The 72,089-nt window shown below is 33.5% G+C and overlaps 1 protein-coding gene across 1 annotated transcript; it reads right to left on the reverse strand.

The window, feature by feature from the left end:
* Nucleotides 1–1,193: 1,193 nt before the first annotated feature.
* On the reverse strand, nucleotides 1,194–44,744 carry LOC149413610 (uncharacterized). The gene is made up of 2 exons (XM_089644536.1): nucleotides 43,850–44,744; nucleotides 1,194–3,240 (listed from the first exon to the last, which is right to left on the reverse strand). The coding sequence occupies exons 1-2, from the start codon at nucleotides 44,334–44,336 to the stop codon at nucleotides 3,182–3,184; spliced, it is 546 nt and encodes a 181-aa protein (XP_089500662.1). The 5' UTR covers nucleotides 44,337–44,744; the 3' UTR covers nucleotides 1,194–3,181.
* Between the last annotated feature and the right edge of the window lie 27,345 nt (nucleotides 44,745–72,089).

Genomic DNA, 72,089 nt, shown 5'->3' on the forward strand with positions numbered 1-72,089 from the left:
AAACTTATTTCTACCATCATATTGGGCCGTGCATCATCCTAAAAAAACCCGAATAATTAGAGACTATTTGAATTTGTTTCAATTCAACTTTCATTTTTTTTTAATGTGATAATTTTTCAGATCACGATAGTCTGTCGCCGCAAGTTGCTTTGAAGTTGGTTGTTGATAAAAATACGGATTGAAAAAACAGTTCGTTTGTTAGTTCATCTTTTGGCCAACTGCAACCTGTAAAGTTATGAACTCTATTTCGCATATGAACTGCTGTAATGTTATACAATTTCATAGAAATACTTATATGTCCGCGTGTGTGTGTGTGTTATAGCGATCATGCGTTGAGAGTACATAATCATTGACAGCAAGTCTATATCTAAGAAACCCCGAAACTTTCCATATTCCTTTCCAAAGAACCAATTTACCTTTCTCCCAACTTCTTGTGTGAATTTGTCGACTAAATTTATAACTTCCACTGTAGTGGCAAATTTCCGGACACGTTAGCGATAACCACCAGACCTTTACAAAAATTCTCGAAATCTCTTTTTTTTTTACTTTTGACCAAACTATCGATGGCCTGGCGCACATTTAAGTAAAATCAATTACGTGTTTTGTATAGCATTTATCAAGATGAATTTCTTCGTTTAGATGTTTTGGGGGAAAATTACGTGACTTATTTCACATAGAATGGATAAAAAGCGAATTGTTACATTGATTTACATCTTATAACTAACCTGGAGTATCCTTTTTTTTAATTGTTTTTTTTTCTAAAGAAAGACAAACATTCACGGGTTACGAATAACCTGACAACATTTGAAAATCTCCTACTACCACCACAGTAACCGGAAAATATTGTTTGTGTTATGATGGAGGACTTAGCCAGCCGAGGAATTACTATATAACACACTACGCCTGGCCGAGACCCAAGCGCGATGTCAACTCAGCCACCAACCGGTCAAATTATAAAAATAATGAAATTGCACTCAACACGTGTGTGCGCTAGGCCGTAGAATTGTCTCTTATTTTTGTTGTTTTACTCACCATTATTTTATTCTTACATATTGGATATTGGACGGTTGGTATTAATTTATTATTTGTTTTTTTTTTTTGTTTTTTTTTTTATGTTAACACTCTGTTGTTCACATTATAAATAAAATGAAAATTTTGATATTTTATATATAGACTAGAATTTATTAACCAAGTATAATATATTTTCTTTGTGTTACAATAATATTATCTCATTTCTAATCATACTTAAGTCCTAATGCACAGTCTTTCACAATACAAAATCAAGAAATATGCAAAATAATAGTGCGGGTAGGTAGGTGACAATATCTGCAAATAATTAGGGCCGGTTTCACCAACTCGGATTTCTCTTACCCTAGCTTCGTGAGACCGGATCTAACGAAATAGAAATTGTTTACAATATCATATTTTCAAAGCCAGTCTATCTTGAATCGTATTTCATTGAATGACGGTTTAAGGTTTAAGGTAAAGTAGTATTAAGTGGGTAGGAACTACGATAATAATTTGAGACGTATAGAAACAAACGCAAAACTGTTAAACATATTAGTAGCTATTCTCGTTCAAATGTAATAAATGTGCATGAATTTTTTTATGTATGTTTATTTTGGAACTTATAAAAATGAAATTTAAACGTAGCCGCCATCTTGAAGAAAGAGATTTCGCGCGTTTTGGTTGGTCCATAAAAATGTTGCCAGATTATAATATTAATCGACTTTATTCGAATCTTCAACTTCCATATTTTGTTTTAACAGTGTCGTTTGATTCTTAATACTCTTTAGGCCTACCGCTGATAGATCAGTTGTAAACATTTCCCAATTTTTGATAAACGAAGCGGGTATCAGAAAGATAGGTTACAACGGAGCTCTCAGCAGCAGGACTATGTAATTATTTGTTTCAAACAAAAATTTTGCAAAGTTTTCTTTTCACATTGGTTAAAAAACTTCTGACTGCCAATAATTTCACACCTATAATATTAAATTCATAATATCGAATAATTAGGATTGATTTATAATTTACCAATTACCCCATTTTTAAATACAAATTTATTTAAATACAGTAAACCAATCTTTGGAAATACATGGTTTCTGATAGATTTTAAAATAAATAATTTCCCTTACCATGGACAAGCGTTTTGTTATTTTTAATTTAGCTACCACCTTAACTCTAATAAAAAACATTTATTAACCTAAAAAATATCGTGTTTTGGTTTCAAATATAAAACATTTTGGATACTTCTGTTAAACAGACACAAAATAAAACCAAAAATAAAATTTTCAACAAGAATCGTAAAAACTTCCTAATTTATTTTCGATTTTATTTTGCGTCCGTTTATCCAAGTTTGAAAACTAATATCAAACAGTTGTTATCAAGGGCCGTCGTCTTCACAAACTTTTCTTATTTGTTTTTTACATTTACAAGTTTGTGAAAATGACTAAAATAAAATGAAATAAGTCTAAGCGTTTTGCTGCAACACAATAACAATACAAATATAAAAAAAATAATGATTTAAAAAATCAATACATTGATCATTACAATCACACCATTGCACATTCAACCTTTCACTTTTTCACTTAACTTCAGACGTCAATTATCTTGAGAAATCGGTCTGCATCCCTTACAATGGATCGATAATGCATTCTCTACCCTCTGAGCGAGACTATCTTCTCTTCATTATCGCGCAGTGGTTGCATGGATTTTTATGGTTGAGTGCGACCCTTATCAGTGTCCCCTCCACGGTGATGGTTCGTTTCGCATCTGTAACACGGAACAAATACCAACACGAGGCGGAGTGCCGACGCGACCCCATTCGGGTAGATCAGGCATTACGAAAAAAATAAACAAAAATCTGACATTTACTCAGAGCGGAATGCCTCAAACACCTTCTTTGAAACCTCTCCTATTTTTGAGAGATTACAACGGAGCTATTAGCGGTAGGACCATAACTGAGAAATAATAATAATAATAAACCCTTCGTCCTGCTCGAGCCTGATTAAATAATAAACTCCAATCATACTTGTGGATAAAACAACCAAAGAAATTAAACAATAAATTATTATTATAGTATCTACGGTGAGTGAAGGGCACTACAAGACACTCGCTGAGAAGTTGAGATATAATTGGATAATGTTAAGGAACTCCGGGCCAGGCCTTGCTGACGATTTCTTCAGTTCTCCTTGTCGCTGCAGGATGACGACTCTGAGAATTTTCGGGACCTCCAGTAATCTGAAATTAAAAGAAAAATATTGGTTAAATTACAAACTAAATTCAAGTCTGGACCGAAGGATATTTTATTCTGCTTGATCCGATCAGTGTTAAAAAGCGACCAGTGTCTTTTTATAGCCAATGAAACTCTAAAATAAACTTTATTGTCGCAATGAAAATCATGGTTGTCTATGAAAGACGATGGAAGCTTTATCACCTAATTATATAGGAGTTCAAAAGCTCCCGGCGTCTTTTTCTTGCCAATGGAAGCCTGAAAAGTATCTATAATAGACATAATTGATGCTATGGAAGTTGTCATTAGCTAGAAAAGGGCTCAGATTTTATATAAGAGCTTAACATCTTCCTACGTAGTTTTCTAGAGAGTTCAATTTATTTTTGCTTGGGATATGTTTTCAATTTGGATGGGTATTTCAGGCGAATAATTAATCATTGCCTATAATAATTAATTAGTATTTATCAGGTAAACATATACATAATACTCGCTACGACAATATTATTATGGTAGGAACTAAGATCGATCTGACAAAACATAATACTATGAACCAATTCTCACATGAAAAAAATCATTTAAAATAGTAATTATTTCGATATCACACGATGTAATTACAATATAGGAGGCAGGTTCGGGTACTGCCGACCAGGGGAACTATTTATTGGATAACGAACACCTCTGCCATAGGTCACGTCAGTGAGTGGTTCGCTAAGTTTGGTGATTTAGCAAGGATGCCCGGGTTCATCGGGTGAAGCGTGTTCATGATGTGCCTGCCCACCAACTGCGTGGCGTGCCAGATCGGGAGAGGCTGGTTTGGGGAGACACTATGACCTCTCCAACTGCTCTATCCTGGGAGGGATTCCTACCCAACCCTAATTTTTTTTACCTTCCCAGAACTTACTTTCATTAAAAAAGACTTTCCACACAGAATCCCAAAAGATGATATAGGCCCTGTAGAAAATAATTTGTCTAAGGGCCTCCTGTGTGCGGTCAATATTTAAAAAAATTAAGGCGATGGAAAATGTCGTGTACTGTTGTGTAGTGTTGAAATCCGACCGCTAACAATAACACTCCTTGTGCAGATGGCGGTGAGGTTTAAATTTCCGCTTAACATCCTATTTCGATTTTTTGCAAAAAAAAAACTGTTTTATTTTATTTTACGAACGTTTAAATTCTTGCTTAAGTTCGGGTACAAATATATTTTGGATGTTTTACGATAATTTTCTAAATAACTCACTGCCACTTAATACAATAAAACCATAACCGAAAATGGGTTCGTGAGTAAGAGATTTTTGACTTTTAATTCAGGCTTTTATAAGCCTGATCCTTTATTTTTTCTGGGTTTGTCTAAATTTATCAAAAACTTATCAAAAAAATTGCTCGATTATTTCAAAAGCGAAGGTGAGTTCTACTCGTAGTATTTAATTAAAGCATCTTAAATATATCTAAGCGATACAAAATTCAAACTCACAGCACATGATTTAGCATTACTTCGTAGTGCTTCGCCTTAATGACAAATCATACCACGAAGAGAATAGAAGAGAAGTCTGGAAATGTATCTAAATGTCGTTAGGATGGTTCTTAATACTGTACCTATACTTAGTTGTAAATGGTAGATACAAAACAAAAATATTATTTGCATTTATTTTTATGAATAATAAATAAAATCAACCACCACAACACGGGCCTGTGCCTAGCTTGGTGGTCTTAACATACACAATAATTGTAATAGCAAAAATAACACAAAATAAAGAAAAAATTAAAAATAAAGCAAGCGCGACATGGTTTAGCTCCAATAAGTATTTAAACACAAGATGTCACCACCAACACAAACCATAAACCGCTAGTCGCTGTACACCAATATGCAAATGACTACACACTGTCGATACGACACTCCACTATGACTATGTCATGAATAATTAATGTCTTTGTTTACATAATGTTTAGTTACAGCTATCTCTTATTGGTGTTTTCACCAGGTGGGGGAATTCTGTGTGCATCTGCCTAAAGGTGTTGATAATTGTATGCAATCGATTTAATAAGAAGTGGAATTATGGGGCTTTAATTTAATAGACCCTTGTAAGCGCAAGTCCGAAATTACAGTAATCGGGGGGCTAGTACCTAGTAGACAGGGTTCCATGATAAATCAACACATCGACAATTCAACACACCTTTAAAAAGTGATATAAAGTCATTAAAAAACGATGAAAAAAAATTAAACCTAACCTAACCTACTTAACCCGGTTAATAAAGTTTTTGTTTCATCACTTTCCATGACTATATAACTTTTAAAGATGTGATGAATTATCATTTTGATAATTTATGCGGTCACCAGTAGACAGGTAGGTACCTACTCAGTATGGCCCTGATGAAAGACCACCATTCACAAGCGCTTGAAATGGCTTTAACCGTGTTTGGTGACCAGATGTGAATGGCTAGTTACTTCCCATCACATTTCACTGCCCCACTTCCTACAGCCTCACAACATACCACAGTTGAGGAAGGCATAGTCGGGCGGTTGGGTCTCTTGTGCAGTATTCACATTAATATTAAAAAAATCTTCGGCAGGCGACGAAAAATGAAAAATATAAGAATATTTATGATTTTACAAGATGCCGCAAAAAAATCTATAGATCTATATAATGGAGAAGATAGGTATGCTTCGCTCAGTCCGAGGGCAACTTTTTATCAACTTAGCGTTCGCTCAGTTTTAATTGGCGATCGTGGATGTCCTGCAGAGGAAATAGTCCTCTCTGCATTCCCCTGTAGACAGTAGTCACAAGGCATAACCCCTGATCGCAATTAGATAGTGGAACAAAGCCGGAAATGCCTCAAATTGCTGCATATAAATTATATTAGATGAGTAATGCTCGATGTATGGGGTGAATCCCTTACCCAAAAGGTTTTATTAACATTTATTGTACATTACCGGTGGTTTGCTAATAAGCCGGACAGATGGCGTATCAAAAGAGGAGTTTAAATAACTTATCATGCAATATATGCATATTATCCCCTCTATCCCTAATTTAGTCAATGCCTCTATCACTATTCCTTGGTTCGTATAGAAATGCACGGAGGAAAAAGGAGTATCGCTAATTTATTAAGAATCTCTTCTTATATCTAAAACGAGATTGAAGGTTGATAAACTTTTAACATATCGGAACACGTGTTCATGCACATTAATTTGCCTTGATAATATATAATGACGAAATACGAAAATATTAGGTATTTTATGAACACGTGTTCCGACATCGTGATAATACAAAGTGGGGCAAAAGTAATGTTGTAATGTGAATACGTCATAAGTTTTGAAAATGGCGTCAAATGTCATTGTGCTTTGACAATTTATGTTGTAGACGGGTTCAGAATTAACAACAAGCAATGGAGCGGTACGCACATGAAGAACGCGGAATTATTGTTACTGCTTATTTGACCAATTTCTGTTCTGTTTATTTATAATTTTTAATTATTTTAGTAAGGATTCTATATTTGAAATATGTATTTCTTTTGGCAGATCTAAATCTGTCAAAAATCGACAGATCTAAATCTGATAACAGTGTTCATTCGAAAGATAATTCTGGTCGTCATTCCAATTATTATTTGAATTATATGTAGCAGTATCAAGAAAATTGACAATATTAAGTATTTGATTTGCAATAATATCATGAGGGAATTATTTTATAAATACTTTCAGCTTAACAAATCCTATAATCTATAATTATAGTGTCCCGTGATTTTTCAAGGGAGTGGGTAAGTTATTTAATAGTGAAAATTGACAACTTAGTTTTGTCAGAAATCAAATAAATATCCTAATTACTTATACGAAACAATTTATTGGTGATATTAAATAAATATTACCTACATGTAGGTAGAATTACAATTACTACTCGTATTCGCAGTCGTTTTCCAGTTCTTGAAATTCCGTAACAACTCGAATTATCTCTTACGATTCTAAATAATCACCCGAAAGGAGGATATTTATACTGTCCATAAGTTCATATTTCTGCGGGTATAATTGTATGGGTAATGAAATGACTGATGATTCAACAATTTTTTTTTAAATGAAAAAAGTCATTAAAAGCGACGAAAAAATAACTTGTAAACCTAACCTATTTAACCTAGTTTTTGTTTCGTCACTTTTTAAAGGTATGTTGAATTGTCATTCTGTTGAGTTATCCGGTTACCAATAGTTTGAGCTATAAAATAAATCTGCAATCTGCTGGGGCACATAAAAGTTGCTATACTGACAGACGTAAAAGAGCTTTCTAAGGGTGCGTATAAATAAACAGGACAAAATTTGCGCGAACCGAACCACGAATTACGGTTGTTTAGCGGCGTTTCGCGTCATTTGCGGTTGCTTCATTCCTTTCCATAATTCGTGGTTAGACTCGCACAAATTTTGTTCCATTTATACGTGGGACTGATGACTGAATGTTATTACTTATTACCTACAATTTTAACTGGACATCGCCCATCGTCTTCCAGCAGACAATCATTTATTAATGACCAATAACTTGTTGATGATCGCATCGGTAACAAAATAAATAAAAAAAAAAAAATTTAAATTTTTTTTTTTTAAAAAGAAAGACAAACATTCCCAGGTTACGAATAACCCAACAATGTTTGAAAATCTCCTACTACCACCACAGAAAGCCGAAAATGTTGCTTGTGTTGTGATGGAGGACTTAGCCAGCCGAGGAATCGAACACGCGAAATGTATCTTTTATATTTCTGACAAATTTACGAAAGCACTTTGGTATAAAGGGTACTTTAAATGTACTTTACATTTTTTAACCAGTGATGACATGAGTTAAGTAAGTCAAATACGTAACGTTTCAAAAAATCGATAAGGTAGTTATTGGAATAATCGACGCTTATTTGTTATCTATGTATTACGAACCAACAAGAACAAATCAATAAAATCAAACTTTTTTTCAAAAAAAACTTATATTAAAAAAATATATGGATATATTATATTTATATTTTACACATAACATTGAATCACTGAAGTAAGAATCGTGGCTCCCTTATCAGGCACAAGAGCTACTCTTTTCTGATAAGGTATACATGACCAATTATGTACCTAAATATTATATTTGCAAAAAAATGTATGTATTAATGTAACTATGATCTATATTAAAATAATAAAAAAAAAAAAAATATCTATAACCTTCATTTTGACAGTGAAAATCAAGATAGCGACAATCTTTTGCAATGTGGTAAAACCAACAAATAAAACAAGATTCATTTTGATATTTTTAAATCCTAAAAATAGTATTCTACACTCACTAACCATTCGGATGCATGATATGGGTAACAAATTTGGGGGTACTATTGATATACCTATGTATTGACTCCATTTATATTATCTACGAGTATACCAGCACTTTGTTGAATCCTACAAATTAGAGTAGCGTTGGTAATGTAGTTTTAGTGATTTGTCTTATATGTAGTATTGTTCTAGTTTCTATATTATTTTATGTTACTGTTACATGTTTTACTAATATTGTTTTATTTGCAGATTATTCATGTATTAATTTTTTTGTATGATTTTTGATATCTCACTAGATTTTTTAACCAAAATAAGAGCCCGGCTGAGCGTAAAACCAAATAAAATAAAATAAAATTCTATAAATGAAGATGGAACTAAAAAAAGTAAGAAAACGTTACACTATGGGGCAATTTGGGTTAGACCATTATTGTGTTAGTGGTTTAATAATTTATATGGTTTCAAAATACAGTACTAATCAGTACTAATTTGAATTTCAAAATAATGATGAAATTTTCATTTTTCTTTTGAATATTGCTAAATTTTAAGCACTGTGTAAGTTGGTATATCTTTATTTCTATGATCATAATATGTAATAACTATCTACATAAACGTCTTACGTCTTAAAAATAATCCGAAATAAGAAGTAAAAGCAATGCAAAAACGCGGGAATCTCGCGTTCAGTCCTTATAGAGCGCGAAGCGGAGAAAATCAAAACTAAAATAATAGCGATAGCCGCTCTACGCAAAAATCGGGTAAAATTATGGACACTCCAATATATATGTATCTTTACTAAATCTATACATTTAGGTATACCGCTGATCTTATATTTCTCATAAACCATGCATATTAAAGAAATAAATACGGAGCTCTCGATGACAGAACTCTAAAATAAACCCTTCAAAAGTTGCATAATTTTACATAGGTGATACCAAAATTTTGGAGGAAGATTGAAATAGTTGCCAAGCAGAAAGGCGGGAATTTGTATAATGTGACATGTGGGGCGAGACACCAGCACTATGCGGAGAAAATGCGAACTAGAAGTGAAATAATAATGGCGTCCGATCAGAAAAGAGCGGGAGAATTCTCTATTTTTCTAGCAACATGTGGGAGTTGAATAGATTCTAATACTTTTTATATACTAGTTGAACTAAATATCGAAACCGAATCTATTTTATAAGATTTTTATATAAAACTCGCATTATTTTAAAAATAATAATGGTTGTCAAGCAAAAACGCGGGAAGTTGAGATGCCACGTGAAAAAAACACAACCAGCGCCATGCGGGGAAATTACGAATTAGAACTGAAAGAACTGCGCATGCGTCAGACAAAAATAATAATAATAATGACGTCTGATCAGAAAATGGGAGGGAAAACTCTCAATTTTTTCAGCGTCATCTGGAGTTGAATGGATTCAAGTTATTCATCACGTCAATGTATACACAATTTGAATCTCTCCCAGTTTATGGCTTGGCATGGTGCCATAGGTAATTTTATTACTTGTGAGTGTAGCTAAACCACAAAACATTCTACGGCTGTTGGGTTGTGTTCAGTTCAGTTGGGGTTCTAAGCCAATCCATTAAACCTAAAATCTGTCAGTAACTGAAAAATGCTAAGTCGAAATCTATATATATATATATATATAATATATTATTATTATTACTTATCTTATGACATAATAAAAAAGACAATTTAAGAAAGGAGAGATCGGAAAAATTACACCAATTGAAACTCGGACGAATCGTACTAGGAACTAGTGATCTATAACTTCAAAAAAGGTACCTAAATAAATTATATAATTTTGTGTGAGAACTTGATATTGGTCCAATGAATTCCATCTTCATCAGGGCGTTGACCTTCAACCTCAGTTAAACCTTCTTGATATTACTGCTTACTAAGTAGCTAATCTCAATAAGAACAACCCGCGCGGCCAACAATCTGTTTACATCTCGAGTCTTGGGCGATTTTATTGGCCGTTTGCCAGAATATAATGGCGGGAACTAGAGTTTATTCTAAATTTAAAATTTCTAATTCTTTTCGAATGGGAATATTAAACGACTGCGGTAAGCGGAATTTCATAAATGGAGCATTTATTTTCAAATTACAGAAGAAGGATTGGTGAATAAAGCATAGAAACAATCACAGTTAATTATTAGATTATTACGTGCCAGTTCAGCGTTGGTAGAGTTAAGCCTGTCTTAAGCCCAGCTTAAGGCCGTCTTAACCATACCTACCCCGTGGTACATGTCAAGTTTTTCATAATTCCGACAGTAGGCGCCGCGTAATTTTTCGAGCATGAAAGGCGGTCAGTATTTTCAAGTACATTTCTTTTTGGTTTATTGGTTTAATAGGTACAGTTATAATGTATACATATTACAAAGTTGTTTTTTTTTTTAAATATCAGAAAGAGTAAAGTAACACACCTTTTCTTTGAGCAAACGCTCGTGTTAAAAAGGTGGGGAAACGTAATTAATTTTTATTTTAACATATTTTAAACAAAGAAAAATAAAATACAGTTTACAGACATCTAATTTGAATTTTGATTTTGTTTTCTTGGAAATGGAATCTTGGAATTGGAAACAAACCCACTTCCCAATATCCGATTGAGCTGACACTTGGAAGATATACTAGTTGTCGATGACAATGCATTATAACCAAAACTAAAAACTTACCTTTTTAAGCTGTCGTACCCTTAAATTAAATATACCAATTCTAAGAGAAAGTCCAGTTATATTCAATTTTTCAATTAAGTCCTAAATCCTGTATCTAAATTTCGCCAATAAACAATTAGATAATGTTAATTAAGTGTTAATCTCAAGTGACCTACCAGGTAAGTATTGTACTGTATATTTTCTCCATAAATAGATAAGTAATAACACTGTAGAAATGTATTATAAGTTTGTACAGCGCCCTTGAGGTGTTTTTGCACAAAAACGGCGCTATAAAAGTCATCCAGGTATTATTATTATTATTAGGTGACACTCGTGTACTCACACGCGCGCACATACACAATATTCTGAAATTGAATGACATTATATTATACCTATTAAAAATTACAGCAGTTAATATACGAAATAAATATCGCTACTTTACAATTAAGATCTGGCATAGGAGTTAAATACGATGACCGGATAAATCATCACAATGATAATTCATCACATCTTTAAAAAGTTATATAAAGTCATGAAAGTGATGAAACAAAAACTTTATTAACTGGGTTAAGTAGGTTAGGTTAGGTTATGTTTAAAAAAAAATATTCATCGTTTCTAATGACTTTATATCACTTTTAAAAAGTGTCTTGAATTATCACCGTGTTGAGTTATCATGGAACCGTTAAATACAGAGGATGGTTAAATCGTCAGTCAAATCTTTGAAATTGGCCACTAACCGGCCCAAGAGATGGCGCAATTGGTCGAAAATTTAATGAAATGGTAGATACTCTCAGTATCGCTCTGGTAAAAGACCATTATTCAAAAAGAGGATACCAAAATTCTACATGCTCCAGGTATAAGATGTCAAAACAAGGTGCATGTTGCATGAAAATGATTATTTATACGCTTCGCAATATTATTATTTGAACGCATTTTCGCAACCTTCAGCTACCCCTTCTTCACATTCACATCACTCCTTCAGTCTCACAACATACCCAAATTAAGGATGACACAGACCCACCGACTCCTGGCAATTAAAAAAAAGGTTGCAGCCATAGACTAATGTATAATACATCAATTGTTGCAGCTTATTTATTTCGTCAGGCTAGGTTAGGAAAGTTAGCATCAGCTTAAAAATTTATCAACCTACTTACAGGCGTTTTTTTTATGTGAATATCGCACAAGAGTCCCAACTACCCGGAGAGTTATGTGAATTTTATGTTTGCAGAGGATTCAACGAACCCGACGCATAAGAGCACTCGGCTACAAATCAATTAGATAAAAAATGTAATGTTTATTATATGAAAAACAATCACGGCTTCAAAGCACGAAACCAACTTACAAATAAAACATTTAAATTTTTCCTTTAAATATTATTTTAATGGAGTCGGCCCGCTTTGCGTAACTCCGGTAGCACATCATACGATCGTTGGGAAACCGCACCCCGTAGAGTCGAGAGCGGCATTCGGGCTCTGGGATTGGTCGATTGTTTTTAACAGCCGATATTATCAAATGTCATTGCTATTATCATTACCATTATTATCATATCATTTCCACATGGATATTGAACTAATCCTATATCTTGATTTAGGGAGGGTAAAAAGTGAAGATATGTTGATCAATAGATAATCTCATTATAAAAAATTATAAAAAATATATAATATGTACATTATTGTCAAAACACTGATACATATTTTTTTTAAGTCCATACAATACAAAAACACATATTTATCACCTCTGAACACAATTGTCAATTCTGTATTAATCTGTACTTTATTTATCAATGCTATCGATTATTTTCTAATCATTCAACTATATTATAAACTTATAAACTACCCTTCCCATTTTTTCTACCTTACAACTCCTCTGGTGATCTGTCTTTTTATTACTACTATCTGGCTGTTATTTACTTTACCGGTTTTGTATAATATTAAGTGCTAAATTATAATATGAACTAAACTTGTCAATTTGACTGGCCCAAAACAGGATCCATTCCTAGTTGGCTAGTCAAAGTTTCCGCATGTTTTATTGTATGATTTTTATGTGAAATAAATTTATTATTATTATTATTATCTATGTTGAAATGGTTATTGAATTAGTTATCAACGTTATTCGCTATGATTCAGATATTCGTTAAAATTCTCAATTCCCAGTTGAGAGCGTTACCTTTTTATTTTCTGTGTCTTGTTCCGGTTCATGTCTCGTTTAGATTTATCAGTATTATCTATTGGGTATAAGTTGTTCCAAATTATAAGTTATAATCTTACTAGGGTACCCCGTTCTAAAGCCACGTTGTACATGCTGTTGTTATAAAGTCAACATCAATTTCCATAGTATGTAGGTAAAAATATCAACTGTGAAGTAAGAAAATACAAAAATGATTGAAAATAACATCAATATATTAAAGATCATAAAAGGTATGGTAGATTTTTAGCCGTAAGGAAGTTAATACATTAATCTCTGTATGGTTTTAGTATGGCTTCAATTTTAGGTCTTCTTGCGTCAATAATCCATATTTTCTTTATTTATCATTTTGACTGAGCGTAGCTTTTAACTCGACCATTTTGGATTTGCATTTCGTTTATCTATCAATTTGTTTGAAGTTCCATTGCGTTTCAAGATGGTGGCCGTTTTAATGGTTCATCAAATATTCATTTTTCAAAAGTAAAATCGTCGCGTTTATTTAGACTTATTTGTATTTTTAATATTATAGTACTTACCTGCATGAAGAAACGTAAAAATGTCATTGCGACAGTGAAGTTTCTTTGGACAAAGTGTATAATTCTGTATTTGATATATTTTTACATAAAATACAAGGTTTATAATTAAGTAGACAAGTATTAAAGTACCTTCTCATAAAAAAGGAAAATTTTAAGATTTGGGAGAAAATTAAATTTATATTAGAAACACGTTTTATGGACGCGAGGTCTACTATTCACAGAACTACTTGTTTAAAATCCGCTAAATTGGATGGATCCACTTATTTAATTTTCAACACAAGTTCTGTGCAGTGAAGTAGTCTGTCGTTCAAATATTAACCTTTTTTTATTTTTCAAGCATGTTGAGTGTGGTTTAGCCAGGATCAAGGTAGCGACCGCAATGCAATTATTACTTCAGGGCTGTCGATATTTTTTAAATCGTTGAGTACCTGCCGAGAAGTTCTCTCTTTGACGCCTCAGAAATTAAGCATAAATCTTATTTTTTATGTGAATAACGCACAAGAGTCCCGAATTCCCAGTAATAGCTATACAATGGCCATCCCAATTATTAGGGGTATGTTATGAGAGCGAAGGAAGTGAGGAGGGGGTGGCATTGTAAAGTTTTATCGATAATGTTGGTTATTTACTCGATAAAAGTTTTATCGACAAAGTCGGTTATTTAATTGACAAAAAAATTATCGATAATGTCAGTTATTCAATAGATAAAATTTCTATTGATTTGTTTGTGCTAATGATATTTCAAGCGAGGTTTCGATTCTGAGTGGCGGTCTTTTACCAGGGCAATACTGAGAGTATATATTATTAAGAGATTGATGTGCTCTTAAGCTGATCTGAAATGAAAGGTAAAACCGAATAATTCGTGAACAATTATTTTTAAACGTATGATAGGTTTGTGAGAGTGCCTTTGGCAATAACGGAGTTAAAGCAAATTTGCTTTTCAAGATCATTATATTCATATTCACGATTGCGTACATATGTTTGTACGATAGATAATTCATCCAATTACAGTAAAATCTTCTCATTCTGACACTCTTCATATCTGAGAAAATAATTATTCAAAGAAGTCTCAAGGCTATTTAAAAAGAAATTAAATACATCCAAGGTTTCAGAAATTTCATTCAACATCGCCATTCCTCGTGTTTGTGCTAGAACATCTGTTCTGACGTGTGGTATCTTGAGTCGTGACGACGACTACGGCTGAAGTTTTTGGGCATTTGCCAGAAATATCTTTTATGAACCTTGTTGTATTTTTTATGACCTTGTTATTAATTTTCTCTTATTTAGTAAATTATAAACTCCCTCCGGAAATAAGATAGATAACAAGTCCAACAGAATTCAGGTCTTAACTAAAAACTTACCTTTTTAAACTGTCATACCTTTAAATTTCGATAATAAACGATTAGTTAATGTGAATTAAGTGTTAATCTCAAGAGACCTACCAGATAAGTATTGTACTGTATATTCTCTCCATATATAGTTAGTAATAACATAGATCATTGTAGAAATGTATTATATTGAGGTGATATATCACAAAAGCGGCGCTATAAAAATTGTCCAATATTATTATTATTATTATATATTTGTACAGCGCACTTGAGGTGATTTTGCACAAAACAAATCATCCAAATATTTTTATTATTATTAATATTATAGGACTAATATTTGGCTACCTGCACAGAGCAATAGGGTGAACGCTCCTATAGTCAGCCTGTGCCTATTGTCAGCCTCTTTCATAATTTCGTGAAATAATAAGAAAAATGTGCACTCTATCACCATCTATGAGAATGTTCACGCACTAGTAACTAATGAACCAAACATGGTTTCAAAATGGCGGCTCTAACTTATTTTCTGTCCCTATATTCGACCGTTGCTTTCAAACAAGTGAAGACCTGTCAGACATTCTCCCGCGCGCCATAATAAATTTGCAGTTGACCACGGTTTCAAAGTAAGAAAAAAAACCCTGAATTTTACTAATATTGTTGAGTTAAGTGTTATTTTATGTTTCTGTGATTATTTTGCCTTGTTTTCAAGCATTCAAATTATGTTTATGATGTTTGATTTTTGCAATGTTGTGGTGGTTGACTTTAGGAACAAATTTTGTTAGAGCATCCTAAAGTCAGCCGGGGGGGCTGTCCTTAGGCCATGTGTAGGTTATTTCAAATATGGAATCTAAGTGTGCAGTAGTGTTCTCTATCTTTACAATGTGATCTTACATACACAAATAAATGCATTAAAATAAAAACACCAAAGGTCAGCCGCCTCATTTTGTTTTGGGGTAGACGTGGCTGACTTTAGGAACTTAATGATCCAAATGTCAGCCATCAACGTGCTAATACACTTTATGGCATGGTGAATGATTTAATGTTGTATTTGAATTCTAGGTAGGTATTCATAAAAACGAAATTCAACATGCCGAAAGAGAAGATCGTCAAACCAAAGGGATATAAAAAACCCCTTCTACAATACGACCGAAGCAAAATTGAAGATGCTCTCCGAGCAATAAGGGGAGATCAAATTAGCATCAGAGAAGCCAGCAGAAAATATGGAGTTCCCAGGGGAACTCTACAAGATCGTCTCCACGGCAGAGTTCCTGATAAAACAAATATGGGTAGAGATACCACATTAACTAAAGAGGAAGAAGAGTCTTTGGTGCAATGGTTATCCGAATTGGCCAAATGTGGATTTTCAAGAAAGAAGGATGATCTTTTAAACACAGTTCAAAAAATTATGAAGGATGACAAACGCCCAAACCCCTTCACAAATGATAGACCGGGAAGAAAATGGTACGACCTATTTATTAAGAGACATCCAATCTTGAATGAGCGTGTCCCGGAAGGTATAAGTAAGGGTAGATCGGTTGTTACTGAAGAGTACATACGCAAATGGTTTAATGATCTCAAAAAGTATTTAAGTGACATCAATGCTATAGATCTTTTGGAAGACCCGAGAAGAATACTTAATGGCGATGAAACCAGTTTTAGTGTTTGCCCTAAAACTGGAAAAGTTATCGCACCAAAAGGCTGGAAAAATGTATACGAAATTCAAGCCGGGAATGAAAAAGAAACTATAACGGTATTGTTAGTTTTCACAGCTGCAGGTGACACCTTACAACCGATGGTCGTCTTTCCATATGTTCGACCACCGCGAGATGTAATACAAAGTATGCCCGATGAGTGGTTTCTTGGTCGTTCGGAGACTGGTTGGATGAGGAGTGAAATATTCTTTGAATACGTAGCCAATGCAGTGAATTCTTGGTTGGAGAAAAACTCTGTTCCAAAACCAGTACTCTTGTTAGTAGATGGGCATAAATCCCACCTTACTCTTGAGCTGAGCAAATTCTGCAATGATAATCAAATAATTCTCTATTCATTACCCCCAAACACGACTCACTTGATGCAACCAGCTGACGTCAGCGTTTTCCGGCCTCTTAAAGTCGAATGGCGAAAAACTATTAGAGAATGGCAAGGGAATTCGGAAAATTATAATTCAGTCTTGTCTAAGAGCACCTTTTGTCCATTACTGAACAAAGTGCTACAAAAAGATATGACAGATATTATTAAGAATGGGTTTAGAAAATGTGGGCTGTTCCCTTTTAACCCGGATGCCGTTGACTACACTAAGTGTATTCAAAATACATTAGAGCGTGCAGAAAATACCAACAGAATTGAACAATTAACCACTCCAAAAGATGCGGTTACTTTTAACAGACAAGAAATAATAACAGCACAAAACGTCATCAAACGCATAAAAAAACAATTAGAGGATGAGAACATAGATACACTCCGTGTTATCGAAATTATCGAAGCTTCTTTTATTGAAGCAGACAATCGTGTTGTCACTATTGGAAACTACGTTTTAAATTCCAAATGTGTTCTGGAACCAGATGCTGACCCTCAACCCTCAACTTCAGGCTATGAAGCAAATGAATTACAAATTAGTGATTGCATAGTAAATTGCGACCAAGAAGATGCTCAAAATAATTTATTTTTGTCTATTCCTGATGATGATTTTGAATCACTGGACATGACAAATCATTCCAATTTCTCTCTCCACTCAAGCCCTACCTCAATTATTACTAAGTCTGTAAATACACCACCGCCGGTGCCTGCAACAACACCTTTGTCGTGCGTAACCAACAAAATTAAAAGCGGAATATCTCCCTCCTTCAGCAATCACTTGTTCACTCCAAAATGTTTGCAATTTGGAAAAAGAAAATTGAAACCAGGAGAACCGATGCCGATGGCAATTTCGTCTGATGCTTGGAAGAATTACATGGCCAAAAAAGAAGATATAAAACAGGCACTAGTAAAAAAGAGGATTGAAAGGCAAGAAGCAATAAAAAAAAGAAAAGAAGAACAGGCTACAAAAATAGAAGAACGAACGAAAAGAAGGGAAGAACAAATGAAACGAAAAGCAAACACTGACAAATACAAGAACCTAGGACGAAAGACTGGAGAAACCAATAAGAAATTAAATGTAACATCTACTCAATCTAAAATTTCAAGCACTGGATGTGAAGAAGAATTACACAGTGATGTAGTAGATGATGATCTGAAAAAATCTAAAATTTCATGCACTGGATGTGAAGAAGAATTAATCAGTGATGTAGAAGACGATGATCTGAAAAATGTTGGTTGTGACATCTGTCCAAGATGGTATCACCTCAAGTGTACCCAAAAACGGGGTATACCTTATGCGGAAGTTGCTTCTAAAGAATTTACTTGCCATATTTGTCTGCTTACTATGTAGATATAAATAAAATTGCTACTATTGAATACCTATTTTTTTTTTAATTTCACGTCTTATGTAATAATTTAAAACCCTCAGCCGTCGACTAGGCTGACTTTAGGAACTCGAAAGGCTGGAGATAGGCACATGGTGGCTGACTTTGGGTGATTTTGGCATTTAATTTTTGAAAGGCCTTTAAATCATTTTCATTGAAACAAATACATTTCCAATAATGATAAGTGAATAGTCTGTTCTTTGAACTATAATAAGGTGTAATTGTTAGAAACTTAAACGCTATTTACAACTTTTTAAACTGTAATAAATCAAGTAAAAATCTTAAGAGGCTGACCTTTGGGACATTCACCCTATATAGCAGTACAGTACAGTATGGCGCGGTACAAAGCAGAAGTATATCAATCTGCACATTGATTTGAATTATCAATACACCATTGGAACCCTCCCCCACCGGCAGACTGACGAGGGATGGAGAGGAAAGGGGGTGGGGCTGGTATAGTGGTACAGCGGCAAGGTGAAGAAATGCGCCTTTATAGATTTGGCCGTTGGAACATGTGTTTCATTGGGTCGGTCCAGGTAAACAAGTATCAGCTGTGCGCACGACCCAGTGGACTCATACCTGTTGCGAAAACATATCGAGTTAGGGTAGCCTTACGCACATTAGACAATTAATATTTTGAATTACTGACAGACAGAACTGAAACCAACAATTTATCGAAAAATTCACCACATGTACGTATATCCATCTATTCCATATATGTTTATCTATGTAGATACATACTATGTACCTACTACAGCAGGTGGCGTAGATTTGATTTTTATACTAATCTACAGTTTTATTCAGAGATTGACTAAATTTTGCAACTTGACCTTCAAAACAAGAGGAAAGTCAGTGTCACTGTCTATATCTGATTTCGAAAAACTTCAGTTAGTAATATAAGAGAAGAGTGTCTGTAGGTCGGTTTTTTTAATATTAATATGGTTTTATTTCATGATTATGAAATTTTGCACTCTTGACCTTCAAAGCAAGAGAAGGGTCATTGTTTACATTAACTTTAAAAAAACCATCCCAATCGCCTTTTCTCGCCATTTAAAGCAGAATAAATAGCATGCTGGATAGTTAGAATAAAAGCAGATCTGTTTATCTGAAGCCACAAAAACAATCGCATTTAAATTTGCATAGAGGTTTCCGTCTGGGGTTTCTAGGTCAACACAATACTTCTCAGCTCGCTTGCTTTTCAGCGCGTTCAATTCTTACGTTTCAGAATCTATGGGGAGTAGGTATAGAAGCTATAAATTTAATTAGCAAAAATAAGAAAACATTGTATAGTTGGCGTTTGAGCTGAATTCAAGAAAATGTTAAAATTTAATTGGTATTAACTATTTGACATTTTTGGTTCGTTACAAAATTTGTAAATTTTTGTACATCAAATAATTAAGTTGCATAAGTGCACTATCTAGTTAAAATACTGCAGGCTGCAGTGCATTCTTCCTCCTTCTGTGACAGTAGAGCACACTCACACCAACTGACAGGTGGTGTCTGCAAGATGTTGCAAGGGTCTACCTCCATCCCGGCCCTAATTAACTACACGCAGGCACTCTGGGCAGAACCTAGGTCCCAGGGAACCAAAGCAATGGCGGGAAAATTTAATTAAGCCATTTTGATTTTTTAGGTATTTGATTGACTCTTATTGCAAGTGCAGGTTGTTAGAATAGAATGAGAATTTTGTCTGATTATGACGACAAGTAAAATGATGATCTAGTATCCTACAACGATCTCATCTCATTGCATGTATAATCCGGTTGCAATTATAGGTAATAAAAAAACGAAAAGAAGAACGTGAATACGGTTAAAAGGTTTCTCTTAACGGAAGCTAACTTCCTTCACATTTTAAGGAAGATGTCGATTCAAACGGTCGCTGACTGTTTGGTGTCTTCCTTACAATGGTGGCGTCCCACAAGGATCGACTTTGGGTCCAACATTGTTTTATTGCACATTAATAATTTTAATTGTTAATTAATTAATAGTTTTTTAATCACTGTTAATTTTAAACAGGGCTTTACGCGAATGACAGCGTTTGGTTCGATAAGCGTTCAATTTACAAGCAAAACTAATTTCAATACATAAAAAACCCACTCAATGAACACCAAACGAGAGGAAATTTATAATTATCTTTTACGTGCTGTAGACCCTGAATTAAAACACAAAAAATAAATGTACTCACACCAAAATATTTCAAATTAAAACTTGAGTATGTTATAGTCAAGTTCTTTTCAACCCCATGTTCTTTTTTATACGACAGTAAAGGTCAACCACCAACCATTCTGCAACTACCTATTCGATTTCAGTTATAATTACACGTTATTTATGACTCTATCATGACCAATATACATGTTCCGGATACCTTCTACAAAGTCTATTAACCTCCCAGCGATGGGCATTGGCATTCAGCGGGCACCCGCGGAGAGATGAGAGGTTCTCCTGCCCCTACTTCGTCACGCATCTTGATGAGGTTTGAAGAAAGCAGCATTCAGTCCACCTAACTCCCGCAGAGAGATGAAGTCAAATTCGTCCCCGGCGAACGGAAACACGAAGACGTGCCGTTTCCCATGTCCGAAACGCCGAACCTAAATGAATTATTTTATTGCGGACGTGTGGGGAATCTATGAAAGGTTGAAAAATACGATAGAAAGCTATTTATATCACTTGGATGTACGTTTATTGAACGTTTTAGAAGAAATGACCAAGAGCATTACTGTAATTGTGACCTAAGAAACAAATTTAAAAATCGGAGAAATTTGTAGTTCTTTCTATACGTCGGTATGGAAATGGAATACCTACCCGCACGGAGAAAACTTAATGGTATATATTGTCAATTTATTCGTTAAAATTATTCGTTTTTCTGTTAAAAATGGGACTGGAGGCCTATAGCAAAAGATACGACAAATTTCATAATAAACAGGAAATCATCAGGAAAGCACGAATATTTTAAGAAGAAATCGGAACAAGTGTTCTTCAAAATAATAATAGTTTAGCATCTGATATTTTGTGTTAAGATATTTTCTGAATGACTAATATTTTATTGGGAAATGATCATGCAGTCACATTTTTAAAAGTATATTGATACTAAAAGCCGTACTCGTTTTTTCGCCATGCTGATACTACCGGGATATCAAGCAATAACACGGAAGGTCCAAGCATTTGAATTGCGGATATGATTATATAGGAGCATCATAAAAATACCTTGGATATTTTTGGATAACTAATCAATTTTGGGTACCTAATCATTATATAATATATCACAAGAAAACTCCAACATTTTGGACAAATCATGACGAGCGACGATACAAGATGACCTAATTGATAATCCAGGTGTAATGAAATACGTCCGTGTACACGGAGAAAACTTACTGATATGAAATACTGTTAAATTATTAAAAATGTCGTCAAATTATTATTTGTTTTACAATTAAAACCGGGACTGCAGGCCTTCAACGAATGAATTGATAAGAGTTCGTAACAAAGTATCAGTCAAAAGCGAATATTGATTTTGAAATACTGATATTGTCGCATTCCGGCATGACATTTTTTTAAGAAAAGAACACGGGTTTTCGATATTTTCTGAATGAATAATATTTTACTAGCAAAGTATCATGCTATCACTTTTTTAACATGATCATTTCACCGTGTAGCGCCCATGGAATTAAGAAACTTTTTACTTCAATGGTAGCGCCTCTAAGACTAAACCATGCTATTTCACGGGTCTGAGCTAGTTATTATAATAAATACTCTAAATTTAAATAACCGACAGTTCAATTCAAGCAGCTGATGCTGTCATTTCGCACATCTGTCGATCGGTTTCCAAATCAAGAGAAGTTTTACGAAGCACCGTCCTATTATGTGTGTCACATATTTTTCTCCCTTTATAGTAATGCTCCATGGTTAGCGCAAGGTGTCACATGTAAACAAATATATCTTCACAATAAACACGACTGTCCTTGATACGTTTACCCTTTCATAGGGCACGTACCCTAAATATAACTATAGGGTGTTTAGAGTAAAATTATAATTTCACTACGTAATTTTATTACTCGGTTTCACAAAACCAATTTATTATAGTTTTTAAAACAGTTTACCGAAATATTAACAATATGTGTACCAACTAACAAACAAAATGAGTTATTGTTTGGCAAATTAATAAACATTTCAGGGCGATGGAAATTACGCCATTAGCTGATGCTAGACCTCACTGTTTGGTGCTTCTGTAGGTCCATACAAACCAAAAAAACGGTGACCGGATGAAAATTGAAAATGACAATTCAACACACCTTAAAAAAGTCATGAAAAGTGATGAAACAATAACTAGGTTAAATAGGTTACGTAGGTTAGGTTTATATGTTAGTTTTTTCATCGCTTTTAATGAATTTTCCATACTTTTCCGTATGGAGGTCTCTTAACAGGGCGATACTGATAGTATTTTCAACTCCTGCTTTAAAATATATTATTATTTATGGGTTACAAAGTAGCTCCAAATGGCCATGAGTGCCAGGAATTGCATACCTACATCTAAGAACTAGGTTGTTCGCAACAACAAAAACCCCCAAACACCTGCCCAGAATGAAATGGACCCCACTTATTATTATTTGCGAGAAATTGAGGCGTCATAATGTTAAACGGCTTAATTTTATTTGAATTTATTGCGTTGTGACAACGTTTTGAGATCTCTTCACTATTTAATTTGAATTTATTGCGTTGTGACAACGTTTTGAGATCTCTTCACTATTTTATTTGAATTTATTGCGTTGTGACAACGTTTTGAGATCTCTTCACTATTTTATTTGAATTTATTGCGTTGTGACAACGTTTTGAGATCTCTTCACTATTTTATTTGAATTTATTGCGTTGTGACAACGTTTTGAGATCTCTTCACTATTTTATTTGAATTTATTGCGTTGTGACAACGTTTTGAGATCTCTTCACTATTTTATTTGAATTTATTGCGTTGTGACAACGTTTTGAGATCTCTCCACTATTTTATTTGAATTTATTGCGTTGTGACAACGTTTTGAGATCTCTTCACTATTTTATTTGAATTTATTGCGTTGTGACAACGTTTTGAGATCTCTCCACTATTTTATTTGAATTTATTGCGTTGTGACAACGTTTTGAGATCTCTTCACTATTTTATTTGAATTTATTGCGTTGTGACAACGTTTTGAGATCTCATCACTATTTTGACGACGAACGATTATTTATACAAGATCTGACCACCTAGAGATCATTTTGTTAATTTAAATAAATTTATTTGTGAAATAAATGTATTTAAATGTATAAAATCTTATTCCACTTATAAATAAAGTAAAAAGGGTATTATTTAATTTGAGATTTTCACTGCAAAAAGTGTTTTAGTTATTTATTTTTGTGTTATTATGCCATGTGGCGCTACCTCCTTCACGTGTTCCAACATATCAGGAAACGGCCTACAATCCCGCTTTTAACCGGATTACCCATAATTTAAAGAGATTTTTTAATAAATTTGCAATATTCATTTTGCATCTGCTGACAAGCCATATGTTTGGCACCGGACCTTAGGTATTGAGTATCTGTGTAAAATTAGATTTTTTTTAGTAAACCTCCCAAGCTTCACAAAATACCCCGAATTGGGAATGTCATAGTCCCGATGGTTGCGGGCAGTCGGGAATATTGTGCTTTAATCCCACAAACCAAATTAAGATTATATGTATTTTACGTATCTATCTGATGCTAGAATTGCTGGATTTATAATACATGAAGGTTTTATGAGAGCACTTCGTATAATATTGCACATTTTGCTGATATTCATTTGCAGTGTACAGTGTAACGGTCGCGGTCGTTGGCTTTACAAATCAAAGATAAGAATCAGCAATATTATCGATCCATTCTTCGTGGCTAGTGCAGCGTTGAGGCACCCACAATATTCCAGAATGTTGTTGCAAAATGCAGCAGGCTCCAGGTGGATGGGTAGGGTGCGGGGTGTAGGAGGTAAAAAGGGGAAGCACCCGAACAAAGGGATGGATCAACCCTTTGGTATCGATATCGTAGACCTGGCAACCTTTGAATACGTACAACAATATTATTATTATTCAAGACTTTTCAAAATGCAAGCGAGTTGCACATTGCGATTTTTTTTAATTTTTGCATTACATTACAAACAAAATCAAAACGTGTCGTCGTGTCATTACTTATACCTAATGCCAAAGATATTAAATATTCAAACAGAAACATGAAATGTTATGATATTATTCAAAATAATTACTAACATACCTAGTCTTCTGCTGTACAGACAGAAACTGAATAAAATTTTACGACGGACATAACTCTAAATAATGAGTACATAACCTGAAATTATCGCATTCACGATAACGCGACATTATATATTATATAATCGAAAAAGAATAATTATTCTCGATTTTCTAAAAAAAACTAACTAACTAATTTTCTGTGACGTACTAGATATACGCCAATTATACGTTAAACACTACTAAACTAAATTTTTGACAAAAAAATTTTCAACATACACAAAATAACACTAACAGACCAGTTAGACAAGCGTATAAAGAAAACATAAAAACTCCAACAGTAAATTCAAGTTTTGGACAAAGACACTACCAATACCATGCTATAATAGCTTTCAACAGTGTAAAACTTGAAATTAAAATTGAGGAAAATAAAAATAAATTCACACACAAAATTACAAAATGGATTAAAGACAATATTACCAAAATGTCATAGCATAAAATAAAACCTACACGTAACACACAAAACCAATGTAAACACACATCACTCACAAACACACAAGATTATATTTTAAATGTATTATTTTCTCTTTAAATGTATTATGTAGATTATATTCTCATATTATAAAATGAAGGCCTCAGCATGGGCAAGCCACCCAGTGAGGCCAACATTACTGGAAAACTTTGAAATGTAAAAAATATTGTGCCAATAAAAAAAAATATATAAAAAAAACATATCCCCAAAGGTTGAAATTCCGAACTTCTCCATCTTGATATACTTTCCTTCATTTCTGTTATATATCGATTCTTGATATGACCTAGCACAAGTTTGATTCGTTTTATGTCTTCGTCGGGCTTTCATATCGTGTCTGTAACTACCTACCTACGATTTAGTGTCTAATTTCACAAGTATACAAACAGAAAAACTGCCAAACTTAAAATTGGAACCAAGCCCAAAATCACATTGCGGAATTCAAAGGAGGAAAAATGTCCAACTCATCAACTTCCCGCTAAAAATCGTGGCATGACCCTGCTGTTGAGAGTTCCATTCTAACCTCTCTTTCTGTTACATGCGTCGTTTATGAGAAAGAGGGATGGTGTGCAATGGCGCGATAAGCGGCACGCCTTTAAAATCCCGCCAAAACGTCTCGGTAAGAACTAAAAGATGGCTGAGAAAGCGCGGGAAGCGGCCAGCTGATCGGCCCAGCGACGTCACAGGTGGACACAGTAACAGTAGCACAGGTGTTGCTTTCAAGTAGAACACAACATGTATACTTATTATTATTATCTTATTAATTATGCATGGATTAATACATTACTGGTAACATTTTGTTGAAATTCAATAAATTCATGATATACCGGCTTTTTCATACTACAGGGCGTTTTTATCTTATTGAAAAATGTACAAGAAACAATATGGCGTCCCACCGCTTCTTAGCTTATTCGTGGAAATGATCGAGCTCTCGGCAAGAAAAGGAGTGCTAATTTCATGTCACCAGAGCACTATGATATTAATACTTCAAATTATACTATGATTAGCTGAAAAGCATAACAACATTGAAAAATAATTACAATTTGATCAAAAGCTGAAAAGGTTCGACAAACGTCGAAACCATCCAATGATCAAAAATTCAAAATGTCGCCGACATTAGTCAATTAAATGTGACGAAGGTTTGATACGACCCAACCTTGCAGATTCAAAATCAGAAAAAAATAGTATTTTTAAAAATGTAAGTTGCAAAGAATGATTGCTTCTCGCGTATTTGACAAATTTCATCCGCGTATTTTACGAGCCCTTCGGCATCATACCGACTCCTTTCACAGCTCAGCGTGTAACCTATCTCCCGCCAGCCCCCGGGTAGCAGAAACGAAAAAAAGGTGCGTTTTTTTGTACCCAACACCTGTGATTCACTGCGCGGGAATCTTCCGCATTATTCTTTTGTGCCCATCGGAGAATGATGGTGACGCGGGAGAAATGGAACGCTCTGAGTCACGTAGCACGGTGACTGGTGATGTCACGTGGTATCATCATTTGCGCGGGAGTTTCATTAAATTCTATGTAATACAATCAATTAAAAAAATCATGTTTTTATGTGATTGCTTTCTGCCAGAGTCCCAAGTGCCCGAAGTTACTATTAAAGTTCTATTTTATTTTAGTTTACTTGTATTTACTAGTATTTACTAGTAAAATAACTATTACTAGTAAAACACTATTTTACCTGTATTTACTAGTAAAATAACTCAAATGAAGTGATTGTCGCGAGAATAATATATTATTATAAGGTGGAAGGAAGAAGTCGGTTAAGGCCTTAGGTTGAATTCAATGGACGACCACGTGAAAAATAATTGAGGTTTAATTAAGAAAATCAGTGATGAATGTAGATAAAGCCAGGAGTGTCAGGTAAGTTAAGTTTACCAGTGACGGAAAATGACAAGCAGCCGCGTAGATTTTTGATTTTATTTTAAACTAGTGGATCCCGCAATGCTTCGCTATTTCGGGCGTCTCTGACTTTTTCCACCATTTACTACCGAACACCACAATGTTAGTGTTAGGGGCATTGATTTAAAAATATATATATATATCTAGGGTTTTCCAATAAGAGGTGTTATTTTGAATAACCCGCTGTTTCGGTAAATGTTACTTTTGAAGCTGTCCGTTTTTGACATTTGACAAGTAGAAACTACGCCATTAATAAAAATGGAACGATACACGCTTCGACAATACATTGAAATTATTAAAATTCACTTGAGTGAATCAAATTCAAATCATCTTGAGTGATGAGGCCTGGAGTGATCTGGGGCTCGGAAAACCCAAGAGTTATTGTTGAAAAGCCTCCTTATCCTCAACGTGTGACTGTTTGGTGCGGTTTATGGTCTGGCGGAGTCATTGGACCTTACTTTTTCGAAAATGAGGCTGGAGCAACAGTTACGGTGAATGGATTTCGCTATCGAGAGATGATTAATAATTTTTATCGTTATAATTTATTTTTATATTAACCGGAATCGGATGGTATTGATCTGGACAACGTTTACTTTCAACAAGACGGTGCTACGTGCCACAAAAGCAACGAAACCATTGATCTTTTACGATTGAATATCAAAATAACGCCTCTTATTGGAAAACCCTGTATTAGTTGACGTGTACCTGGCATTGTTTGATTTTTCGCTACTTTCTACAAATATAATATGCTTGTATTATATATGGATAAATAAATCTCCCAGAAGCTATTCTCTAAATGAAAAAGGAAACCATATCAAAATCCGTTGCGTAGTTTAGGAGAACTAAGCGCACAAACAGACAGATGCGAAGAGTGACATTGTTTTATACACAGATGAAAAAAATTAATTGCGCACGACGGGATTTGAACCCGGGACCTGCGGATTCGTAGTCGAGGGCCTTATGCTTGTCACAGACTATGATGAGGCCTTCATTTACAGATGACCCTGAAATACACTGTGCGTACAAGCGAAATTCTGACTACCTACCTAATAAGACTGGAGATAAGATGCATTAAAAATATTTGAACGATACTCAATAAATACAAAAGTCAATAATACATTATAAGCTAGTACTTAATAAAGTTCCCACGTTTTGAAGAAAATATGATATTAGGTACTTCTAGGTAGGTATCTAATAAGGTGTGTTATTCTTTACTTACAAATCATAAATAATGATAAAATGTCCGTATTGCGGTTTGATATTAGGCTTTTAAGGCAATGCAAATATTTTCAATGGAGCCGCTATCAATAACAACCCTTACGTAGATGGCGATAAGGTTTAAATTCCCGCTTAACACCATCCGTCTGTTTTGATTTATGCAAGAAAAAAACATGGCCAAAAAGTGCCTTTTATTTTATTTTGTGGATGTTCAGGCATAAATATTTAATTTTTTTCAGATCATTTTATAAATAACTTAATTTGCCACATTATACAATAAAATCATAACCGAAAATGGGTTCGTAAGTAGGATCTTTTGAACTTTAAAGCAGTTTTCATGGGCCTATACATTATTTTTTTCTGGACTTATAAAAAGACTTATATAAAAAATACTCGATTATTTTAAAGGTCAAGATGTATTCTACTCGCAGTATTTAATTAAAGCATCTGAAACATTTGTAGGCGACCAAATTTTCAAACCAAAAACACATGATTTTGCATCACTACGTATGGCATCGCCTTAAGACGAGATGTAAGAGAAGCAACAGAGCATGGAGTATTGGACAGACCTGCGGTTGAATTTTCCCTATGAAATCTCTAAAATAAATTGGAAATCTTAACGACACAAGTGATGTAGTCAAGAAAAACAATATTCGGCGCTCGGCCTGGCGTAGTGGACGGACCTACGGTTGACTTTGCCTGAGCAGATCTAGAAAATCTATCTTTCCGTGGGGTTTATTTTAAATTATCAACTAAAATCTCAAATATTTCTAGATAGATCCCTCGGGAAGTTACTAATTCATAGTCTGGTGCTTACCGATAATTTTATAGTTCAAAAACGTTTTATAATAGTACGGTCCTTTTTTATTAATCTTAAATATAAATAACTTACATCCGCATGGATCCCTCTAGAAAAATTTGAGATTTTAGTAATACGTTCACCCGAAATAATTAAAATTTGAGCCCCTTTTAATAGGATTATAAATACATATTTGAATTTCGTTTTTGTTTTCGTGACTGAATGTATGCAAATCATCAAAGTGGAAATTAACCCACTTCCCGACATCCGATCGAGATGAAACTCGGCAGATACACTCGGTGTCGATGAAAATTCATTATTTCAACTTTCGATTGTATACTCATTTCTCTGTAATTGGACGGCATGACCGAAATAAATGTCGGTCTCAGCCAAGTGGGATTTGGCTAAGTAATTAGCGCGGTTGACTCCAGTCCCTGGGGAGGAAGGCTTAATCCTCAGTCAACCAAAAAAAGAGAAAAGGTTTTAAATTAAAAAAATATATATATTGCCATATGATAAATATGACTTTCATTGTACATTTACAAATTTTACAAAATATTATTAGGTCATTTATTGGTACCTAATTGTATACCTTATCAGAAAATAGTAACTCTTGCCTGATAAGGGACACATATTAATAGATGTATTGGAGTAAAAAAATGTTTTCACAGGTTGATTATTGAATTGATCTTTTATCATTTATATATTTTTTCAATTATCGAATGAAAGCTTTTGGAAAATAATTTCCAGGCTTGAAATCGTAAAACTACCAGAACGTTGGGAGTCAGTCGTAAACAATGTTTTATTGAAGAAGTTAACATTTATTAAATTAATTTTGAGGTGTGCATCACCCCTATATTATTACCTGCATACCGTGCGATGCCCCATTTTATTTATAAAAAAAATTATCTTGTCTTCATCAGAGGTCAAAAGAACGAGTCGTGTTCCAATTTGTTTGTTTAATTTAATAAAACATAATCTACTCTGTGATCTGTGTTGCTGATTGCCATGGCAACGCGAAACGGATGCTATTATCTCAAACAGAAATAAATAATCTAAATTCAATTGTAACTCTCCGATTCACTTTGTAAGACAAGTGTCCATAAAGATCTACCGCTGATAGATCAACTGCAGCCTTTTCCTCGCCCTTATATGTGGGTATAATAGTGTATGGGTGGTGCAAATTACCTATAGAAGACCAACACACATTTAGGATTGGTGCGTAAAATGTATTTAGGCTTTCGACGTGATGCCACTGTGAAACGTCACTGAGAAAAAGCATTTTGTCTTGCTTACGTCTACTTATCGTTTTTAGCAAAAAGGGATAGTAAGTACACTTATGCAATATACATTGTTGTAAGGTGAATATAAAAAAAATATCTACAGTGTTATTTTTGTTATATATTTAATACAAGCGCGTAGACTAGTGAAATATAACGAATAGTTCTAATTCTCTACAAATCAGTACACTTTTGAAAAAAACAACAAAAAAAACAATTAAAATAATTTCTGTTAAAAGTATTATATCATAGGAAGGTAGGTACTTTAGCGCCTGCCTGAATCTTCAAATTTTGAAAATGATACTTAAATTCAAAGCAAAAGATCTAGAATTCATTGAACCGGATTACAGACAGACGGAGTAACAATCGAAATTAGTATTTTTGATTAAAAACTATTTTTTTTACTTGAATTTTCTTTTCATCGAACAACAAGTCGGAAACATGTTGTATACAAGCAATGCATCTATGTGAAGCCTAAATAGAGGTTACAATCGAGCTCTTAGTGAGAGGACCATATTATCGTAGCTAAAAGGTTTTCTGATTTGACGAGATAGAAACACAAAATTAATGCATCTAAGATAATATTATTATTTTAACGATCTGAACCTCTTTCGGCATAACAAGATTTAGGAAAGATAAAAGACAATACAGATATGGGTAGTCTACTCTCTACTCGGGTAGGAATGGTTGCAATATAAAGAAGGATGCAGCAAAAAATTTATCGCCTTATTTATTATTCTGGGCCGACGTTTCGGATATTGGGACGGGGCACGTCTCCGCGTTTCCGCTAGCGATTATTATTAACAGTTTTAATTTAGTCAGTAAGTAAAAGCTTTAGGTTTGAAGAGCTTTTTGTAAAGGTTTGTGTTTTTAAACGAGCACCGAAATAAATACAGTGGTCAAATATTTCAATTTTTAAAACCATCATCATGACATGCCAATGAGAGCTCCGTTGTAACCTCTCTATCTATTGATGTATTATACTTTAATCAATGTATCTATCTAATGAATGCACCGTTTACGAAAAAAGGAGCAGGAATTTATCAGCATTATTAGGTTTCTTACCTCTGCCTTTAGCGCAATGTTCGTTAATATTGGCTTTTGTTACTTTTTCCTCATTATTCCGATTGACATCATATTCCTATTAGCGTCGTCACGAAGTCGAGCATTACAGCGTGTGATGTCACTGTCACTACCTATCTATACCATAGTACCACCTTACCACCATATACCTACTGTCGGTAATCGGATAACACAGAACAGTGACAAAACAGAATATGAGGTTAGTTTAGTTTAAGTTAGTTTAGGTTAGGTGAGGTAGGGTTAGGTTAGATGAGATAATACCCTAAAATAACTTTGAAAGCTTAACGAAGTAAGTGAAGGAGAAATACACACAAATATGCGACGCTCGGCCCTGTATATTATACAGATCTACGGTTGAATTTGCTCTTGCACATTTCTAAAGTGGTAATCTTAACGATATAAGTGATGAAGTCGTGTAAAACAATATTCGGCGCGCGGGCCGGCGTAATGGACGGACCTATGGGCGAATTTGCGTTAGCAGGCCTAGATAATTGATCTTTCCGTGGGATTTAATTTAAATTTTTTCTGATGAACGTATTTCATCGTCTAGACAATAAAATCTGGTATTTACCGCTAATATTATAGTTGTAATACATTTTTAAAATTTTCAAATCGTTTTACATAAAATATTGTAATGGTAACGTACAGTTTAAATTAATCTTAAATATAAGTAACTTTCATCCATGTGGATCGCTCTAAAAATATACATATATTTTCCTTACGAATTTGTCGTAATTAATTAAAATGTGAGCCTTATTTATTTATTTATATTGGGTTTTTACAGACGATCTCACTTACGTGAGAAAAATCCAGTTATAAAAACTCAGTTAACATACAAAGACACATTAATTTTCACATACCTAAATAAAGATTAAAATATAAAAAAAATAAAAATTCAAAATAAAAAATATATATGAAATACAAATATTACAGAAAAGTAAGAGACGCAAGTAATACATAATATTATTATATCAGGACCGGTCAGTGGTTGAGTGGGCATAGCGCTTGGGTCTCACCCGAGCGTCGCGTGTTCGATTCCTCGGATGGCTAAGTCCTCCATCACAACACAAGCAACATTTTCGGCTTTCTGTGGTGGTAGAGATTTTCAAACATTGTTGGGTTATTCGTAACCTGGGAATGTTTGTCTTTCTTTAAAAAAAAAAAAAAAATTAGAATCTTATTAGAGTCTTGTGTCGCATGTTCTTTGTTTCTTATTTTATCACTGTTCTGTCTTATGGAAACTCTACTACCTACTGCTTCTTGACTATCGTGAGAACTGAAAACGTCACGTCAGGCCAAGACACGGGAACGTTGAGCGCTCACACGGCTATGCGAGACAGAAGGCAGTTCCCACCTGTTCGTTCTGTTCACCTGATACTATTTCACTGCAAACAGCTGACTCGGCGAGACTTACACACACACAAATAAGTAGTACGTGTATCTACCGATGTCGCCAGACATTCGTTGCGAAACTTTGAAATATGCATCTACGAACTACTACGACATAATATTTTCTTACATATTTTTTTAATGATAATACCGCACAGGTATCCCAACTGTTACTAAGCTGATGCAAAGAGGAAAGTTGGGAAGCACCTGCATATATAGATCTGGTCAACAAACATGACTAAAGTCATTTTAAGCGATGCTTCAATTCGAAATAAAATTCTTGAACGTGTGATTACTATCACAGGAGTTGAACTTTGTTACGTAAATCACTTTCCTTTCAAATCTTTATATAATCACACTTCGTAGAGTTGGGAATCAATTACGCGAACGCGAGACCTCAACACATGAATATTAGGAGTAAAATGCCAATCTCGCGTCATACGGCTGACACTATTTTCGTAATAACTTATTATTAATATTTATTTATAAAATACATGGTTTTTATTTGACATTTACATTGCATCACCATATTAGGCAAATGCTTGTTTCATGGTGACCGATTTATTATAGTTATTTTGAACAATATAAAATAAGTTTTTGATAACTGATAACGTGATAACCAAACCTTAATGTAGATAAAATGGTAGTTTCTATTGTAAAAATAAAAACATTGGGAATAGATGTCGTTTTGAATTAACGTTGTAATTTCTTCATAAAAACGTCTTTGTCCAAAATTAAAGGAGTTCAATATTATCTACTAAATAAAGAAATAAAAAATTATGTGTTACCTTTTTTGGATTACAATGCTCAAAAAATGATTAGCATTTATAAAGAGAATAGATGAACGTTATAATTTTATAAGTATTAATGCTGGAAAGAGATTAATGAAATAATATGTTAAAATAAAACTAACAAATAAAAAAATGTAAGTTTCCTATAAATAAATTAATAACTTTTGAATATCGGAATTATGGCATTGAACATGAATTTTGCGACGCGCTCTTTCAGAGATAAAATAAACAAATTTGCAAGTGACGAAACGACAAGCTAGAATAATACTACGATACATTATTTCCCTGCCAAGCGAATTAAGAATTATTTGTATGTTAGGAGCATTTTTTAAGGTTCAATACACCATTACATCGAGGCAAGCGCGATGAGCTACTAACAAATCCACTGTGGATTTCGTAGCACACTACGGGTTAATGCACAATTTTCATAGACTTGAACTAGAAAAAAATCTTTACATAGGTTCCTAAGACGCTTTTTTTTCAATTTCAATGGAGCCTGAGAATCTTGGCCCAAAAGCTCAGTGCTTTTGTGTGATAAATAAAGTAAAATTGTTCCCATAAATGACAATGGGAACGTGTGACATTATTTGAGTTACGTAGATATTTTTTACGCTCAACAATAGCATTATATATATATATGCCTAATATTGAGCAAGATCTTACTACAGATATAATTTGTCAGAAACCAAGGATTGAAAATGGTGGATACGCTGACATAGTTACACTATTGTAGTAGGCAATTAGAGCTATTCGAGTGGTACACGATTCAGATCATAATAGGGTTCACCAACCTATGGACTGGTGGAAGTTATCAGGGCCGCATTTACCACAGCGTCAAAAGGGCTACAGCACAGCGTCGAAAAAACAGCTAGAAAGTCATTACTAAACACACTTTTTCATCGGTAAATTGTTACTGTAAAAAACAGAAGTCAAAAATTGTGAATGCAATTTCTGTTTTTAACAACCGGTTTAGCCACAACTGTGTCTTCATCGGGACCTATATAATATAATATTTCCATTATCTTTAATCATGTCAGCATTTAGGTAGGTACTTAGCAGACTGTAAGTATAGATTTTGCGAACACAAAAAAGTTCGCTTGTTCATTCCTCATTTAACCGCCTACAAAGATAAGTGTGTCAAGCTGAATCTTTGGTTTATGTGATACTAAAAGATTGATGTGGATTTAACTGCTGTTTTTATTTCTAATCTTTTGTTGAGTTGATTTTTTTTCTATAAAAGTGTAATTTCATTGTGTATATTTTAATTGACAGCGTAGCGAAGTCTCGTTTTAACTTGACCATTTGGCATTTCATCAGTCTGTAAATTTATTTTATTGTCTGTAATTTTAGAAGGTGATCTTGCTGGATACTACATTTTAAGCTTTGACGGCCGGCGTGGTCTAGTGGTATACGCTTTTGACTACAGATCCGAAGGTCGCGGGTTCGAACCCGGCGTGCGCAAATAAATTTTATTTGATTAATTTGTGTTATTTCACAATTAATTAATTTAAAATAATATATAGTATATTTGCGGCACGTTCCAGAGTGGAAGATACTCTCAGTATCGCCCTGGTGTAAGACCACCATTCAGAATTGAAACGTTGCTTGAAATGGCTTTAGCCGTGTTTGGTGACCAGATCTGAATAGCCAGGTACTTCCCCACCTTCCTCTTCCCCATCTCCCTCCCCTCCCCAATACCCTCAGCCTCACAACATACCCCAATTGGGGATGCCATAGTCTCACTGGCTCCAGACGGGAGCAGTTGGGACTCTTGTGCGGTATTACTGTAAAAAAAAAAAAAAAAAATATCAAATGAGATATCGAGATGTCAAATCGGAATAATCAATAATATATACCTGAAGAAAGTTTGATAAAATAATTGTCTTTTAGAAAGTTACATTTCTTTTGAAATTTAAAAAAAATGTTAAGCAAAATATGAATGATTTATAATGAAGTAGGAAGGTATTTAAGTACCTACTTACAAAACTTATAATTTCATAGGAAATTTTGATTTTGAACTTTTTTTTAATGTGAAACAGCTAAACAGACCCAACTGCTCCCAACCATCTGAAGCCAGACTATGAGACTATGGCATCCCCAATTGGGGTATATTGTGAGGCTGAAGGTAATGGGTTCGGAAGGAGATGAGGGAGAGGAAGGTGGGGAATTACCTGGCCACCAAACACGGCCAAATCCATTTCAAGCAACGTTTCAATACTGAATGGTGGTCTTACACCAGGGCGATACTGAGAGTATCTTCCACTCTGAATAAATATATAATTTACAAAATAAGAGAAAATTAGGAACAACATCGTCTAATGTTGATAAAAAATACTAGTATCATATTATAGTGCATTTTATTTTTGACAAAATATTATTTAATGGCTATTGAATTAAAGACGTATTGAGCATATTTTTTGTTGAGTTCAAACTTGTAACAGAAATCGATTATATTGGTGTGGAACATGCCGATGTGCACCCAATATGGGCCTATTTTACGGTACATTCGGCCCTGTAGCAATTTAGTACTCGGCACGAAGCCCGAGTCATATGCACCCTCGCTTCTCCCTTCTACAGCAGGAATATCTAGGCGGGTGCATTATGTTACCAAGCGGAACTAATTACAGCAAACACCGAGACTCTACTGTCTGCTGTAAGGTCTGCTGTTGTGACTTGCTCATAATGTTCACATTGTGGTCTGTGTTGGCTTGATCAATCCCACGCCTGCATTCTCCCCCCTTCGCGTCTTCCTACGCTGTTTCAGAAGACAAATTCAAGCCTTAGTCCCGGCCTTATATGGGAGCTGGTCCTAGCCATGGGCCCAAACAAAATACTTAGTTTGTTTGGATTTTGCGTGAATTCGCTGCTAAATCCTAACCTCGCAGAGTCAAGGATCTCTGTAAATGACATTCGAGCAAGAATGAGACGTGTATGAAGGTGGGTCAAGCCAGACACATTTGAGTATCAGGCCCCGAGACGAGAATAAACTCCCACGTGAAGTAAGACGGATTAAAAACTTAACAGAATTCAAGGATAAACTCAAAAATCATCTCTTGTGTTGTATATTTGAAAAAATGTGGTAAAATGAGCTCTAGCATCATTAAACTGGCAGAGCAATTTCGAGATCAACGTAACTTCATTCAAGTCGCAACAGCATTTCACGATACGAACCATCAACAAAATAACACGGTGTTGAAACTTGGCTAAGTGACTAATGCCTCAGCATAGAATAAAGAATACAATTAGAAGTGCCTTTAATACAAATTTGAACGGAAAAAATGTGCCACTGACTTAGCACCTTTTGGAACTAGACCATTTAGCACGCGGTCTGTCTCTCTTAAGCTTGCCTGAAATTGTATATCGCCATCCCATTTGAATTTCGTAAGCACGATGAAACACAGTTTCTTATGGAAAAAAGAGGCCCAAATTAGACTTATATGTATTTATATCACGAAACACGTCCACAAGGCACTTCTTGTGTTATTCAATATTATATGAGTCTCATTTAAAAATAATAATTTAAACTAAATAAGTAGGTAACTCATTATTTAAATGGTCATTTTCTGTTCGGTTGAGTGCAAGCTTGCTCACCTGTGCATTTAAGATACGTAATTACACGACTGCGTGTTTTTCTTAGGGTAATACGATCGGTATGTTGAAACAATGTCCCCCTTTCTCCGTGGGAACCTTCTTGCGTAAAAAGTGAATAGAATTATAGCAATGTGCCCAGGAAGTCGCTTGCTTGAAACTTTATCCCACCACTCAGCTGATAGATATTTCAGAGAACCTATTATATATTCTGTTTGTACTTTGTTATTTTTTTATTCTTAATCTAATTATTGGAATGATAATTTCTTATAAAACTTTTGTTAAGATACAATATATTCTTAGGTTCATAATCTTTACAATAGTCGCTAGTAATTAGTGGACAAAATAATCGAGACTAGCCATCCATAGTGGAGTGCTGACATCAAAGCTGATGTTCGGCAGTGAAGCATAGAACTGGCAGATGAAGTATTCAATTAGATTGAATGCTCTATAAATGAGATCCTCGAGGCCTACGTGTGATGCAATCATGTATGACTGCATTACACATGTGGAGGTTTCTTTCAAATCTCCTCACTAGTAATATAAACATGTGCTTCGTTTTGACACACACATGCCTAAGAGATCTCATTTCTAATACGTTCTTTCTACTTTCATCGTACCTCAGCTTAGAATAAATATGAAAACTAGAAGTTCCTTCCATACGAATTTGAACGGAAACAAATGTGCCACTGACTTATTACCTTTTGGTTCTAGACAATTAACACGCGGTCTGTCTGTCTTACACTTGCCTGAAATTGTATATCACCATCCCATTTGAATTTCGTAATCACAGTTTTATGTGGAAATATAGGCCCGAATCGGGCTTATATTTGGAAAACAAAACACGCCCACAAATCACTTCTTGTGCCTTTCGCACATTTACGTAAATAGTTCAAAATTCTGAAGTCTTGGGTTATAAGACAAGAATTAAAACAACATTCTGAAGTCTTGTGTTATAAGACAACATTCTGAAGTTTTGGTTATAAGACAAGAATTGAAACAACATTCTGAATTCTGGGGTACAAGACAAGAATTAAAACAACATTTCTCATCAAAAGAAAATTTTGAAACTTTCAATTTTCCGGGCTAATAAAATTGTAAAATAATAGCTTTTACAGATTTTTTTGATCTGGTTTTTTTTCGATTTTTTAAATTTTTCGTCCCATTCACTCATCAAATACTTGAATTTTTATACTTGTATATTATCTAGATACAAACATTGTAAATATGCTAAACTTAAACCTATAACCACAGATACAGTTGGTAAACTCAATACCATCGTAAGATGATTATATTATGTACATTGTACCTGTAAATAAAATCGATAAACACACTACAAAAAAGGTAAAATGGTGCGAATCGAAATTAAAATGCATGCTGGTAATTCCCGCGATGCAAATTAAAAGTATCCACAACGAAGTTTGCATAAAGGATCGTAATAATAATTAAAGGAAATTCGAATCTGGGAATATGATTGGAAGCAAAACCTCATCAAGTCTCGCTTCGTCATGGTACGCAAACATGCCGATCAAAAGCCACGCGGGAAAACAACCCTTACACACAAGGAGCAAAAGCTCAAAATTGTGAATTATTAATGCTCGGCTTCACGATTCGCTCCGATGGATTTGTATGAAGATAGTTCAAAGAGATAAGGGTCGAATTACAAGGAGATACTTCCCCCTAAACTTGGAAGACACCCGAGTGATCTCTACGCACAAGCCTGTTCCGGAAAGAATCACAGCGAATGTTGATCCGACTTTTTCAAATTCCAGTGCAAATGAAAAAAGTTTATTTACAATAAAAAATTAACCTATTTTTTTTACTATAATACATCTATTTAAGTCTTAACTTATTGTTTATGTTTGGCTGCCGACCGTATAGAACCGAGATTTATTTAAAAAAATAATTGCTGTAATATTGTTCGATTTCAGAGAAATGCGAATATGTCGGTGTATGTGTACGTGATACACAAAGTTGTAAGAATGCATTGTAATCAACAAGGAGCCTGTCTGCAGAGTTTCAGCTCCATCGGACGTCGGGACGTGGGTTAATTTCCGCTTCCAAGAATTGTATTAATTCATTATCGAAAACAAAAGTGAAATTCAAAAAGAGAATAACACAAAAATAAAATATTATCGTAGAAAGCAATCACTTTGTGGTTTGACATATGTATTTAATAAAATACTTTTTATTTTAAAACCACGAGTTTTTAATAATTTTTAGAACCGACCGGTTTCGCTTTACTCAAGCATCTTCAGGGTACAAATTATTACTGTAATAATATAAGTATTACTTAATAATATTAAGTAATAATTTGTACCCTGAAGATGCTTGAGTAAAGCGAAACCGGTCGGTTCTAAAAATTATTAAAAACTCGTGGTTTTAAAACAAAAAGTATTTTATTTTATTTTATACAAAAATAAAACTTTTCGAATTTAAAATACGATCGACTTATTCGCTTGCTGTGCCCTTTTCGCTAAAAAACGTTATTTAGTAGGCGTAACCAAGATAAAATACTGTTTCTCAGTGACTTTTCTCAAGGATGTCGCTGTCGGAAAACTCCAGCTACTTCCAAACCTTCCCTACTCTACATATTTTCGTTACAAGCTTTTTTTTCATTAACTCGACAACAATACTTTACAGAATACTTTGAGGAAAATAGTATTCAAAAGTGTTTCATGATTTCAAGTTGAAGAACCACTTCTTGGTTTTTAAGATCAGGACTTTCAAGAGGCATTGTGGTAGCTTATGTAGTTCCGGTATGCGCCACTGTGCAGCCGAGCATGACTACTGACTGGCCAGTACCTAGTAGCTAGCCAGGTTGCCCGGTTGGTCGGGACGTGTACGGGCCGACTCCAGGAAAAACCTAAGCACGAGAGATGAAACGCATTCGAAACGCTTTTTATCCACACTGCAAACATGTCATTAAATATTCACTGAAAGCGAGCATTATAAATAATAAAAAATATGAATAATTGAATTATGCGGTAACTCCATTATTTGCGAGAATCGTTATTAGTTATTATTCGCGGTCCACTCATATGAAAACGTAAAGACTAGATTACACAAAAAAAAAATTATATGCAATTTATGGAGGTACTTTATAATATTATTAAATCCCGAAAAAAGTGTGTTTATTGTTTTCTCGAGAGAATATATGAGACGTAAGTTTTAATGGAAGAATGTTTCAGTAAGGCATATTTATTAAATTAACTTAATGCCTAACACTGACCAGGTTCACTTCGATTATTAAAAAAAAATAATAATAACCTTTCAACCGTTTCATTTAGTCTTCCCCGAAATGTAATTATTTTATAAATCACATTAATTACGTGACACAAATTTATTATTATTTTTTTAAAGAAGAAAGACAAATATTCCCGGGTTACGAATAACCTGACAATATTTGAAAATCTCCTACTACCACCACAGTATGCTGAAAATGTTGCTTGTGTTGTGATGGAGGACTCAGCCAGCCGAGCAATTGAACACACTACGCCTGGGTGGGACCCAAACGCGATGTCAACTCGGCCACCGACCGGTCAAAATAAAATAATATAATAACCTAAGTTAACGGCATAATAAACATTTTAAACTCAAAACTTATCTCTTCAGAAAATTAAAACGACAAATTAACTGATAAACTTGTTAGTAAGTCTTCAGAACCAAAATTCGTTTTCATCACAGACATAGGAATTAATAGACGAGAAGATAATGGTGAGGGATAAAATCAACTGTTGAAGAACGAAGGGCGTAAGGCTGACTGTGATTCGTCAATAAATCAATCTGACAGTTAATAGGCATCTCGCATTATAATATCACCATTTACTTCTTAAAAGTAAAATCTGCTTTTGAATGAATAGACATTTTTACATGGGAGCGCAAATTACTCGCCACGTTATGAACAAATTTGCGAAGTCCAAATTCGGCAAAAAAATTCGGTTCTATTTTCAGAGTCGAATATTTCGTTTAAGTATTTAGTTAAGACACTTTTATAAATGTTCATAATTTACTTCCCAGCAACCAACCAGCTTTGTGTTTCGCATCCAGACGTTTCTCGATGTGATAGTATATGTTTCTAAAACTGATCTATATTATACGATGTGAATATGCTTAAAATAAAGTAAAATAATGCTTATATATGGAATGTAATACGACAATTGGGTTTATTCTCTTTTTCACATCTATTTTTACAAGTTTTCATAGTACAAGTCAACATTTTGCCGTGTTATTTCGTAAAATGAACCGATGATGCCTCGACCATAGTTCGCACAAGAATGATGACGTCACGTTTTCAAATTTCACTTGAGGCCATACGCGAGCACAGCCGGCTCCAATGGAACCGGTATGGGGAGTGGGGATAATACGCTTTTAATCACTTAGGGCAGGTCTACTAATATTCATATGTCTATGGTTTTCATAAAAAACGGGGTTAGAACGGAGCTCTCAGCGGTAGAACCATAACAGCTCTTATTCTTCATGTACGTGTGCACCGTGCAGTCGCGTATCTATCAAATATTTTAAAGGTAATATAAATAGGCTACTGAAAATAATTTTCTAAAAATTCACATCGACCCTAGCTGTCCAATACCTTTTTCAAAAAAACATAAAAATGTCACCGGATTCCAAAATATCATTTACTTTTTTTACTCCAAATAATGTCAGGAGTAAGGTAAGTACGTCCGTTAACACCCGTATATCATAACCAACAGGTAATAATATTTAAAACAAATTACTCGCCTGAAATATAAATACAAATTAAAAGTATCTCCCGAGTAAAAATAAATGCTGCCGACGGAAATTTTTACTCGGGAGATATTATTATAATTTGTATGGATATTTCAAGCGAGTAATTAATGCTTATAATAATAATTTGTTGTGCATAAAAACCTTGTCTTATAAACATTAGTTGATCATTAAAAAATAATAATATTATTTATGAAACGGAAGTTAGCAACGAATAGTTTCTGTTGCGGTCATTTCTACATTTTGTTTTTTATCTCAAATGAAGGAAGCCGTTGAGGGTATACATAGTCCTGTCATAAAAACGTACAAAAGACAGACAAGACAATGGCCATTGATTCACTATTTATACCCTTGTACCTTATTTATACCCCCTCCTGTACCTTTGTTTTGTATTATGTCCACTATGATTATTGATTATATTGCATATTGTAAAACGAGTGTTTATTTTTATTTGCTTTTATTTTATAAATAAATCTTAAATATAAAGCAGAACACCTGTGTGTTTGGTTCACGGAAAATTCGCGACAGGTGAGCTTTGGCGTCATTAAAGTTGTAGGTAAATTCAAGGTTAGCTCCTTTATTTTCAGCTTGCAACTTAATTTAAATCAAGAGCTATGGAAGCTTTGAAATAGCCAACAAGCTATTAAAAAAATAGAGACACCATTTTGTTTTTTTCGAAATATGTTATATGAATTTCAATTATTAAATGGGCGAAGTCGGGTAGTCAGTATGTAGGTACTTAATACTATCTTCCTGAAGAAAAACAAAGACGCAGAGAAATCTCGTGAAACGATGAGTTTGTCAGTATGAAGAATTGTCAGTTTTTTATCTTCAGCAAGCATAAAAATTGTCCTGAGACATGCATTCAAATTTTAATTCAAATGTCGATGTCGGGAGTTTCCGGTAACTAAAATCAATGAACTATAATGGAGTCGAAAGTACAGTAACAGTGTGTTAGCGCTGGTATTTGGTATCGGTGTTTATTTGTGTTGGTGACATGTGATAGAATTCGGACAATTGCCCGACATTTGACCCGCCTTATAAAATCAAGCCCACACCTAGAGAATACAGAACACCATTCTAGATGCCATGCCGCTTCAAATTCAATGTTCTATTTATAAATAACACAAAGCACTCTTTTTAGGGTGAATTGCCTAATACAAAATATTTATATTCAAATAATACTTACCTAGGTATTTAAAAAAAAAACAAATTTGTCTTATTTTATAACAGTGTAAATTTTATACCGAAAATATGAAAAAAGTCGATATATTATATCCAGAAACAAATAATTATATTAAGAAATATAAATAAAAAGGCGAAACAAGTTTTTCATTTCAGTCACCGGAAAAAAATAATGCCTTTTAATAGTTATTTCGTTAAAATTAAAATTGATTGTTCACTTAGCGGCCATTATTTTCGGAGTGAAAGTTTTAAGGTTAGATTTATTACCTTGTTTTATTTAACCAAACTTCTCAATTTGAGTTTAATTAAAATTCAATAAGAAAAAGAAGAAAACTTGAAACTCGGGCAAAAATATAACGAAATAAAGTCTATAATTGCACAAAATCGATAAAAATTCTAACTAAAGCATTATTTGAGTGATTGAATATAAAAACATACCTGTTACATGAGACTGCCTAGCTTTCCTCAAATGGGACCTCTCGCACGTCATCTTCAGCGACTTCTTCCTTCTTGGACTTGGAGTGTCCAATTTATTCTTGTGGCTTTGCTTATTGCTGCATTCACTTAAACCAGGGGACCCGGGGGCACTCGTCTTCCCTCCATTCTTAACCAGGACCTTTACATCAATGTTCTCCTTATCTTCAGATAAAGCTTTCCTCAAGTTGGTATCTTCAGGAGAGGCAGCATTGCTGGTGTTGCTGCAGAACGATTCAGATAAGATGTCGAAGCCCCATCGTTCAATCATCCTTTGTCTATCGCAATCGAATTGTTCAGAGATTATTTTGCAAGTTACGGTGGGGTCTGGTTTCCCAAAGAGACAGACCCTGCTGATGGGGTATCTGGGCATGTTCTCCATAGAGCGAAGAACCGACATGGTGGCTGGTGAAAGGAAATTCCTGTCTTCCGGCATTTCTCCCACTATCATATCACGAAATGCCCCTATGATTGTCACAATTTAACCTAATTGCTCAAATTGAATGCTGTGTTGTAAATATTAAACAACTAGTTCACTTTGTGGAAATAATATGTAACAACGCACAGCTAACACACTTTTATAAGTCAAAGAAAATAAAAATATAATTGTTAAATTTCACGGTTACTTTTGCGACAATTTCACTTATTTTTAGAATAATATTACAAACTCTGCATATTATTATTGTAAACTGGCCACGAGTAACGGAGTATTGATGAATATTTGAGAACGGTATATTAACACATTGGTTGGGTATTGCACGCTGCAGATGAAGTGACGTTTTTTATACTAAGCTGATACACCTGGTTATGGTTCCCGCCTTTTTGATCGAGCTCAGACCCCGAAGAACGTGTATCCCCCCTTGCGACTAAAATCGTACTGAAACAAAATTTGAAAATTGTGAGGAACTCTACGACTAATCGCTGGGAATACAATAATGCCGTAAGTGCGAGGGGGAAGCCTATCGCCGGCCGGGCTTCGACAATGCGCAAAAGGGAGAAGGCTGATGATAGTTCTTCTGAGAGCACGGAAATTGGAACCTTTTATTTTTAAATTGAGATTTTTACCGTGTTCAGTTTCAGCATTTTTTCAGCCAAGTGCAATATGAGATAATTATTGTTTATTATCATTATTAATTATTAGGAACTTGCAAGAACATAATATTATTATATATAACTCACAAAAGCGGCGCTATAAAAATTGTCCAATATTTATTTATTTATTATTTATCAAGTTTAATACAATGCAACATTTACCTACCTGCAGGACTACATCGTATATAAATAGATTTACTAAAAGGCTTCATTCACACTAGCAGCAACACTGTATTTTTAGTATAATTCTTCTTCTTAACCATTTGAACAAAATTGTAATAATATTATTCATCATCCTATCTTGACTTATGTTTATCTAAACATTGGTTCACTAAACTCGAAATATTCAATAGTTAAAATAGGATGGCTTTATCAATCAATTTACCAATCGTATTCAAAACAACAACAAAAAATTCGGTTAGTTAACTTTCTACATAACATTAATTAAATGCAATTAGTACATATGTACCAATCACAGCAGGTGTGTCGAATTCTCAGGAATGTAAATAAAACAAAACAAAAGTGAGATGGGTTACCATAAATGACTTGGTGACTCTCGAAGCAAAACTAATTTAATTATTTATTGCGAGTCACACATTTCTTTTTGCGATATAGATGGCGCTAATTTAATTGTTTTAGAAAAACACTTTTTAAGTCGGATGAATTGAAAATACAATATTTAATATTGTATGCCTTTCTTGAAAGAATTGAGTTTGTTTACGGACAAAACTTTTTATTCATATACCAATGTAGAGGCAAAGAAATAATTCAGCTTAATATTTTGAAGCATAACTTGCAAAAAGCGTTTTTTCTCGAAATTATTAAATTAGCGCCATCTATGAAAGAACCGAGTAATAATTATTTTTAATATACCTTTAATGTTTTCTGTGAATACTTGATCCACACGCCAACAGAAGTAGTGACATCTATAATAATTTTCAAAGAGGACTGTTGAATGTTCCACGTAGAAATAGTTTTCTTTTTTGATATTATTATTTTTGATTTGGTTCAAAATTTATAAGTAAGGTTAGGTCGGAGATGAAGTCGAATCTAAAGTAAAAATGCAAATTTCGTTGGCCATATTGAAATTTTAGAGTTCACAACCGATTTGGTTCAAAATTGGTACAGATAAGGTTAGGTGAAGAACTTGAATCTAAAGTAAAAAAAAATAATACTTCGGCCACCATCTTGAAAGTCTAGAGTTCTCAACCGATTTAGTTCAAAATCGGTACAGAGGAAGTTAGGTGGTAAATAAATACGAATTTAAAGTAAAAATTCAACTTATCGGAGGGCATCTTGAAATTTTACAATTCTGCTTGGAAGTAAATTTCTCATGAAATCATCAAAACTAGATTTCATATTACGTTCCTTGAATTTCAAATGAACGATGACATTGGTATAGGTTTTTGTTTGATGGAAAAATAGTAGGTAAACGATAGGTAATTTTTTTCTTTGTAGAAAGGGACAAAACTCCACTAAACTAATCCCAGCTAGAGCTCGTACGGCGTACGGATGGCATCGACGTTTGACCCCTTCCTTCTCATGCGTCTTGTTTGAAAACGTAAAAGAAAGAAGATCCTAGAACGCTGACGTCACGTACGATCTCTCGCTGGGACTAGTATAACAGGGTCCATTACTAAATTGGCCGAAGCTTAACAAAAGCTGCCTGCAGGGCCCAGCATTAGTCAGATTAACCTGTATATCCCACACCGTCGACAAATATTTTTTTTTCTAATTTAATGGGCTTAGATGTTAATTTAAAGTTTTAAGGTAAGCGCCCTTGCAGATGTGTTTACGTCGCCATCTTTAAAAAAAATATTTAATTAAATTTTAGTATGAAATTATTTCCGCTGGTTGACCGCCGCTGCCGGCCGCAACTAGCTGCCATCTAGCCGCTAGCGACATAACTGTGAATGCCGGATCCATAGAATAAAGCAGAATACAAGAAATGCAATGTGGGCGTGTTTAGTGATCCAAAAGGCTGACCATTCTTTGCTTAAATTTCAAATATACAACTGTGTTTCATCATTCATCGTCGTAATGAAATTTTCACTTCGATTAAATGGGATGGTGAAATAATTTTAAACTTTTATCCACTTTCTTATTTTAGACCGCCACCGGTTTCAGCCTATCGCGGCCATCTTCAGACTGGTACAAAATATCCTCAAAATATGTATACAGTTTTTGGAGGGGTTTTCACAAATAATTAATACCGTTAAAAATGTGTAGACGATTTAATTTTATTTTTCTGACTATGATTATCGTGCTAAAAATGTGTATTTTTAATATTCCTAAATGTTTCCAACTGCCTACAACGTCATTATGACATAGAAACCGGCACTGGCTGGCAAGACGGCTGTCACCAACTTTGCCTGGCGTGACGTTAACGCCGACGAATTCACGAATGAAAACATGACGTTTTGGCGCAAATCGAAAATGGCATATTTAATATCGTTATAGAAAAATTTATTCGTTAACGTAACACGTACGTGCGAACCGTACCTAAATTTCTCCTATAAACAATAAACACTGTTAATCTCAAGTGACCTACAAGGTAAGTATGGTACTGTATATTATCTACCGGTACAAAATATAAATAAATAAGAATAATAACATAATGTTCATTATCAAATATGCCGTTATTGCATTACTTGCAGATAGCGTGTTTCAAATTGGTTATTGGATTTCAGAAAAGAAAATTCCGGTAAAATAGAAAATACTTATTTTTTATAATATATTGCAGAAATTTTCTCTAATACACAATAAACAGTGTTAATCTCAAGGGACCTCCAGGTAAGAATGGCACTGTATATTTTCTGCCCGTACAAATTATAAATAAATAAGCATAATAACATATGTACATTCTAGCATCACGTTCATTAATCAAATGCTTGTACATGTAGCTTTGTATCAGTGATCGACGAACCGGTGGATGCAATTTGTTGATAATAGTTTGACTAGTCTATAGTTAGTAAGAACATAGATCAATGTAGATTAGTTATATATTATATATGGCGCTATACAAATCATCCAAATATTATTAATGATCCGTGATAGACTAAAATAGATAACTGTCAAGAATAAATATTGGATAAAATTTGCAGATTTTTCAATATATCGAGATATACGATGTCAGGTAAGAGAGTGCTAAATGGGCTGGAATAGAAAGGCAGTGTAAATAATAAGTCAGTGGCGGCATCGGTTTCCATTAAAATCTACACGGAAAGCATATCTAGTGTGTACTATCTATTCAGTGGGCGTATCTATGCAACGTGTCCGTGTGTTGGTGTATTGTAGGTGGGTGAACATTGCGCAGGTATTGGTGCGCGCTGATTCCAGCAGAATATGCCCGGATTACAGGAATACCTGTGGATCGTGATTTCTTCAATAATGTTGTAAGTGTTATTTTTATTTATATTGGGGCTTGGTTGCGATGTTATCTTCTGGGTAAATATGTATGCAGAGTTTCGACATACTTGGATAGATTGGAAAATACAGATTAAATGACGAGGAACACCTTATAATAATTTATTTACGGAATATAATATATATTGGAAACCTTATTTTTCGTTAATAATAATGATCCGCTTGATACTAAAAAAGGCTTTAAGAAAGGCGTTGTACGAAACATATTGTTATTTGATTTAAATAATTTTATTTTATTTAATTTACTTAAATTTAACCTCCCAGGCTAATTTGTTCGCTTTTAGGTACAGCTCATATGGTCTCATACAAATCGTTGTATCTCGCTTACTTTCATGTGAGAAATATGATCTAAATCGCGTTAGAAAGAGAACACCTAACTCTTTATATTCAAATTAAGAAGTTAACCACACAATATTTAAAACGTACAGCCCTGTGAAACCAAAGGTTACGATTGCAATTTAAAAAATATATTTGTTAACTTCGCAAATTTTTATTCATTATTTTTATAGAAAACGGCAAAAGTGGGGTGACAGTAACATTTGACAATACATTTGTCTAATTGTCTAATAAAATATATTTTTTAGTATTTTTTCGTTCAGTAATTTTAGTTACAAATAACGTAACGTGAGCCATTTTTGAAAATTGTTTATGTTTGCATTAAAAATTTTAATATTTCAAAAATTATATTTATTTTTTTCTTATAATATAATTTGAAAGCGTATTTCATCACATTTCAAAAACTGTTTTTTTTTGGATTCGTTCAGAAACGTTCCATTTATTTGGATTTTATTGGAAAGCTGAAATACTCAAACCTTCTCACAGAATGCGCCAGAGGCCTGAGGGGTTATTTGGCTAATGATCTATATTCTTTGGAATATCAACATATTCACTGCTTATTGTAATATGTTGTCAACCAGTAATTATTTTTCTAAATACAATTTGTATCCTGATTTCTATTGAAGAAACCTTTGTCAATATTTTGTATTAAAAATAGTGGTTTAAACAAAGTTGGTTATTATTATTTAACATGTTGTTATTGATGATAAGATAAATTATTTCATAAATACTTTAATTTCAACTTTATTTTACAACAACGTCATCAATGAGATGAATAAATTATAAAACAGATGTAAAAATGACCTCCTAACATACTTCCGGCGGGAAGGGCAATTCTACCGTTTATATCGGTCCTACCTGAATGGCGGCATTGCTGTCCGATAATTTTATATAAATATTTAATATCAATTTCTTTGTAAGAATCCCAACTAAAGGGTTTTCCAATAAGAAGTGTTATTTTGAATAGCCCGCTATTTCGGTAGATGTTACTTTTGAAGCTGTCATTTTAAATTTATATACATAATAAAATAAAAGAAGTGATAAGAAAGTGATAAGTAATAAGAGTGATGTGTAGTTTGTGGCAAGTGTGTGTTTATGTATATAAATTAAATTAGGAAATATTGGAAAACCCTATTGGAAAACCCTATATATGTAGGTATGTATATTTTAAAATGTGAATTTTTCCCCATCTTTAAAAGGAAACTAAATTTAAACACGAAGAGCAGGGAAATACGTCCTTACACTTATCGCACCAAAGATGCAGAAGTTTTTTTTTAATTTGTTTTATTATTTATTTGTAACTAGCTATACCCCGCCACGTGTTGCTGTGGCACAGTCTGTCACAGATAGTAACAATAGTGTGTTGCTTTTACGTCCAACAGATGGTGCCGTTGTAAAATAAAACATGTTTTTCTGTCACTGGTGACACGCGTATTCAAATGCAACGTTTTGTCAGAATTTCAAAGCAATTGGTGAAGAAATTTCGGAGATTTAAGATTTTGAACAAACGAACATTTACATTTTTATTTATATAATATGTAATGATTTGCACGTACATTTTTTTACAAACGAACATCACAAAATGGCCCAACATCGACTTTAACTTCAGTTTATAGAGCCGTATTACAAAAGTAGGCTTTAAGGCGATGCGCTACGTAGTAATGAAAAATCATGTGTTTTTGGTTTGAAAATTTGGTCGCCTAGAAATGTTTCAGATGCTTTAATTAAATACTGCGAATAGAATACATCTTGGCCTTTTAGAGTTTTTTTAGATAAGTCTTTTAATAAGCACCAGAAAAAAATAATGTATAAGGCCTATGAAAACTGATTTAAAGTTCAAAATCTCCTACTTACGAACCCATTTTCGGTCATGATTTTATTGTATAATGTGGCAAATTAAGTTATCTATAAAATGATCGAAAAAAAAATTAAATATTTATGCCTGAACATCCACAAAATAAAATAAAAGGCACTTTTTGGCCATGTTTTTTTTGGCATAAATCAAAACAGGCGGATTGTGTTAAGCGGGAATTTAAACCTTATCGCTATCTACATAAGGGGTGTTATTGATAGCGGCTCGATTTAAATTATTACACGACGTAGTGCATTGCCTCAAGGTTTAGGACAATAATTGTATAGTTATTGTGTCGTGAGTACTACGTAATTTTTCAAAATTAAAATAAATGTATTATTTTAATCCATTTTCTCAAATGGGACCCTTGTTTTCGTCCGCATTAAGAGGAAGCTACAAGGCAAAAATGTGTATATTCTTGGTATACCTTATATTGTAGGTAATAAGCATTCAACAATCGCTTGACAAACGGAGTCTAGAAATGTTATATTTCAAGCAAAAAACTGGTTTTTATTTATTTTTAAATAATTTTATAAGAAATCAAAAAAGTTAATCAAGTGAAACTGTTACAGATAATCTTAGGTATAATACTGTATTTTTTAAAAGTTGTTTCGTTTTTGCGTTCATACATTTCAATTGAAAAAAAACAATTTTAGTGTTTTTATTTTTTATATGTATTCTACTCAAGCGAAGCGATATGAAAACCTTCATTTTATCCAAAGCATATTTTTTGGTATTCATAATGTACACCAATTCGTTATAAAGATTAATGAAAATAGTGATTTGGCATTAAGCTTCGCCTTAAGACGAAGCCTAGTTCTAAATCACTATATTCGATTAATCTTTATAACGAATCGGCTTACATTATGAATACCAAAAAATATGCTTTAGATAAATTGAAGCTCTTCCTTTCGTTTCCCTTGAGTAGAATAGAAATATTTTTTTGATTACCTACTCAATAACAAATATGTAAACCACTAAGAAATATTTTTTTTTCAATTAAAATGTATGAACACATAAAAGAAATAACTTTAAAAAATACAATATAATGGCTTAGATTATCTGTGATAGTTTACATTGATTATCTTCTTTGCTTCCTTATAAAATTGTTTACAAAATAAATAAAAAACAAATTTGCTTGAAAACGACTTTTCTAGACTCCGTTCGTCAAGCGATTTTAATGCCTATTATATAATAATAATAATACTTGGATGACTTTTATAGCGCCGTTTTTGTGCAAAAACACCTCAAGGGCGCTGTACAAACTTATAATACATTTCTACAGTGTTATTACTTAACTATTTATGGAGAAAATATACAGTACAATACTTACCTGGTAGGTCACTTGAGATTAACACTTAATTAACATTATCTAATTGTTTATTGGTGAAATTTAGATACAGGATTTAGGACTTAATTGAAAAATTGAATATTACTGGACTTTCTCTTAGGATTGGTATATTTAATTTAAGGGTACGACAGCTTAAAAAGGTAAGTTTTTAGTTTAGACCTGAATTCTGTTGGACTTGTTATGGATCTTAGTTCCGGAGGGAGTTTATTCCAAGCCTTCGGCCCAGATACTCCGAAAGCGCGGTCACCAAACTTAGTATTTGGCTTGCGCATAGGTTCTATCAGTCTGCCTACAGCTGCTGATGTTGCTGATCTAAGCGTTGACTGCCTCAGACCAGTGTTTTCCGGGAAGCATAGTTCAGAGATGTAGGGTGGGGCCATTTCATTGATGGATTTAAACACCATCCAGCACAGTTTGTACTGGATTCTTTCAGGGCACTTGAGCCAGTGAAGGTTACGAAGGTGTTCTGAAATGTGCGAATATTTTGAAACCCCGGTTATGAGCCGTGCTGCTGCATTAAACACTGATTGAAGTTTGTCAATTTGATATTTTGGAAGGCTGGCATAAATGCCGTTGCAGTAATCGAGACGTGAGACTACGTAAGAGTTGATAAGTAGTTTTGTTGCTTCTGAAGGAAGGTTTCTTCGGACAGACTTGAGTTGTCTTAGGTGAAAAAAACCGGTGATTACAGTCCTATTTATTTGACTTTTAAACGAAAAGTCTGAATCTAAATTATAGGTATATTCGTGACTATAGAAGGCATACCAAGAATATACACATTTTTGGCTTGTAGCTTCGTCTTAAGTGTGCCAAGATGAAAACATGCGAATGTGTGTTGGAGTCTAATAATATGTAGTCTGCACACGTCTGTAAAAAAACTATCGGAAGGTTGAAGGAACCGTAAGCGTGCTTTGAAAGTGTCAGGATCTAATCCCTGGAATAAATTGCTAAATGGCTTAAGAATAATTAAAGAGCAGACAGAATTAAGAGCGAAGATTAACTCATCTCTTAAAAAAATCGTATCTATCCATATGTAATGCTACGTACACATAAGCGCGCCGAACTGCCGAACTGAACCTCAACTTATGGGAAAGGAACGAAGCAACCGCAGATGGCGCGAAACGCCGCTTACCGTTGCTTCGTTCCTTTCCCGTAATTAGTAGCTCGGTTCGTGTTTCAGTTCGCAAATGTATACGTTCCATTCCAGTAAGTTGTAAATCTAATTTACATAGCAAAGCTAGCCGGTTAATATCTTATCTACTAAGTCATTTTCATGATATGTTATTTTATGCACTAGTGCGCAAATACGTTGATATACGGGTATACTCGTACAAAAAGACTGAAACTAGATAACTAAATATGCAAACGAAAATAAATAAAAAATTATTGTTGATCGGTATGTTTTTGATCTTTGTAAGTAATATTAGGACATACTCGTACGGAGAAAACTTACTAATAAATATTATTTAATATTGTTAATTTATTAAAAATCTGGTCCTAAAGGTCTTTAACGAATGAATTGTCAGATTTCATAACAAAATATCAATAAAGCATGAATATGTTATGATTATGTCGGAACACGTGTTCATAAAAATGTAATTTTTATTCCATAATATTTATTAGGACAAGCGCAGCTGCGTGAACACGTGATCCGATATATTCTGAATGACTAAATTTTTTTCAGGAAATAGCATGCGGTCACATTTTTAACAGTATTTTAGTAAATCAGCCGTACTTATTTTTCCACGTGCAGTGAGGAGATTTTTCACAAAAACGGTGCTATACAAAGTAACTAATAATGTACGTATTATTAGATATTATTATTAAATGTATTTCTAGAAATATAATGTATACTAGTAGTGCTGTGAACATCAGAACCTCGCGTCCAAAAAAGTATGTTTTTAATTTAATTTTGTAAGTAGGTACTTAAACACCTACCTAATGTAATATTTTTTATCTTTATTTCAAATAATGAATTAAAATTTTTTCAAAGAAATATCACCATTTCAATGACAATTCTTTTTCAAACTTTCTTTAAAAAATGTGAATAAGATAAAATGGTCTTGACTTGCTTACCAGTGGACAATAGACAATATCAGTGGGAACAGAACACGTCAATTGATGATTTAATTGTTGGCAGATGAATCATCTAAATGCGGTAAAGATCGATGATTAATCATCTAAATGCGGTAAAGATCGATGATTAATCATCTAAATGCGGTAAAGATCGATGATTAATCATCTAAATGCGGTAAAGATCGATGATTAATATTATTTATTCACTTCATTTATTTAAGATATATATCCAGCTAACCCATTGGGCGCATTTTGCACCCGTGTTCTAAAATTAATTACAAAAACACCCTAATATTATAGAACTTCATTCTTCTTCTGGCGCTAGTAAAATTAGATTGTCAATGTTAGTTGTAAGGTTTTACATATGTAAATTGTCATTAAGAATAGTAGTCGTTATAGGCCTTAGTCGTAAGTCACTCGATTTAAGTCTTAGAGGTAAGTCACTAGTTTTACGTCAGTAGTTCTAGTATCAATTATTTAATAAATATATATGTACAGCCCCCTTGAGGTGATTTTGCACGAAAACGGTGTTATATAAATTAGCCAAATATTATTATTATTATTAAGAAAGTCCAAATATACACGACGATTTCATATTTGAAAAATGAATTTCGAAATCGAATCTGTAAAACGGCAACCATATTGAAACGGAAACAGAACAAATTTATAGGCAAACTAAATGCAAAGCGGTCGAGTTATACACGCTACGTTCAGAATGTATTTCTAGATGTATGTACCTATCTAAACATCATTATTAATTGTGTACAGAATCAACCATCTGTTGCACTTTATTTGAATAGGAATCGATTTCTATGAAGACGAACACTATCTACACCTGCAGTTGATTTTGTAAAAAAAGACTGGCTTCTGAAATCTCTAGTAAAACTAGTTTTGCTATTAGACTTTCAACTCATTTTCGAAATCTGTTTTCTCACTATCCACAAATAATAATGGCGTCTAGTTTTATTTTTTATTGTAAAATTGATATTTATCTTAATGGCTTATTATGAAATTGACGTTGCTGGCTTATATAGTAATATTTTAGGTGTTAGGCAATGAAAATTCAATAGAGAAAAAAAAATTGTTAGATATATCTATAACCTGAATATCCATTTGAATTCGTAACCCCATGATCACAACCACTCGGGCACGGAGGCCATCGTTTTCATAGTCTTTTTTGTATTTCTTTGGCATTCACTATGTAACAATTTCTAGACATTTTTTGTTTTTAATGAGTTTTTATTATTCACAATGTACATTTGTTACGTATAAACTTTTTTATAAAATTAGCAACCGGTTTCGACACGTCCGTGTCATAAACTAGCTATTTTAAAACTATTTTAAAACAATTTTAAAATAGCTAGTTGATGACACGGACGTGTCGAAACCGGTCGCTAATTTTATAAAAAAAATTATACGTAACAAATGTACATTGTGAATAATAAAAACTCATAAAAAAAAAAGTTTCCTAGTCGTTTGCATAAAAATACAGTATAATTTCAAAGACTGGTTTTATACTTATCACAATTGTACTCGACACACATTGAACATTGGTTGTGAAGTAGAAACATTATACTGTTTTTTTTACTTCCCACAGGCACTTCAAATCGTTCACCATAGGTAGGTAAAAACAGAAAAATGCATGTTTTCGATATATTATTTAATTTTACAAATTTTTGATCACACGGAGAAAAATGAGTAATTAACTAATTAACCAACACGCCCGCGCCGTTTCTCTCAGGGTAGGCAGAGAGGACGGACTGCAAAACAATTCGGTCTTGACATACACTCCTGGCTTTATTCACATTCATACAACGTCTCACACATTATTCTGACTCTAAACATGGCCCGACTCAAGTATCTGATTCACTTGATCGTGCCATGTCTTCCTCGGGCGTCCCCGTCTTCTGTTACTTTTCACATTTGCGTCATATATTCTCCTTACACTCCTTTCTTCGCCCATTCGCTGTACGTGTCTAAACCATCTAATCTTACATATTACGCTTACATCAACCTGAGTATTGCTGATTTATTAAAAATTATTCATAGTCCGGTTAAAGCTGGATTGCAGAGCGTTTCCTGTTAAACTTTTAGTACATTCGTAATATATTGGAACACGTGTTCATGCACCTGATGATGCCTTGATAATATATAATGATGAAATGCGCGAAAATATTTTAATTTTTATGAACACGTGTTCCGACATCCCGATAACACATTGCTCTTTTACTAAAAGTTTAACAGGAAACCTATCAATTCAATAGTTAGGCGCCTGCAGTCCCGTTTTTAACCGCCTTACGAATAATTTGAAGAGATTGTTAATAAATTAGCAATATTTAATATCAATAAGCTAAAGGTTACTTTTCAGTGATTTCGTTTAGAAAATAGTCTTCAAAGCACATCTTGGGAAAATAGTCTTCAAAGCACATCTTGGGAAAATAAGACATTATCAATAATGAAAACAAATTTTATGTTATTTTTTTTAGGTTATTTCCATAAAAACGTAGATGAAATTACTCAATTACTCAATTCCCAATTCTCTCGTAATTATAAACAGAATTGCAATTTTTTACATCAACATAAGAAGAAATAACCACGTTCATTTTACGTCAAATTAAGGACTAATTGTACTTAAGAAATATATTCGTACAGCGCCCTTGAGGTGATTTCTCACGAAAACGGCGATATATAAATCAGCCGAATATTTTTTTATGCTTCCGATTTTGTTGTCCGGGTTAAATCTTCCCCATAGGAAAAACTAAACCCTTCCACTCACTTTTCCACAAATGATCATCTAGTCAATCAACACTATGCAAGTGCATTATATAAGTAAAATAAATACAAAATAATACAAGAACAACAACACGCCAACTCACCAGAGATCAAATGGGAAAATAATTCACCGACTCCAGATATTTTCATATCAGAGGGTTCGGCTCGGTAGAACTTCTAACAGGGCCTATAAATCCTACTGATCCCTCAACATAAATATTTAAAAAATCTTTCGTTATCCTACATGTATTCAAAATGACCGACTTTTGCATCTTTTTTATTATTATTATTATTATAAGCATTTAAACAGATATGGGTAAAGAACGAGAACGGTAGGGATCCAGGGAGGTGAAAGTTTAAGTAAATCCGAATGAAATCAACTTAGGGGGTATTTCACTATCTCTGTTTATGTTCTGACCAAGCACTAATCCGCGGATTAGTCATTTTTTCGTTTTCACTATATCTGAATAACGCTAACGCTCGGGTTAAAGTTCGATTTGACTAATCAGTGCTCGAACTTCACGTTAGGCGCTATTCCTCGAATCAAAGATGGCGTCAAAACATTCCGAGTTTGACAGCTGAGAAGTGAGTCGAATTTTGTTGAATGAATTTGAATGCTTGTATGATCCATCCTGAATTATTTGATTGTGTTCAAAATAAGAAACAATGTATTAATTCGACACGAATCTATCTAAAATGACCTGATAATCAACATAACATAACCAAAAAAATGCACACTTCGCGGTGTGCGGACTGTGACGCATGACAGCCGTGGCAGTAGATGGAGTAACTGCAATTATTTTGCGATGTTGCCAGACTATTTCGAGTGTTATCTATCCGGAAGCTCGAAACAATGGTGAAACGGTCGCCGTTGAATAACGAAGTTATTCTGATCTTTAAATCCAGCCAACGGATAGCTAGTCAGATATTTAGCCCGACATAGTGAAATACCCCCTAAGTCGTAAGTACATAATTGATAATGTAGTAGCGCCCTTCGTGGCAGCAGGACGCGTCCTAACGCTTCCTCCAACCGCTTTGTGTTTTTTTAGTATTTTCAAGGGAAATGAGGCAACATCCCTTTGAAATTATTTTTAAAATCAATCCATCAACATTTGAACTTAAATAAAAATAAACTTAATAATTATTAGAACTTTATAATATGTGATTTGAGTGCAGTGTTTTAAAGTGAATATTCTGAAATTTGCTCAAAAATATCGGACTTTCGAAACGAACGGCGACCGGTAAATGCACTCCAGATGTTATCAATAAAATTCTCGGAAACTGGGCAAGCTTGGACACTGGCAAGTTTTTTTACTAAGCCAAGGGCAATTTATTACCCAACCGTCGCTTTTTATTGCGGACAGAATGCACCACTTCAACAATTACCAGGAACAGGATTACATGGAGATAAATGATGGACTTGCCAAACGTCACAGCGGTGCTGCCAGGGTCTCTTATCTATGTGAGGTGTCAGCGCTTTATTAGCAGCAGATACATACCTGGACGCTGTTGTTGGACGCGGTGGACTCTCTTACTGCAGCAGCTGGTCCAGTTCCTTCACCACTTAGGATTCTTGCTGCAGAGTCTCCATCTTCTATCTTCGTAGAACGTCACAGCGGTGCTGCCAAGGTCTGGTATCTGTGAGAGGATAGTGTGTCAGCGCTTTATTAGCAGCAGACACATACCTGGACGGATGACGAACCTCGTGCTGGCACTGTTGGCGGACGCGGTGGACTCTTTCGCTGCAGCAGCTGGACCAGTTTCTTCACCACCTGGGATTCTTGCTGCAGAGTCTCCATCTTCTATCTTCGTGTCACCTGTTCCTTTACTTCATTTTACTTAACTTAACTTCACTCTATTTTTGTAATATTTATATTTTCTGTAATACCTGCATCAACTGTAAAGCGCCCCTGAGGTGATATCTCACAAAAGCGGCGCTATACAAATTATCCAATAATAAATAAATAAATAAATAATGAAAAGAATCTTTCAGATTAACCGTTCAGTGTGATGTCAGATTTTGATGCATTAACAGTACATTTTTTCAAAAATCCTAAAATAATTTATAAATAGCCATTAAACTTAAAAAATACAGCATTCCCGAGTTATAAATAATTTCAGTATAGGTATTTAAAATCCGCCCAATTCCATCATTATAAGCGGAAAATTTGCATTTTGCAGTGATGGAGGACTAGTAGAAGATCAAACTCGCAATGACCGGGTTAAAAAAAAGATAATTAAAAAAATCTCTACTAACCAGTTTTTCATTCTAGATAAAAGAAAATTACATTTTTACTTAGTTAACTAGAAATAACCAATACATTACACATAAATACTTTACTTAACAATATTATTCACTTTCATTGTTTTGTTGATTGAGCATAAAAGTGAACAATTTTTTGTAGGTACCTATACTTCTTTTATTTTGTCTGGATAGCAATTATATATGCCCCCCTCGTAACCAATGGATTGCTATAGTTAGTCATGATATTGCACAACATATGGTGACCTTCAAATTTTGACCTTTTTTTCTAATTTTGTCGCCTGCGGCGCTTTTATCATCTTTTCTTTAATAATATTTTTAATTGTGAAGAAAAATATACTTGGAAAGCGGGCGGTGAAATAAAGTTAAGGAATCTCTGTTCCATAAGATAAGAAGTAAAAGGATAAGATTTAGACATCGGATTATTTACATTTGCATAACATGTTTGTGTACGAAAATTTGATTTTATTCTTCAAAACATGAGCTGTTTAAATTAAAAATGATCGATATTTATGTATTTTCATAGAAAGTGGCTTTTGCGAACGGGAAATATTTTAATCAAAAAAAGAGGAATTAAACATTTTTGAAGAAACCTGTTCTTTTGTTATACAAAAAAACAGTTTCCCCCCCCTCCATAAAAACAAGAATTTCCATAGAAGCCAGTTACAAAAGACAACATTCTTGTTATTATCGTATACCTAATTTAGGCTTAGATATTATGTTTGACAGAGCATAGCGAAGTCCTGTTTTAATTCGACCGGTTGGCTTTTCATCCGTTTCCACTTCAAGATAGTAGTCGTGTTAGATACAATTTTTTATCCCGCCAGACTTCGCATCGTCAAATCAGAATAATCATTATTTTGCTTACCTGCCTGTTTGAAGTTTTGTGTAATTTTTTTATTGAGAAAGTCACGTTTTTTGGACAAATTGTACAATTCCTTACTGAAAAAAATTCAAATAAAATATTAACATTTAAGGAGGTGGTGCATCAAGATAATAATATAATACCATAAAATTAATCACTATAGTACTTTTAGCCGTGGAATCTCAAATCATATCTAAATGACAATTGGTTCTACCTAAAAACTGCTCAGAAATAGTATAACTAACATAAACGATTTCATTGCTACGTAAATGAAAGGAGAAGAAAGTGTAAGAAGGTCAAAAACCTGTTAATTGTGGTTAAAAAACTGTACAAAAATCAGCACATTGTTGTTTTGAATATTTTTTTTAATAAATATTTACACGATGATGCTGTACATTTTCTTTTGACTATCACACTAGGCATGCCCGTGTTGTGGTAGTCATATATATAGGTAATTTTTTTTTTTTTTTACTAAACTAATGTTTAAGACAAGATTTTTTATGCATAGCACAAAGGGTAACAATTTTTTTATAAGCAATAATTATTAGCCTGAAGCACTCATCCACATTGAAATATCTCCTGATAAAAGATACATGACGCCAACGGGACTTGAACCCGTGTCCTTTCGATTCGACCATATAAAATAAAGTTGGTTGTTTCAGGTGAAAAAATGAAACATGCAGTAATTGTTGAATGAAACACTAGTATATATTGAATTATTTCGCTGATAAGAGATAAGCCGCCATAGCTCAGTGGTCAGAGCTGTCGACCGGAAATCGAAAGGACACGGGTTCAAGTCCCGTTGGCGTCATGTATCTTTTATCAGGAGATTTTTCAATGTGGATGAGTGTTTCAGGCTAATAATTATTGCTTATAAAAAAATATATATAGGTATTGTTTGAAAACTGTACAAAAATCAACTCATTGTGTTTAAGAACTATACAAAAATCAGCTCATTGTGTTTAAAACTATACAAAAATCAGCTCATTATGTTTAAAACTGTACAAAAATGGGCTCATTGAATCACAAAACTAAAAACAAACTAGCTGATTTCAAATTCATCGCAATTTTATTCAATCCTTTTATATTGCAATAAACATTAACAATAACATGTTTGCATAAGATAGCCAATGAAACATCGGTTGCAATTTTAATTTGAATATATCCTTATATTATTTTCCAAGATGATTAGTCAAACTTGCGCTTGATTAGGTGCGAGTATATAAAAAAGCTATGGCTTCTGGAAACTCATTAAAGTGATTATTCAAACTCATTACAAGTCATTACTCATTCTCATTACGTACCCACTTTATTTGTAATGTTGTTAATTAATGTAATTAGATTTTCGAAAATCGAATGCAGTTTAAATACAGAACAAATGTCTAACGAGGCTTGATAGATTGATCTATGAATAATTTATACTCTCGACATAGATTCTCAATCTGTGTGGTGTTAAAGTTTTTGAAGTATCAATTTCAGAAAACAAATTAAAAACATTGTTGGTATTGGCACGTAAACAGTAAACACAAATATAAGGATGACATTCTGCACATAGGTTTATTAGATTTTACTTTTTGGTAAAGCTTCCTAACATAGCTTACTATATTTTTTTAAATATTGAATTTTAGTGAAAATTTATATCAGTTACGTATCAAAATGAAAAATTTGGATTTTATTTTTAAAAATTAGTCAATAATCTATTTTTTTTAAATATATATACAAATAACTTTTACGAGTTACACGTTCTTGTGTTTGGTGAGGGAATTCATGCTGAAATTTATTTATATATTTTACAAACATGTACTTCTGGAACAGTAATCAAAACTAAAATATTCTTTTAAAATTATTTAGAATCTAACCTTTATTGTAGGCAATTATTACTGGGATATGTTATTACAGCCTTCTTGTAACTAAATTCCGTGCAGTTGAACACATCTACGATTTCTGCGAAAGTGTTGCCAACTGTATGCAATCTAGGTACATGTGAGTATCCAAATGACTCAGTCTTCATATTATTGTGGCAATTAAAAATAATTTTCTATCGAGTAGTTCTAGTTGGTATGTTGAAGGTGATTATTCTCAATAAATAGTCTATAATTCCATAAATAATTTTATAAATAAAATTCATGTGAGTAAAAAAAATATTGTGAATAATAATAATGCAATAGCAAGAAAATAAATAAGAAAAACAATAAAATATTTTTCGATAATAGGAAAAGAAGAATTAAAAAATAATAATAACATATTTGAAGTCTGACAGTCTTTTTTGTAATTTTTCAAAAATAAGTTTAAATTCACGAATATTTTCGATAATTTTCAGAATTAAAAGGTTTTTGAAATAAGTTATTCCTAGATAGAGGTAGGTATTTTGAATATGCTTGATATTCAATTTTGTAAATTTAATTTTTTTCTGGTACCTCACTCATATATTAAATTGTAAATTATCTAACATAAAAAATTGGGTAATTTTTTAAATTGAGGATTAAAGTCATAAATATATTCGATCGTTTTAAGATTCATAGGAAGGTTGTTAAAATAAGTTATTCCTAGATAGGGAGAGGTATTTTGAATACGCTTGGTGTTAAATTTTGAAACTATAATGTTATTCCGATACCTTGCTGATATAATCGTAAGTTACTAAACTGTTTTTATCATAGACATATGAATATTAGTAGACCTGCCCTAAGTGATTAAAAGCGTATTATTCCCCACTCCCCATACCGGTTCCATTGGAGCCGGCTGGGCTCGCGTATGGCTTCCCGTGAATCTTGAGAATGTGACGTCATCATTCTTGTTCGAACTAGCGTCGAGTTATGGTCGAGGCATTTTACGAAATAACACGGCAAAATGGTGGCTTTTGCTATGAAAACTTGTAAAATTAGATGTGAAAAAGAGAATAAACCCAATTGTCGTATTACATTCCATATGTAAGCATTATTTTAAGCTCATGGATCAGTTGTAGAAACATATACTATCACATCTAGATACATCTGGAGGCAAAATACAAAGCCGTTAGCATAAGAATCAGGGATGTGCCTTCGCCTTTTGCGCTTTAGGTACCACGTGTTAGGTACGCGCTTGTTTCGTATGTACGGTACTGCTGGAACGAGAAGGAGTGCATATCACGTAATGTGCTAGGTTATACCGAGTAGCGATGTGTGATAGAAAATCATGTTTTTTGTTTTTAATTGAAAAAGTGTCATCGGAAGGCAAAATGATGTCCAAATTTTTACTCCAAATACCCTTAGGAATCGCTGGTAAAAACTGTGTGTATATAATTTCATTTGTTTTTTTAGTTGTTTTACTTTTCTTTCTTAAAGATTTCAATATTTTATTATTAATAGGAACATAGCAGTTGTGACAACCCTCCAACATTGGTCGAATGTAGCGATTCCCAAGTGTGCGCATCGTTGTTACTGGGAAGTAAATTATGAACACTTATAAAAGTGTCTTAACTAAATACGTAAACAAAATATTCGACTCTGAAAATAGAAGAATTTTTTTTGCCGAATTTGGACTTCGCAAATTTGTTCATAACGTGGCGAGGAATTTGCGCTCCCATGTAAAAATGTCTATTCATTCAAAAGCAGATTTTACTTTTAAGAACTAAATGGTGATATTAAAATGCGAGATGCCTATATACTGTCAGGTGGATTTATTGACGAATTACAGTCAGCTATACCCCCTTCGTTCTTCAACAGTTGATTTTACCCCTCACCTTTAATTTCTAGTCTATATATTCATATGTCTGTGGTTTTTATTTAAAAATCTGAATTAATGAATATTGTAAAAAGGGTTTCACTTACAAATGAAGGTGGTTTTTTCAAGATTTCCTTAAATATCAATCGTTAATTATTTATGTAATTAATTATTTTTTTTAAATATGGGGACTGCATTTCATCATATTGTATATTAAGGCATCAAATATAAAAGTGCATTAAAAAGTTTAAAAACCCTCGGCGCGGCATAACATTTAAACAAATATCTTTCCACATTAACAAAATATAGTTTTTTAAATATATGGTCTGCATTTCTGCATTAGTCAAGGCATCATCATATTATATATTAAGGCATCAAATATAAAAGTGCATTCAAAAGTATGAAAACCCTAGGCGCGGCATAACATTAAAACAGATATCTTATCACATTAACAAAGTATACAGTTTGATAATGCCTTTAGAGGGCGAAACAGCTGTCACGCGTAATAACAATTACACAGCAGAAAATGTTTAAAAACTGTTTTTATAAACCCAATAACAATATTATTGAATATGTATATAAAAAATTAAAAAATAAAATGGAGTTCTACAAATTAAACTTGATAACAATAAATAACAAAGTATAGTTTTTAAAATATGGGGTCTGCATTTCATTAGCTATCATCATATTATATATTAAGCCATCAAATATAAAAATGCATTCAAAAGTTTGAAAACCCTCGGCGCGGCATAACATTTTAACACATGATAATATCTTACCACATTAACAAAATATAGTTTTTTCAGTGATCAACTTCCATCAAACTGCTGTTAAACTAGAATCGAACCAGAGAAAAAAAAGCTGATAAAAAGATAATTGATCACGAAGATCTACAACATTTTAATTATCTACAACATTTTGTCGACAACATAGCTGCATCTATTTGCTGGAGTTAAATGTCACCGACCGCAACAATCAACGAACGTGCAGCGTATATGTATTAAATGTGACCAGTAACCAGTAACCGCTATGCAGTCTAGGCACATGCAATAATAAGGTACGTGTTTCTCAAATGACAAAAAAGACAGATAAGAAATAGATTGAAGGCAGTCAGTTGGAATATCCAGTTATGGATACGTGTTGAAAGATTCTAATCAATTTTTAAACTTTTTTTTTGACTTCATATTGCTGGACTGCATTATGCCAAATTTTACTGATTAGAGTTTTAATTTTTTTTATTTAACTTTCTAATTTTTATTTTTTAAAAATCACTTTTTAAACGGTTTCTAGTGCTAAATGTCGAAGCCATATTTAAGCAACATTCTTGTTAAAAAATGTGTAACGAAAAAAAATCTAAGAAAATCAGGAATTAGGAATCAGAATCAGAATCAGAAATCAGGAATAGGAACTACAAACTTATGAGAAATGGAAATCAATTTATGACACCTAATTTTAAAACTACTCAACTGTAAAACCATTGTATTTTCCGGGCCATAGACAACTACAATAATCTCTCTTCTGAATTGCACTGTATTATCAAAAAACCAGAACAAATAAATAAAATTAAAAAAAATACTTAGATTAAAAATATAAAATTTTTATGCAAAACATAAATATTATATTATACTACTTAATTAAGAATCTTGGCTCCCTTATCAGGCACAAGAGTTCCCATTTCCTGTTAAGGTATGCATGACCAATAAAGTCCCTAAATATAATATTTTGTAAAATACCTATATTTGTATAAATGTAATCCACAATATTTCAATAAATTAACTGCACGTGTTTTTACGTAAGTAAGATGAAACGACCACTATCAATTATTTCTGACATTTGAACATAAGACAAATTGTAAAGTTTACACAACAATTCAACAGTAATCTCAATCAAACAATTTACCACTTATCTTCATATACATACAATAAATCCACTATGTGCGAATAAATATAATGTTTTTTTATACTTATCTTTTTAGCCCCCCTAAATCCACTGTGTGACAATAAAGACTATCTTTATTTACCACTTATCTCGATCTACACTAAATCAACTATTTGCCAACAAATATTTAATATTTATTACAATGTGTGTTCATGGCATATATGATGCAGAATTTTAACCTTCTTACCCTTTTAATGCATATTTCATAATCTTCTTGTTAGATTCTCTGCGTTGCGCTGGTTCTATTAATAGGTACTGTTGCTAGTGCTCCCGAGGTCAAATGTTTCACCTATTCTAATCACTCTACAATCTCTTTTCCGGTTTCGATTGTTTCCTTCATTCCCTTCGCTAGACTTGTTAATTCCTTCTCATTCGTAGCTATGACTGTGGGCAGAACCGTCACAGAAACAACGTTTTAACTGGGCACAATTTCGTGAAGAGCGATAGGACGGGTCGTTTTACAGAAATTCAGATGTAACATTGTCATCAATTATAAAATTATAACAAACTCATGATAAACATAATAATTTAGTAGAACAGTAATGAAGTAAGATTTGCTATTAAAATTATATATAACCCATGCAGAAGAATAGTATTATGCTAACCTTAGTTATTATTATTGTTATTATAGCCTTCTTGTAACTATATCCCATACAGTTGAACAAATCTACAATTTCTGCGAATCTATTGGCAACTGCATACAATCTCGGTAGAAGTTGTTTTAACAGTTGAAAGGTTCCCGTGAAATACCGATTCTAAGTCCGTTTCTGCTTTTAAACAAAATGTGATCACTAGAAGAGGGAAAGTATCATGTTGTTAATACAATTAATAAAATTTGATGGAAAGTTGAAACGCAACCAGAATCTTCGTTTAACGAGGTCCTTTCAAATGAAAAAAAACAAAATTGCGCTGAATAGCCATTTAATGAATTTGGCACACAGTCGAAAAGCGAAAAAGACAATAAAAAGCAGATGCTATGAATATTTTGAAACTTCTGACTCGAATTACTCGAAAACGAAAGCACAAAAAAATACTGTTTGGAGATGATACTCTTTTATATTTAACAGGAAATAGTTCTGAAGAAGTTATGCTCAAAATACAGTACGACCAAATATATATGTGGTAAAAGGATAAAAAAATTAAAATACAATACGAGCTGGATCAAATATCTATGTGGTTAAAGATAAACAAATTAAAAGTAAATATACGGTAATAGGTAAAAAATTCTACGGAAAAATTATCGTAAACAACGAAGAAAATAGAGAAAATCAAATACTTGGGCATTATAATAGACAATCAACTAAAATTTTACTTTAAGTTTGAATTTTTTTTTTAAAATTTATTTATTTATTTATTTAATACATGTTACATTATTTTGAAATTTACATAAAGTAGATATAATGAATCACCATACTAGGCGGCTGCCTGTTTCATGGTGACCAATTGATTGTAATTACTTTGTATGAAATATGAAATCTAGTGTAAACATATGAAATTAGTAACTATAGATGAAGCTAAAATTTTGGAAAAATTGTTATAAAAAGTAGAAGATAGAAATTAGAAAGGAGAAAGAAGTAAATTAGCATTAGATTTTAAAAATGTACACAATTATATATATAATTTTTAATATGTGTGCATGCAAGCACACATGTGTATATAGCAGCAGACATACCTATATACATATAACAACACATGTATGCATACACCCATATGACGCATCCTCACGCATATAAACAATATATTATACATCTCTATCTGAGTACTTGGAATAGGCTACTAACACTAAAACAATCACACATCAAAAAATCCCCGATCGCTTTCCTGAAACTGTCGTATTTGGCTATTGATTTTATTTCTGACGTTAAATTATTGAATATTTTTGGAGCAAGAAAGTTAAATTGTCTTTGTGCCATTGAGGTTTTTATTGGGGGAATAGTATAATTGGATTTGTTGGAATATCTTGTATTATGGGTCGATTCAAAAATATTTTTGATCGTATGTTTGAATTTATAGTAGGAGGATATGTTTTTGACGTATAAGGATTTTATGTTGAGTACTTTTATGAAGTCGTTAAATACGTCCTTCGTGGGGTGAATATAGTGTACTTTGTAAATAGTCCGCATTATCAATTTTTGAGCTTTAATTAATGGCTCTAATATCGTGTTAGAGCATCCTCCCCAGACTACTATACCGTAAGATATAATTGATTGGCATAAAGAAAAGTATGCCGTTTTTAGTGTATTTTTATTTAGAATATTTCGTAGTGACCTGAAGATATATGCCAGTTTCCTTATACGGTTTGTAACATTTATTACGTGATCTTCCCATCGTAGTTTATTGTCAATTATTACACCCAAATATTTAATGGAATCTACTCGTTCTAGTGGATTGCACAGACAACTAGAGTTATCTCTACAAGAATGTATTTTTAGTGTATGATTGATTGAAGGCTGACTCGGAATATTAAGACTAAACGTTATATATTTCGTTTTAGTTATGTTTAAGGTGAGTAGATTATTATCCAACCACTGTTTAATAATTTGCAATGTTAGATCCGCTCTATGAAATGTTTCTTCACATGTTTTACTTTTTAGTACTAGGGCAGTGTCATGGGCGAAAGTGATTATATTGCCATCAATAATAGATAATTATTAGCTTAGAAAATGGCAAAAAGGGTAATTTTTTAAAGAATATAAAAAAACGACCCATTCGTTGCAAAAATGAGCCTCATTGACATTTTATAATGTTGCCAGCCTCCAGGGCGCTTTAGTTCGGTCCTGACTCCAATTTATGCAATCTCTAGGAAGGATTAGGGCGATAACCTCCAGTTAATTATTACCTAGTTATTCTGGTTTCTTGGAAGTTAAAAATAATACAACTCATAATTTTTACATTTAAAAAAATATATTTTAATATTATATTTTTTAAATAAATACGAACTTATCCGGGTTATGAATAATCTGAAAATGTTTGAAAATCCCCTACCACCATCACACACAGAGAAAAAAGAGTGGCATACATAACACGTCAAACCACCCGATATCACACAAACATTCTGCCTATCATTCAATGGTACACCGCTTAGTAAAAATCCCACTATCAGCTGTTAATTTCGAAATTGAACTGTCAAAAATAAAACAAATTGCTCTAAATAATGGTTACTCGACACACTTAATTGATAAAATCCTGAATAAATTCTTCACCGTAGTAATAAAGGCAAAAAATTAGATAATTTAGAAGCACTTGAAATCAGAAAAGCCCTCAATAATAACTCCAGTATAATAAATAACCAAATTAATCTGTCTTATAGTCCTATTCTTGACATATTTCCAGTTAACCGCTCTGTTCTTCCTGGAATTCCCGTAATTACCCCTTCCACTTTGTCCACATCTCCCTCAAACACTTAACATTTTTATATTTATGTGTCAATATTTTGTGTAGTAGATCAGTTTTAAATATTCTCCTGACGAAGGAAGGGATATTCCGAAACCGGTAGAGTGAAAATAAAACTATCGTGGTCAAAAACAAATTTATGTGTTTTTATTATAAATTATGATGAGCCACAAAGTGAATGCTTTTTACAATTACGTTTTTAAAGTTAATTATAATAAAATAATGAGTTTTATCTCAACTCATTGGGAATAAACTCAACTCCCGTAATGAGTTTTATCTCAACTCATTGGGAATAATGTGTTACTTACCATGTTTTTTGTAATACATTATGAATAAATAAATAAAATAAATAAACTTTTGAACACCTGTTCATAAAAATTCGAAAATTTTTGCATTTCATCATTGTATATTATCTGGCAAACGCTTTCCCACATATTATGAATGTACTAAAATTTATTAGGAAACAGCCTCCTATCCTTTTAATAAAGCAGCAATACTCATTTATCTCCGTGTATGATTCGAAGATGTAGATTCTCCTTTAGTTCATCTCATTCTCATGGATTGACGAATTCTTGTACAAAATTGTTCCCCCCCTTCTGTAACTAACTTGAAATCATAACTCTCCTCAATTGGAGTTCTCAAACAATCATCCCCACCCTAAAAACGAACAAATCACCCAATTCTGGATCCAACTCCAGGCCAATAGCTCTTACATCCACCCTCAATTATATTCGTGAAAATTAATTAAAAACCGGTTAGAATTTTTTGTTGAGAGTAGACAGCTTTTTCTCTACATCTCAATTTGGATTTAGGAAAAAATCTACTCAAGATAACCTAACCATCATTACTACTGACATCAATTTAGCAATTTCAAACCAGTGTGTCTTACAGTCTTTATATACGAGTACATAGAATCGTCTTCAACAAAGTGTTATCTCAATTCTTAAAAATAAAACGTTTAGGCCTTTGTCTATCCTCATCTATTTCCAATCGATTTTTGATAGATTATTTTTGTGTTATTTACGGACATAAGTTCTCAAAATAGATCTTTTTGGAAAGTAGAACCCCACCACCATTTCTATATAATATATATGCATGTTACAGTTCCCCTCACCCATAAGTTATTGAGTTTGCAGATGACATGGCTTTCTTCTTATCACACAAAAACATTGCACCGGCTGTCAAGTATATTAATGAAGCCATGGATGCCCTGAGCACTCATCTTAAATGGTCTAGAACTTTCATTCCAGAAGGGTCAGTGTGTCACCTTCTCAAACCGTCATAAAATGCTCCACCCTATCTTATAATTTTATTTAAAAACTCTCCAATCCCCAACGCCTCTGAAGTTAAAATTAGAGTAGCATTCGATACAAAACTTAAATGATTCTCCCATATTCATAATAAAGTTACTAAACATCGTGTTGCTATTACGAACCCATCTCACTATGCCAGCCCACTTTTCAGCACTGTATCAAATAATGTAGGTACCTACTGGGTAAATTAGACAAGATATAATCTAAATCTTTGCAACTGGAGAGATCTTCGCCAAGTCGCCAATCAATTCCCTCCTAGTAGAATGCTCTGATCTCCTTCTTTATTTAAGGCGTCAACTATTTGCTGATAAATGCGTGTTCCTAAATGTTTAAATTCTAAATGTAACCAACGTGGTCCCCAAAGTCTCGTTACTCTAGATGAGTCTAAATTAGACAAGATGCAATCTAAATCTTTGCAACTGGAGCGATCTTCGGCAAGTCGCCTATCAATTCCTTCCAAGTAGAACGCTCTGACCCCACTCTTTATTTAAGGCGTCAACTATTTGCTGATATGGTCCACCAACCAACATGGTCCCAAAAGTCTCGTTTCTCTACGAATCAACACATCCACGTATCCACTCCAATCACAGCCTGAACAAAACCTTCTGTAAAATGTCAGTCTCCTTACACACATTAGAATATAGTCACGTTATATCCTTAAAAGCCCCTCCGATCTCCCGACCCATACTGTCAAGAATAAATAATAAATAGAAGTGGAACACACTTTTTGGTTGTCCCTCTCAAAAACAAATATACCCTCTTCTATCAAGCCTTATCTTAAATTCCCTCCCCTCGGTTCAACATCTCATCTCTTTTAAGTTACAAGTCGACTCCAATCTCTAAATTTGTCCATTAAAATAAAATGAATATAAAAATTTGCCTTTTCTTTTTCCATTAATTGAAATGGCTTTCTGTTTTAACTCGACCGTTTGGCATCTTTAATTTGTTTGTTGATGATTTTGTACAATCAAATTGGACCTAACTTTGAGTTATTATGGTACCTACCACCTGCTTAAAGAAAGTTGAAAAAAAAGTTTTTATCACAATGATTTATAATTAAATAGGTAGGTATTTAAGTACTTACTCACAAATCTTATGATTTCAGAGGAAATTTTGGTTTTGATTTATTAAATAAGAGAAATCATAAACATACTTTTTTGGACGCGAGGTACGTACTGTTCACATAAATACTAGTTTTTAGTATAGGAAGTTTATAAAAAGTATTTCGCTGGCTGGAAACGGGAATTTATTTATTGCTTTTAATTGCGTCTATAAAATACGCATTATTATCACGTGATTTTATACCTTTGTTAGATGCAGACTATAATTTACAAATATTGGAATGATTCATGTAATACCTAATGCTGGGTATGAAATCACGAAGGTCTAAAAACGCCAATCTGTTCTATATCACGACCACAGTGACCTCTCACAGGAGTAGGTAGAGTATAGGAGTCTCGTCAGAAAACCTCTCAAAATCACAGCATCTATAGGATAAGTTCCATTAAGTATAGTGGTTAGTACATGGTCATGGTCAGTACCTAAAATAATAGAAACAGGTGAGATGGGCCATGAACCATTCTATTAGTATTCGAAAGCACTCGCACCGCAATTGTCGCCAACATCTTTCAACTGTACTACTGCAAATCACAGTGTTAAAGCCATATAAATAAATTATAAACGCATACCTTTAATCGGCTCCGCCGCTTTGATAGCTTTGATAGCGCGATTTCATGTCATATCTCCCCTTGCTTCTGTTATCTTTGTTTCAATCCATTTTCATCAAATGTCCATTTTTGTTTTACATTTGAAAGGTCCCCGTTCCCGT

Source organism: Hesperophylax consimilis, chromosome 21 (assembly GCF_061612785.1).
Source record: "Hesperophylax consimilis isolate HC1 chromosome 21, BYU_Hcon_1.0, whole genome shotgun sequence".
Lineage (NCBI taxonomy): Eukaryota > Metazoa > Arthropoda > Insecta > Trichoptera > Limnephilidae > Hesperophylax > Hesperophylax consimilis.

Bases quoted from the DNA above. Each gene is read 5' to 3' on its own strand.
- LOC149413610 (XM_089644536.1), bottom strand. From the start codon at position 44,336: ATGATAGTGGGAGAAATGCCGGAAGACAGGAATTTCCTTTCACCAGCC. The intron at 3,241-43,849 runs GTATGTTTTTAT...TTTTAATTTCAG, and splicing joins TAGGCAGTCTCATGTAACAG to ATTACTGGAGGTCCCGAAAA.